Raw genomic sequence first — 72,089 nt, 5'->3', positions numbered from 1 at the left:
CAGTTTCCTGAAAATTTAATTAAATAACTACCACATATCCTCAGTACACTATGTTCTGTACATATTAGGTTAATTAAGCTATTATTTTTTAAGAGATTTAGTCTAGTGGGAGGAAAGGACCTGTATATAAATAAGCTGCAATGTCTTAATGAATATTATGATATAAATCATTATATGCTACATTTTCAGGAAAAAAAAGTGGTTACTTCTTTTAAGAAGCATTCAGGACAGAGAGTCAACTTCAGCTGAGTCTAAAAAGAGAAGTAGGTGCTTAAAGAAAAAATGACACAGTGGGGCAATTATGGTCAGACTCCAAAAGCATAATTCAGAAGTAAGAATAATGTTTGCATAAAACTGGTATATTAGAGGAACTAAGAGGAACATGGCATTACTGAATTATAAAATGTGAGACATACCCAGCCATTGTTAAGGTTGGAAAGGAAGTGGCCCCTTAAAAATATGAAACTATAAAAGTAGTCTAACATAATGTTATTACAATCTTTACCTAACACTGGAGTTTTTTGTACCTCTTCTCTAGAAATTAGTTTGTTATAATAATCTCTACCTCCAATTCAGGAAATATATAAATCATATTTAAAGAAACATTCTAAATATTACTAGCTTGTCATTTTATGAATGACTAAATTTTTTACATTATTCTTCTCTTACCATCCAAAAATCTAGAAATATTAAAATAATTTTGCATTAGATAAAATAGGTCACAAATATTTAACACAAATATACAGTTTTTCTAGATCTTAAATAGCACAGATCACAGTTTCTCCCTGCACTGACAGACAAATGTTTTGCATTGACCAAAGTGGCAAAGCACAAATGTATGGCATATGGCATACAGTTGAGAAAATTAAAAGTGCTCACACTGAAAGGAGGTCATAACCCAGTGGGCATAACCAGAACTTGGAGGGTTCATTCCATTATTGGAATGTCAACCAAGAGAATGGCAAGAGAGTGTATTATACGTCGAAAATATTTACAATGTCAGGTCGATACAATTTGACAATGAAGAGTAAAATGGTTTTTAAAAATTACCTTAAAAATACAAGGAATAAAACCTAAAAAGGACAATGGATATCTGCAAAAGAGTATAAAAGGTGAATGACAATGAAAAACTATTAAGTCAACACTTTATATACTCTAAATCGCTCTCGTATTCAAAAGGGATTTCCAACTCCTATATTTTTCTGAGGTGAATATAAATAATAGTGACAAACAAGCAATATCAAGGCATTCCTACATATATAGAAGATAACTTTATTACTCATAAAGTAAAATATCCAGAAAAAAGTGTTATACCTCTTATATAGCAGGAAAATAATATTAAAACTAGTATCCACAGGCTGCTATAACAGAGTGGCTTTAATGAAAGTATCATGGTATGCTTTTCTTGAGTGCCTACTATGAGCCAGGCACCATCCTAAATACTTGGTATATATCAATAACCAAAACAGATGAAGGCTACCCAAATAGAACTGAATGTTAAGCTAAGATAGGCAGAAAATAAACAAGTGTAATAACCATGTAAATTATATCTTGAATTAATAGTGATAAGTGCTATATAAAAACAATAGAAATGGAGTAGTTGGGACATCTGGGTGGCTCAGTAGTTGAGCATCTGCCTTTGGCTCAGGGTGTGATCCTGGAATCGAGGATCGAGTCCCACATTGGGCTCCTTGCAGGAAGCCTGCTTCTCCCTTGCCTGTGTCTCTGGTGCCTCTCTCTCTCTTTCTTCCCTCTCTCCCTCCCCCTACCCCCCGGGTCTCTGATGAGTAAATAAAATCTTAAAAAAAAAAAAAGAAATGGAGTAGTTTGGTGGGGTTGGTAGAGTGTCAGGGTACGGGAAGAGGCAGTTTATACAATTACGTTTGTCAGTGTATGTTTTACTAGTAACATTGGAGTTGAGTAAATATGTGAAGGCTGTGGAGTCAACCAAGAGTATATGGGGGTCCAGACAAAGATTATCCGTGGCATCAAAGGTCACAAAGATATCATGATTGAGATACAGCACAGAGGCAAATGTTGTTGAAGCACAGAACAGGAAGAGAACATGAGGACAAGAGAATGGTGAGTGAGCCCCAGTGTCTTGTGGGCCACTTTTCAGTTTAAGATGAAAATGGAGAGCAACTAAAGAATTTTGAGAAAGGAAATGAATGATATAGACTTTTAAAGGATCAAGTGGCTCAAGTGGCTGTTATATTTATAATAAGCTAGGTAGATAAGTTTGAAAGCAAAGAGAATCCTCAGAGGGCTATTATGGTAGCTTTAGGTGAATGGATGATGGCTCAGCCAGAAAGTAGCTATGGAGTTTGTGTTTGGATTCTAGATATATTTTGAAGGTGGAGTTAACACAATTTTCTTGTCTTTGGGGATGTGAAGGACAGAGATTAACATTTTTGGACAGAATGACAGGACGGATGGAGCTGCCATCACATAAAATGAAAAAGGCTGCAGAAACCTGAATTTAGGCCAAAGAAGTTACAAATACAAGGTTGTGATATACTGATTTTAAGAAAATTATTAGCTATTCCAGTAGAAATCTTGCACATTCAGTTAAATACAATAGTCTGGACTTTGAGATATGCTGGGTTGAATATATCATTTGGGCATATCCATAAGTAGGCAGCAATGACACAAGATTAGATCATTGAAAGAGTGTCCATAAAGAAGAAAAGAGGACCAGGGACTGAGCTCTAAGATACTCAAATATTAAGGGAATATAAAGAAGAAACCAGAAAAGGAGACCAAGGGGTAGCAATCAGTAAGACAAGGAAAAAAACAAAAAGTCTGTCATCCCAGAAGTGAAGAAATGTGCCAAGCAGGAAAAAGCTACTGATAGTTCAAGTAACACAGGACTGAAAATTGGCCATTTGATTTAAAAATGTAAGTATCACTTTTTACCTTGACTCAGTTATTTCCATGGAATGATAGAGATGAAAGTTTGGTTAAAGTGAGTTAAGAAAGAATATACAATTTGAAGAAACCAAATATAGACAACTCTTTCAAGGAATTTTGATCCAAAGAAAAGCAATGAAATGTGGTGGGGTTGCTGACAAATGGGATTTTTCTCCACCTTAATATTAGAGCAAAATAGTTATATGTTGCATTAATCAAAATTCGACTAGGGAGCCAAAACCACTAAGAGTATTATACAATAAGTGATTATAGGATTATGATTTTTTTGTGATAATTTTGTCACCTTGACACACACACCAATTTCTATACACACACACACTCACACACCTACATTTACACCCATGCCCACCCCTATACACACTTACATAGCACATGTCAGGATTCTCCAGAGAAATGGAATAATGCAATTGTATATATATTATATGTTGAGTATATGTATATTATATATATTCTATTGGTTCTATTTCTCTGGAGAACTCTGATACAACTGCACACATTTATGGGAGAAGCTTAGAAAGTAAGTGTCCAAAAATCCAAACAGAGGTGGAGTTAAACACTAATCAGCCTTCCCAAAGCACCAAAATAATCAAAGCTTGAGAAGAAATCTGGAAAGCCAAGGACAGCCAGGTGTCAGAGTAAGACCATAATGAAGAGCTAATGGAGAGACTATTAAACCTACCCTCTCCATCCAATATTGGGTCTGGAGGTCAACAGAGCTGACAGGAAGAAGCAAGAAAGGAAGACAAAAAAAAGCTGGAATCTATCAGAACTTATGCATCTATTTCACACCACAAGGGAAAACAAAGAAAATCTAGAACCTACCAGAACCTATATACCTGTCTCACACCACAACTGTTCCCGATAACCTCCAAAGAATGACATCTGCTGATCTATTTCAACTTTCCAAATCTCATACAAAATTCTCTAACCTGGAGCCATAAAAAGAAGAGATTTCTGGGAAACATAGCTACAGCCCAAATTGATCCAGTGCAAAACCACGCATATGCTGATCCAGTAAAAAGGGGAAAAAATGATGACACAGACAACAGACAGGAGACCTACAGCAATTTTCTTGAGTAGGGCAAAGGACATCATAGTTAATATACAAGTGAAGGATTTATCTTTACAACAAAGTAAAGATGTTTGGGTTTATGAAAACTTATTTCTAAAAAATAGCAATCATCTCTGCTGAATACGCTGATAACAAGTATTAAAGTCAAACACTGAAATTATCAGGTTAGAAAAATGTTGGTATATTTAGGGGATAATTACCACTTAGCTGCATACAAATCTTCGTAAGCGATCAGTCACTAATATCAAGAAATGTTATAATTGTTAGTGTAGCTCAATAATTTTACAGTGTATGAAATGAAAATGAAGGTGTAAAATTTTAAAATAACGTTTATTCCTAAAGATTAAAAAAACCTGATTTGGACCTGAATTTAACTGCCATCTATAGTCTCATGAATTCAATTTTGTTTTCATTTCTTTTCCCCTACAGTAGATCACTCTTATAGTCACTATATTCAATTGTCTATTTGACAGCTCTACCCCTAAATCCTCAAAAGCAGCTCTGATTCAACCTGGCCAAAACTTAATCCATAGTTTTCTGGATATCATAACCCCTCCCAATACTAATTCTTCTCTAATTGCAACAACCACTTTTTTTAAGCCAGAAATATAGTGCCATTCCTACTTTTATCTCTCTGCCTTTATTCAACCCTCCAAATAATCACCCAATGTTTCCTTTAACTCTTAACACATCTCTAGAATCTGTCCACTTATCTCAATTTACATAGCATTGTCATCCTAGTCAATGCAACCTAAAACTCCCAGATTATTAAAACAGCCTTATTGTAGATCCCCTTCATCCTATTTTTTCACTCTTATCCAGTCCATTCTCCTCACTGCATCTAATAAATTTGCTTGGTGTTTTGTTTTAATAATTGAATCATGCCCTTGTTGATAAATGACATTCTTTAATGTATGTTTTTATTGCTCTCAAAATAATTACTACACTCTTTAACAAGAACTACCAATCTATGTGTGATCCAACTTGTTTACCTCTCTAAACAGGAACAGTGGTAGAAAAATGAGGTTGCTCTATTTTGAACTCTTTAGTAAAAGATACAATCAAGTTGTGAAAATCTATTTTTATATTAACAGAAAGGAGAAAACATTATGTTTTAAAGTTTATATAAAATCACCAGGGATCCCTGGGTGGCGCAGCAGTTTAGCACCTGCCTTTAGCCCAGGGCTCGATCCTGGAGACCCGGGATTGAATCCCACGTCAGGCTCCCGGTGCATGGGGCCTGCTTCTCCCTCTGCCTATGTCTCTGCCTCTCTCTCTCTCTGTGTGACTATTATAAATAAATAAAAATTAAAAAAAATCACCAATTTGGTGACTGAGAAAACACTTTTGTTTTAAGATTTATTTATTTATTTATTTATTTATTTATTTATTTATTTATGATAGACACACACACAGAGAGAGAGAGAGAGAGAGAGAGGCAGAGACATAGGCAGAGGGAGAAGCAGGCTCCATGCAGGGAACCCGACATGGGACTCAATCCCAGGTCTCCAGGAACAGGTCCTGGTCTGAAGGCAGCGCTAAGCCGCTGAGCCACCTGCGCTGCCCTAGAGAAAACATTTCTTCACAGAATTCAAAAGTAGTAGATTCTAGAGTTTCAGAAGATACTATCATATGCCTTGAAAAGAGATCAGAAGATTAGAAAAACATTAAACCAAAGGCTTACAAAGTTAATGGGTTTGTTACAGGATATCTCTAATTTCATAACATACTAATATTTAAGTGTCATAGAGACATATAAAGTATGTAGTGCTTGACAAACCTTCTTAGCTTTGAACCTTTTTGTTACCAGAAGACAACACAGAATAGTTGTTCTATAGAACACTTTTGGGAATACCACCCTAAGCATTTGAGGAGGAAATGGTCTGAAGAAGTTGTTGAAATAGTCAAGAGGGTATCAAATAGAGCCTGAACTGCTCTAGGATATTAAGGGGGGTGGAGTAATCCATATGAATTATGTAAAGAATGGTAGTTTGTTGAACAGGATAGTGTAGGGCAGCCCGGGTGGCTCAGCTGTTTAATGCCGCTTTCAGCCGAGGACATGATCCCGGAGAGCAGGGATAGAGTCCGACATCAGGCTCCCTCCATGGAGCCTGCTTCTCCCTCTGTGTCTCTGCCTCTCTTTCTCTTTCTCTCTTTCATGAATAAATAAAAGTCTTTTTAAAAAAGGATAGGGTAAAGGGGAGTAGAATCAGGTTACAGGGAGGAGTTGAAGATGCTCAACATAAATATCCTAGTCGTGAAAGGAGGAAAGAGCTAAAGGATAACACCAAGTAACCCATAGGTACTCAGTACTTATGAAAACAAAGTGGGGACGCCTGGATGGTTCAGCAATTGGGTGTCTGCCTTCGGCTCAGGGTGTGGTCCTGGGGTCCCAGGAGGGAGTCCCACACCGGGCTCCTTGCATGGAGCCTGCTTCTCCCTCTGTCTGTCTCTGTCTGTCTTTGTCTCTGTCTCTCTCTCATAAACAAATAAATAAAATCTTAAAAAAAAAAAAAGAAAAAGAAGTGAAAAGTTTTGTTTCTTGGCTATTTAAGTTTGACACTTGGTTTATGGACTTACTCATCTATGTTCTACCCCTTATGTCCATTACTTTATAGCTAGGTTGACCAAACTCAAATTATGACAAATTAACTGAAACACCAACACACATTTTCTAAAGAGGAGTAGCAATGGAATACATTCTTCAAGAGGAGAAAGGACTGCAAATAGTAAGATATAATACAGAATTAAAAATAGAAAAAGGAATGTGGGCTTTTGAGGACCTTGTTTCAATACATTTGAAAGGAAAAAATGAGAGCAAAACCCCTTTATTTAAGCAGTACAATTCCAAAAACATTGCTTAAAAAATAATCTGAGAACTTTAGTCTTAATTCCAGATACTTAAGACAATAAAAATATATGTGGCACCCTAAGAAGTATAGACTATGTAAAATTCTAGTAGTCATCTAGAGAAAGGAGTTGAATAGCCTTCTAGAAGATTCTTTGATCATATTCCTAACTTTTTCAGTAAGAATATAATGCCATATTGTGTAATTATGAAAAAAAAAAGACAATTCAAAGAACATCTTCACAACAAAGCAGTCAATTCTGTGATTCAGGATCTAAACAACATTTAAAAACTTGTGCCCCATGTTTGTTTCCCATGTGACTTACATAGAAAATATGATAGGCACTGTTCTTGGAAGTACTTCACCATAAATTATCCCAATCAGTGTTCAATTCCCATTTTCACTATATATAGAAAGTTTCCACCTCACTGATCATTTACATCAGAATGAGAAGAGATACAGGAAGTCCCTCCCCACCATCAGAACACAGAAATAAAGGTACATGGATTCTTTTTATATTATTTTTGTATACACATAAAAAGTATGCTCCATCAACCAAAATATAGTATATTCATATTAATTGCCATAGGACATTAAGATGAAGTTATAATAGGAACTTACACATGATCAAACAAAGTTCCTTGAAGCAAAAGACAGATCTTCAGATGAAAATTTCAAACAATTCTATTTGGCTCATCATGCCCTCTGAAAAATGAGAGTAATCCTGCCACAAAAACATAGTATTTTTTAACTTATCAAATAGCATGAACTCAGTTGTACCTAATATTAAAGAAGGTACATTTATATGTGTTTACATTATTTTTATGAGAGAAAAATAGAAGATTTTGTCTCCTTGAACAACTTTCTTTGTGAGAAAACTCAAAAATTTCCAAGATAACTGATGATAGATGGAATTATAATTAGCAAAACCCACATATAGAGAGCATAGTCCAGACAATATCACACTAGTTTTCACTAATCACATCTCCCCCGAAATCTTTTATCAGGACTACTAACAAGTACCAAATGGCCAACCTGAGCTTCACCTTCATTGCCTTCTCAAAGTAGTTTTTTTTCTTTCCTCCAGACACTCTAATGAGCAGTGAAATGGTGCAAAGGTAGACATCAAGAAGTACGAAGGGAAGAGGTAATGGCCTGTATAACTTGAAAACTATAGAATCAGTTCCTGGGTAATTGAGTATTGGTGGGACTTGGCAAAAACAAAGCCAGTAGCTATAATTCATGTAGACTTAAAAGAAACTCTCCTTCCAATATCAAAGTATAATGAAGAACTGAGTGCAAAATTCATTGCCAACTTATGATTATAGCATTCAGTGATCCATCCAAGGACTAATGTTGTCCCATCATGAAAATGAGAGAAGGGCATATAATGGGCACAAATAACTGTCCTAAAGGCAAGTTTACAGGAGACAAGCAATTACAACCTGAATTTATAGATTGGCACCAAAAACACTTTTGTCTTTTTCTTTATGACAATAATCAATTCAATAGCGTCTTTCCTATTAATGAAGGCACTGTGCTTTGAGGGTACAAAGATGTACTTCTGCCCTTGAGATTTTAAAAAAAAGTATAGTGGGGGATGTAACCATGCACTTAAATAACTTCAGTAAAGAGAACATTGTGTAAGTTCAGAAGAGTAAGCAATTATTTCAGAAGAAAACCCTACTATGTACTTGCACAATTGCTTGAAGGTCCAAATATCTAGCATAACATAAGCTTTCATATAAAGCAGGAAAGGACTATATGGAGAAAAGTTATGAATCCATTCTATTTAAAAATATTTTTAGTTATAAACCCACTATGTACCAAGCATTCTGCTTCATATGATACAAAAGTAATAAGAGATCACTACTGATATCAATGCAGTTATTGTGTAATGGAAGATGAGATCGGCAGATATATAGGCCACTATATAAATAAAATGATTACAAATCCTAAATCATATCTTTTCTGCTTTTGAAATTTTTCTACATAGATAGGGATATGCTTCTCTCTTCTGCAGGCTAATAGAAGAGTAAATTTACAGTAATTCTTATGTTGTACAAGTAATTTGTGCTACAAAGTCTTGGAAATTTCTCCTGGCACCCAGACTTAGTTTGTAGTAAGCAGGAAAGAGACTTTATGGTCAGTGGGGCCCAAATGTGATTGCAAATCAGAGCTGTTTAGGGAACTTTTAAAAATTGTAGATTCCTGGCACCTGCCACATCACTCTGTGGACCATTTTGTAAACCACTGATATAGACCACGTGGAGCATCTAAATTTTTAACAAAAGCAAAGGGCTGCTACTAGAAGAACTGCTTTGTGGATTAGAGAGGGTCAGGAACCACAAGAAAATAAAGGATATCATCACACATCATCTAAATTTTCTCACTTGACTCTTTCCCCACTACTTCTGGTCCACTTTCTGTACATTCCCTTCTCTTCTCTTCTTGTGGGAGATATGAGATATGCTTCATCTAGAATTAAAGAAGATGGCAGTCAGATTAAAATTCTATCTATACACTAAGAAATATCCCCCAGGGGAAACACCAACTACAGGAATTTATTGAGGGGTAAAAAATGAGCAGAAGAAGTTATTTCATACCTTCCACTAGCTACACTTGGAAAATCATGGACTTACTAAGCATGAACAAGAAAGAAACTGATTGATTGATTACTTAAGGGGGGGGGGGGAGGAATCATCAATGTGATCCATGAGTTCCAGATTTTAAAATTCAATAAGTCAACAAAGATTTTGAACATCTCTCTATGCTGAATTAAATAATATTGAACCTTTAAAAAAATGGGAAGATCAACATTTCAATGCTAGCATGATATTAATCACTCCATATTTGATTTAATATTTGATTTAATTTTCATTCTTTCATTAAACAAGTAATGAATAAGCATTGATCTTGTGCCACGTTTTGTACAGGGGATAAAGTATTGAATAACACAGGCCTACTCCTTGCTCTTTTGGATAATACTTTCCAATAAGGGATAAAGACAAGTATGGCAACTACAACACAGTGTGACAAAAGTAGAAAACACTATGGAGGATCACTGCAAGGATACATAAAGCTAACTTCATGCAAGCAAACTAATACTCCAGGAAAAATACCTGCAAAATTTTGAATGCAAGGTAACATACATTCAAGAAACTGCCAAATAATTCAAAATTTAATTATTGAAAAAATTCAAACTAGAAGGGTCAGATTTTAAGTTGTGAGGTCATACTAAGAAATTGGATTTTACCTTAGTAAATAGCACCAGAAAGTCTATCTATGAAGAGAATCAGTTTGTCTTTCAGTACATTCATTCAGCCTTCCAAGTTGAAACAGGTTAGAGAAAGTCAAGACTATGAGATACACCAGTTAGAAGACTAATCAGATGAGAGATGATGAAGGGGATTGCTTTGAGGAATAAACAGGAAAATGGAACAAAGTGGCTGAAACTGAGCAAGTTAAAGAGAAAAGAAGGTACTTGGTGATATTTTGGATATGTGTGTAATAGTTTAGATACAAGCATAATAGGAAGAAGAGATTAAAGAAAATATTTTGGACATGCTGTTGTTTCAGTGAGCAAGCAGCCATCTAAATCAGGTACTAAACAAGTAGTGGGATGTGTGGGTCTTAACTAAAGTTCAGGAGGGATAACAAGCTGCAAATATACAGTTGGGAAACCCTGATCCACTAATTGGAGTCATGGGAGCAAACAATATTGCCCAATTTTAGTTTTTTTTTTTAATTTTTATTTATTTATGATGGTCACACAGAGAGAGAGAGAGGCAGAGACATAGGCAGAGGGAGAAGCAGGCTCCATGCACCGGGAGCCCGACGTGGGATTCGATCCCGGGTCTCCACGATTGCGCCCTGGGCCAAAGGCAGGCGCTAAACTGCTGCGCCACCCAGGGATCCCCAATTTTAGTTTTTAAAGGATGTTAGCTAGAAAACCACCAACAAAGGAATAGGATCCTCCAAAGGACTTAGGAGGAGTAGCCAGAGATAGATGGTAAGATAGATAAAAAATTCAAAGATATGGTATAAGAGAAGCTTATATTCTTCTATATTGTGCTATATTCTACTGAAAGCCCAAATGAAAAGACTAAAGAGTATCCATTCGATTAGCATAGCACTCATTCCCCTTTTCTGATACCTTGTAATGCATACCTATGCATCCTCAGGTCAGAATTTTTTTTTCTAAACTTCAAGTATGTTTTTTGCACAGTAGTAGAAGCTTTACTTTCTACCATTTTGAAATTGAGCTTTTAGTAATGTATATTCTGCAAGTAACTGAAAAGACATGGTCATGGACATAGGTGCTAAATAATTAATTATTTGTCCTCCAAAAAATTATATTTGTAATCACTTATACATGCCAAATCCTGGTGAAATCCTGATATGAATTTATAACATTACATTACAGATTCTATGAAGGCATGAAATGAATTTAGTTTCTCCACTATTTTATGTCAGCACTAAACATTATGACTGACACAAATTAGATGCTCCAAATATATTTTTGAATGAATGAATGAATGAATGAATGAATGAAGCACCAGAGGCAAGAACTAAAATTATCTGATATTTCCATTATATGGCCTGCAAAGTAGAAATGGATTCTGGAGAAAGAATCAATTAAAATGCTAAAATAAATATTAACTGATCATCTGAGAAAAACCAAAGGCAAGTTTTTATACTAATTAGCAAAAATAAAAACCCTCTGTCCAACCCTTAGATGCATTCATGCATATATTATCCAACAAAAGTATTTAGCTGACTAAACTCTATTAAGGATTTAGAAAATACAAGAGAGCCAAAAATAACTGAACAAGTGACTAAGATGACAACAAACAAAATCAGCACCACCAAGGGTAAGATATTGCAATGTGGAAGCAACAATTTAAATGATTCATCCATAGTATTTTGTAAATTAATGGTAAGTCCTCAGTAAATCATCTTTAGTCACTTTATTTAAAGCACTGGTTACTAACCCCCACAGTGAATGTTACCTACTCACTTTTTCTTTGCTATAAAATATTTGAGATAACTCTATTGCTATGATTGTAATCATTACACTTCCTTAGTTTGTTTCTTTTATAGCATATTCAGTTAGGTGTTTAGAGTATATGCATATTCCAAGTGGACAGAACTACTGCCACAAAATATAACAGGAAGCAAAAATTGGAACTAAAAGTGTGCTTGTGTGCATGCACACACACACACACACACCAACCACCCAGGTCCCTGGAGACACAACAACCCCACAGAAGCACCTACAAGTTTGTTGGAGGGAGCTTTAGGATTAAATGATGCCAAAGGGGAGCTGGTAGCTAGAGATGGAGGAATCTGCTGCAATAAAAAAAAATAGTCAACTAGATGAGTTTAAATGATAATTAAAATTATTTCCTTCAAAGCAAACCCAAAGGCAGGTAGTTCAGATATTGGTTCAGTGGCCTAGGAACATAGACATTTTATTTTTCTGCTCTGCCATCCCATTGAAGTGTTGCCTTTATCCTTTGTCTTGTCTACTTATGTTATAAGACGGCTATCACAATTTCAGAGATCTCATGTAGTTCAAATATAGCCTAAGGGATTTTTCTTTCTTTCTGTCTCTCCCTCCTTTTCTCCTTCTTTCTCTCTTCAGGAGATCAATTATTTCATAAAAGCCCTCCTAAAAAAAGAATTTTCCTCAGTGCATTATCCAGGAGTAGGTCACATATCCATGACCTAGGTGCATCCTCAACTCAAGTTCTGCTAACGAGGACAGAGGGAGATGAGAAGTAGTAGCAAACAACATCACCAGTCTCTTATTTTGGATAGACTACTCACAAGCTAACATACTTGCTATTTTCTTTCCCTATCCAATTTCTCCCAAACAACTTTTCTAAGCTGGCTTCATTGCTTTTTGTGTAAGTCAAAATAAAGGTAATGCTTTGTCTCATATCAAGTTCATATATACATGGTATTGCAATTTTCCCTTTGTAAAGTACCTTGCCCCTTGAATTTTAGAGTTTATAACCGATTACATTTACAAATAACATGAAAGTAAGAAGGTTCAACTGAACAAGCATAAATTAGAGTTGGATAAAAGCTATTATTGTACTTATAAACCTGATTTCTTTAACTGTTTGTTAAATGGACCATGAAAAATCGGTGATTTTAATAATATTTATAAAGTATTTAATTTCTGGTAGCATAAAGTAAAGTTTAATATGTTTGGAGTGTAGAAGATGAAAAATCTTACCTAGAGTACTGCTATTTTAAATTAATGACAAGAATTAGTCTATAGTTCTGGTACGTTAGCATTGCTCTATCTACTAAAAACTGAAAACTTCCTCTCATCTATTTTTTAAAAAGATACAGTCTATATAAAGCAGAGAGATTTTATAACATAAAGAATAGGATGTTGAAAGTGCTCTAAAGTCATGATTTTGTAATCTGGAAGTGACTACTAGTCTAACCCCCTTGTTTAATAGATATGAAGGGACTTGCCCAGAATTCCTGAATAATAAAACAGGAGTGCCAAGGTGATGGCAGAGCAGGAGGACCCTAAGCTCACCTCATCCCAAAAATTCAATTAGTTAACTATCAAATCATCCTAAATACCCCAGGAATTGTCCTGAAGACTTGCAGAACAAACTCTGCAAATAAAGGTAGAGAAGAGGCCATAGGGAAGATGGTAGGAAGTGCAGACTTGGTTTGGGAGAGAAAGAGATATAGCTGCTGAGCTACAGTCATAGAGAAGGGCAAAAGACCAACTAATGAGTAGGAAAAAATGAATTCCCATAGCAACTGGCTTTGAAAGGAGAGGGGCTGAATTTCCTGGGTTCTTCTGACCAGTGGGGCTTAAAACCTAGAGTTTTAAAGGTCAGTCAGCTTGGCTCTGAGAGAGCTCAGAGGACATTGGGGATGCTCTTGGAGAAAAACAAATAAACAAAAAAAACAGGGCAAACAGCCTGCAGACATACAGTGTATAAATAGCAATCTGAAGAGTGCCTATGGCACATAGTGGGAAGCTTATTTCCTTATCTGTGAACATATTCCAGAAAGACAAGATTCGTGGACTCTTCAGGAAGAAAGGAACTGGTGGGTGCCATTTCCCTCTCCTACCCTTCACCATTAACACAGAGCCACCTATGGGAACCAGTGGAGCCCCAACACTCACTACCTAACTTTCTCTCACCAAGCCCCCAAACTCCCCACTAGCTGCACTCTGGTAGAACCATTCCCAGGCATGCTTTCCTCAGTTCCAACATGGTAGGCTGCCTCTCCCAGAAGACCAACCGAAAACCCTGACAAAACCATGTTTCCCCACCCAGGGAGTTCTTCAGAGGTTTGGTTCTAGTGGCAAGATGTATCATTTCACAGACAAGAGCACACCTAGTTAAAACATGGCATGTCAGACCAGGGACCGAACATTGCCCACAACCCGCAAAGAGATCCTCTACAGATGACTGACCTGAAGGATAAAGTGGCCAGCACACAACAGCAGACATACACAGCATATGTTAGAAACACTTTCAGAAGAGCCAGGCCCTGAGGAACAGGGACACTACACTGCAGGGCACTATAGACTGTCTTCTTCATAAAGCATTACCCTCAAAAACAGGAGAGGTAGCAAACTTTCCTAACACACAGAAACAGGCAAAATGAGACTTAGGCAAAACAAGAAGACAGAATAATTTATCCCAAATGAAAGATAAAACAAGGCAATGGCTGGAGAGCTAAGCAAAATAGATGTTAAGTAACATGCCTTGTAGAGAATTTAAAGTAATGGCCATAAGGATACTCACTGGTCTTGAGAAAAGAATGGAAGACTTGAGACCCTTAACACAGAGATAAGAAATAACATAGCAAAGATAAAAGGCTCAGTACATGAAATGAACACACTTCTTGACAGGACAAACAGCAGGCTGGAAGAAATAGAGGCATGAATTCATGACCTCCAAGGCAGAGTAATAGAAAGTAATCAAGATGAACCAAAGAGAAATAAAAGAATTATGCAAAATGAGAATAGTCTTAGAGAACTCAGTGACTTACTTCATCAAGCATATTAACATTCATATTAGAAGAGTCCCAGAAAAAGAACAGACAAAAAGCAGGCAAAAAAATCTGTTTTAAGAAATCGCTGAAAATTTTCCTAATTTAGGGAAAGAAATAGATTTCCTGCTCCAGGAGGCATAGAAAACTCCCGTGAAAATTAACAAAAGAAGACCCATGAAGGTATATTATAATTTAATTGGAAAAATATAATGATTATAGAAAAAATTTTTAAGTAATGAGAAAAAAGACTTACAGGGGAAAGTAATTTACAAGGGAAAACCCATAGGCTCTGAGGAGATTTTTCAGCAGAAACTTTCCAGGCCCAAAGGGAATGTCACAATATATTCAATGTGCTGAATGGGAAAAATCTACAGCCAAGGATACTCTATCCAGCAGGGCTAGCATTCAGAATAGAAGAAGAGACAAAAAGTTTCTCAGATAAAAACTAATGGAGTTCATGACTAATAAACTAGCCTGCAAGATATATTAAAGGGAACTTTGAGAGGAAAGAAGAGACCAAAAGTGATAGTATGAAGATAAAAAACAAGTAAGGGGATGGAGAAACATGTATTATGCAAATAGATGTCAAAACAAAGCCAGAGTAGCAAAACTTCTATCAGACAAACTAGACTTTAAACCAAAGACTGTAAGAAGAGATGACACAAAACAGTTAATAACAAACATGAAGGAACTAATGGATAATAATACAATTATTATTATGGAACTTTAACATTCCACTTACATCAAAAGACAAATTATCTAAGCAGGAAATCAACAAGGACACAATAGTTTCGAATGACACACTTGAACAGATGTATTTAACAGATATATTCAGAACACTCCATCCCAAAACAGAATATATATTCTTCTCAAGAACACATGGAATAATCTCCAAAATAGGTCACATCTTAGCCCACAAAACAAGCCTCAACAAATTCAAGAAGATCAAAATCATGTCATGCATAATTTCTGACCACAATAATAGTGGAAATCAACCATAAGAACAGAATCTGGAAAGAACACAAATACATGGAGGTTAAACAAAATGCTACTGAATGATGAATTAGCCAAGAAGGAAATCAAAGAAGAAAAATTTTTTTAAAGGAACAGAAACAAGTGAAAATGAGAATAACAGTCTAAAATCTATGTAATACAGCAAAAGTGGTTCTAAGAGGAAAGTTTATAGCAATACAGTCCTAACTTAAGAAGAAAAATTCCAAATATGCTAAAATCAGGAACAAGAAAAGGATGTCCACTCTTGCCATCTTTATTGAAAAGAGTACTGGAAGTCCTTGCCACACAAATCAGACAACAAGATTTATAAAATAAATCTTAAAAAAAAGAAGAAGAAATGGAATGATAGTCCACGCTCATGAATTAGAAGAATATTATTAAAATATTTACACCAACTAAAGCAAACTACAGATTTAATATAAGCACAATCAAAATACCAACAGCATTTTTCACAGAGCTAGAACAATTCTAAAATTTATATGGAACCACAAAAGACTCCAAATAGCCAAAGCAGTCTTGAAAAAGAAAAAGCCAGAGGCATCACAAATCCAGACTTCAAGTTATATTACAAAGCTTTAGTGATCAAGATGGTATGGTACTGTCATAAAAACACACACACACAAAAAAAAAAACACACACACACACACACACAGATCAACAGTACAGAGTAGAAAATCACGAAATAATCCCACAACTATATGGTCAAATGATCTTCAATGAAGTAGAAAAGAAAATCTAACAGGGAAAAGTCTCTTTGACAAATGATGATGGGAAAACTGGACAGCCACATGCAAAACAAACTGGACAATTTTTTAATATCATACACAAAAACAAATTCAAAATGGAATAAAGATCTAAACATGAGACCTGAAACTGTAAAAATCCTAGAAGAGTACATAGGCAGTAACCTCTGACATCAGCCATAGTAACTTTTTTCTAGATAGGTCTCCTGAAACAAGGGACACAAAAGCAAAAATAAACTATTAGACTACATCAAAATAAAAATCTACACAGCAAAAGAAACAATCAATAAAACTAAAAGGTGACCTATGAAAGATATTTGCAAATGATATATCTGATAAAACATACAAAACAGTGCAGCCCAGGTGGCTCAGCAGTTTAGAGCTGCCTTCAGCCCAAGGCCTGATCCTGGAGACCTGGGATCGACTCCTGTCTGGCTCCCTGCATAGAACCTGCTTCTCCCTCTGCCTGTGTCTCTGCCGTGCTCTCTCTCTCTCTCTCTCTCATATTAATAAATAAAATCTTAAACATACAGAACATATAAATAACTTCTACAATACTAAAAAACAAATACAACAATTTAAAAAATGAACAGAAGACATGAACACACATTTCTCCAAAGACATACAGATGGCCAACAAATGTATGAAAAGATATTCATCATCACTTACCATGAGGGAAATGCAAATAAAAACTACAATGAGATATCACTTCACACCTGTCATAGATGCTAAAATCAACAATACAATAAACAACAGGTGTTGGTGAGGATGTGGAGAAAGGGGAATTCCGTGCACTATTGGTAAGAATGCAAACTGGTGCTGCCCCTTTGCAAAACAGTATGGAGGTTGCTCAAAAAGTTAAAAACAGAACTACCCTATGTTCCAGCAATTGTACTACTGTGTATTTACCCAAAGAATACAAAAATTCAAAGTCAAAGGGATACATGCACCCCTATGCTTATAGCAGCATTATTTACAATAGTCAAGATACAGAAGCAGCCCAAGCATCCATCAACTGATGAATAGATAAAGTAGTGATACACACACACACACACACACACACACCATGGGATATTATTCAACTATATAAAAAGTTGTAAACTTGTCATTTGCAAAGACATGGACAGAGCTAGAAAGTATAATGCTGGGATCCCTGGGTGGCGCAGCGGTTTAGCGCCTGCCTTTGGCCCAGGGCACGATCCTGGAGACCCGGGATCGAATCCCATGTCGGGCTCCTGGTGCATGGAGCCTGCTTCTCCCTCTGCCTGTGTCTCTGCCTCTCTCTCTCTCTCTCTCTCTCTCTCTCTCTCTGTGACTATCATTAAAAAAAAAAGTATAATGCTAAGTCAAATAAACGAGGCAGAGAAAGACAAATATCCTATTATTTCATTCAAATGTGGAATTTAAGAAACAAACAAGCAAAGAGAAAGAGTGAGAAAGAGAGAGGTAGAAGAAATCAACAGACTCTTAATTATAAAGAATAAACTGATGGTCACCAGAGGTGGGGATGGGTTAACTAGGTGATGGGGATTAAGGAATGCACTGGTCTTGATGGGCACAAGAAGATATATGGAATTACTGAATCACTATCTAAAGAAATATATTTAAAACAAGGTTGACATTTAAGTGGCTATAGGAAATTCCTACTTTTCCTACTATAGAACTGCCCTTTACTCTCGTACTTTCAATCTAAAAACTGAAATGCTCATGGATTAAAGCAATCTCGTTGACTGAAAATTAACCTATTTGTTTTAATTTTGACTACCAAATCTTTCCAAAATATATTTGTTTCCTTCCTTGACTTATTGCAAGGTTTAGACTGAATATTACTCCCTGCATTCTGGATTATTTCTGATCTGGAAGCATCTTGGTATTATCCTAATGAACACCAATTTTTATGGTTCTGTCACCAGATTTGAATTTATAAGAAAAAAAAAAGGTGAATTTTTGCATTACTGGCCCTAGGTCATTTCTTGGGTAATATTGATTTGATCAGTTTTATGTTCATGTAGTTATTTGGTTTCTAAAAGAAAGATATGAGCTTTTCTTTAGATCTTCATCTTTATGTTAAACAAGATTTCAAGCACCAAAAAAATTCTGACTGGGGTTTTTTATATATTTTTATTTTGGTTTTTCCATAGTTCTAATATTGCCCAGGGTTTGTTTGTTTGTTTAAGAGGAAATGGCAGATTAATGATAAATGATTTGAGGCTACAAAAGATTTAGTCAATGTTCTAATCCTCTGATCTGATGATCCAAGACCAGCATTAAATAGGGATGTTGGGATGTCTTCTAAAGGTTTGTTGAGAGTAGGAAGAGAAGTTTTCTCTTCTTTTGCACAGGGAAACCAAGAGCATATTGAGTCCTTCAGCTCTGACTCCCTTAAAATTATGCCTGTTAGGTGAACTTTTGAGCATCCTTCTAAAAGTGAGTTATTCCTTGCACTCAATCTCCATCACTTTCTGTGCTTTTTGCTGAACCAGTCATGGAAACATCTAGGCTAGTAGCTTCAAGGGTTGCAGATTCAGAATTAATTTCTCTTTGCTACATCAATTCAGGGTGGTGTAGAGTCAGGATGGTTGGGACAGAACAAGACAGGGTAAGAGAGAATATAGGAAGACTTTCTAAATTGGGAAGTATTCCAATATTATGTTCTCAAAGCGTATAATTTACTCAAATAGTAAAAGCGTGATTGCGCTTATTTTAAATACCAATTCCTTGTTAAAATTTTGCTATGCATGTTTTTGCTGTGGGATTTACATACGGATAAGATTGACTTAAAATGAGGTCCTCTTGTTATTTGGGTTACAAAATATAAATAAAGTATGAGGTACATGTGTTTTTGATTAATTACAGCAGAAGATGAATACTGTTTTAGTAATAATTCAGCATATCCCAGCAAAGTGAGAAGGAGGATAATGGTATCATCATTTCCATACTATAGGTGATGTGACTAAACACCAATTGGCTGAATCATCATCATCAACTTAGATGACTGAATACCTACTGAGCCCTTGATATTATTCAAAATATCATAAGTTCTACAAACTATGTCTTTTCTACTAAGATACTGCCTTAAATGAACCGAGTTGCATTCATTGATGTAGAACTTCCATTAGCTTTAACTGTTTTGGAAGTTTTGTTCTACTTCATAAAAGTTCAAATTTCCCATTTCTAAAAGCAGGTGTTAACTCAGTAGTTTGTTCTGTACATACTAGTGCATTAAATATATTTTATATCTTTATAGCTATATCTTTATTTCTGTATGTTTGTATTTATGTCCCATATTTGAACATTTCCTAAGATACCATTTTTAAGAGATGTACATCAATAACAGCACAGGTAAAATACATACATACATGAATAAATGAATATTAGACCCAGTTTTAAAATATGTTCCTTTTAGCATCCTTTAAAATGCACTTTTTAAATGTACATCTTAGGAAAATGGTATATGATACAACATTATACTTCCCCATCCCATCTCCGGAACAATTGATTTCTGAAACAGTGGTAGAAGCAACTAGAAATCTATTAAAAAAAAAAAAAAAAAAAGAGAGTCTGAGGTCAAGTGACTTGATCTTTACAAAGGAACAATTTCTTCTCTCATCAGTTATTGATAACTCAAGACTGACAATAACCTTTTATCAACAATTTGAGGAAATGATATTAACAAGATGGTGGAACAAGAGGTTTCAGCCCTCATCACCACAAAGAAACACCGATTTTCGCAACCTCCTACAGACAAGAATACCTTCTCCAATAAACAGAATTGAAAAAACTGGATATCCATGGGCAAAACAATAAAATTGGACCTTTATATATAAAACCAACTCAAATTTGGGGCACCTGGGTGATTCAAGTCATTTTAAGCATATGCCTCCAGCTCAGGTCATGATCCCTGGGTCCTGGGACTGAGCTCTCTGCTCAGCAGAGATTCTGCTTCTCCATCTCCCTCCACTCCTCCCTGCACTTGTGCTTCTGCTCTTTATCAAATGAGGATAAAATATTTAAAAAAAACTCAACCTAAAGTCTTAAGTATAGGAACCAAAATTATAAAACCCGTAGAATAAAAGAGAGGGGAAAAGCTCCTTGGCATTGGTCTTGGTGATATTTTGGATAAGAGACTAAAAATATAGGCAACAAAAGCATAGATTACAAACAAGTGGGATTACATCAAACTAAAAAGCTTCTGCACAAAGGAATTCATGAACAAAATGGAAAAGCAACCTACACATGGTAGAAAATGTTTATACGTTCAACCAATTTACTTATATGGCAAACCATTTATTAAATAAGGGATTAATATATAAATAATATAAAGAACTCAAATCAAGAGCAAAACAAACAAAAAACCCTCACACACACGAATAACCTGACTGAAAAAAAGCAAAGAACTTGGACATTTTTCCAAAGAGCCAACATGTATATGAAAAGGTTTTCAACATCAGTAACCATGAAAAATGCAAATCAAAACCACAATGAGATCTTTCACTCACATTAGGATGTCTATTATTAAAATTTTTTAAAAATCTCAAAGAGAAGAAGAAAACCCTGACATACATTAACAGGAATATCAATTGCTACAGCCATTACAGAAAACTATATGAAAGTTCCAAAAGCATTAAAAATAAAACCACCCTATGGTCTAGCAATTCCACTTCTGAGTACTCATCCAAAAGAACTAAGTACCTCAAAGAGATATCTACACTCTCATGTTCATCACAGCATTATTCACAATAGCCTGTATATGCAAACAATCTAAATGTCCATCATTGGATGAATGGATAAAGAAAATGTGGTATACACCTGCAATGGAATATTATTCGGCCTTTAAAAACAAGAAAATCTTGCCATTTGTAGCAACATGGAAGGGCCTGGAGATCATTATGCTAAGTGAAATAAACTAGACACAGGTAGACAAATACTCCATAATCTCACTTACGTATGGAATCTAAATAGTTAAACTCACAAAAGCAGAAAGTAGAATAGTGGTTGCCATGGTCCAGGGAGAGGAAAAGAGTACCTAGATTCAGTCATCTAAAATAAAGAAGTTCTGGTGATAGATTATATAGCATCATGTCTATAGTTAACAATACCGCATCACATATTTAAAATTTGCTAAGAGGGTAGATGTTAAGTGTTCTTACATACAAAAATAATAGTAATAAAAGAGGCAGGAGGAAACTTTGGGAGGTGATAGACAGACTTGCAGCCTTGATAATGATGATGGTTTCACAGGTTTATACTTACCCCAAACTCATCGAATTTATACATTAAATATGTAACACTTTTTATATGGTCATCTACCTCAATAAAATCGTTTAAAACAAAAAATGAAAACAGGTTAGCATGGCTATATCTATCTATCTATCTATCTATCTATCTATCTATCTATCTATCCACACACACACACACACACTTCAATTTGATAGAATTATAAGGTTTGGAGACCAATATTATGTGCAGCTCAGGGTTGATTTCCTGACTTTGCTTTTGCACAGAATTGACAACTAATGAGTAGTTGTCCTCACTACTATTTTACAGATTAAGTTAGAGGCTGGAGGGAAAAAAAAATAATCTCAGGAGCAAAGTTTTACTTGATGCTACCAATAATATTTTCTGATGCTTCTTTTCAGGGGAAAAGGGAGAAGTTATACATATTCTCCATTTATCTGATGTGGCTGTGCTTTCACTATGTTTCAAGCTATTTCCTCCAACATATTTCCTTGGTGCTGTCTTGATCTAACAAGATAACACAGAGGGTATTTTAACCATTGATATGGACCTAGTAGGGTGCCTCCTTTATATAATTACTTTTAGGTTGCTCAGAGGGCTTCCATCTTTGACACTTTATTTTATCCCGGCAACGTTTTTGTGGTATTCCAGCTAGAATGAAATTCCAAAACCAAGAAGCCCAAACATTTCCATTTTTAGAAGAAGCATCTACGACCAGCTCAGTGACTTTCACAGGGCTAAATCCAACAAATTCCTGGGACCAGAGTGCTCTCACCAACTCAAGGTCTATTTTTGTGACACCATATCATTAGAGAATTTAACTGCAGGCAACAAAAACCAATTCTGGCTACCTTCAACAAACAAAAGGAATTTATTGGAGGAATATGGCATAGCTGAGAAAAACAAAGGAAAAGCCAAAGAACAAGGTCAATAAAGGGAAGGAACAAAAGTAGTGCCAGTGATTGGGAAACAGGAACTAGTAACAGTATCTCTCAGCTACTTTCCTGGTGATGGAAGCACCAGTATCAGTTCTGGTCATTGTGTCTATCTAAAGTATGTATTTCCAGGGATTTATTTCTTGAAATTGCTTAAAAGAGGGAAAAAAAGGTGGGGCACATTTTTCTGACAACTGGCATCAAAACTGCATCTCACAGTAAAGATGTTAGACCTAAAAGGGAAAACAAAACAAAAATTAAAAAAATAAACCAGGTGCTGATACAAGAAGGAAAAAATGTATGCTGATTAAGTTAAAATAACACTTGCCCAAAGCAAAATTAACAGGTAATCCTACACTATCCCCATAGAGTATTCAAAGTTAACAAGGTTAAGAGGGAAAAGAGTTAGGAAATTAGAAAAATCACTGGGAATAAAACAGTAATGACAATTGTCATTATGATGCACTTTCCAGCATACGATCAGTTTCAATATATACTAATAATGCTTGGCACAAGCTGTGAGTACAATTCAGATTCTTAGCATCAGAACTAGAATAATGGGGGGGGAATATCATTAATCCAGGGAAGTCTACATTAGTGAATTGTCTATTTTAGAATATTTATGTTATTGTTAAATACACACATTTGATTCAGATCATAATTAATAAAAGTCTAAATTTTTCCTGTGATATTTAAACAAGGCCCAGAAATGTTTTATAGTATTAACAAGTAATACACTGCTAAAAAAAAACAATCTTTCAAAACCAGTTAAAACATTGAAACATCCCAAGTACGACTTAAACACTTTATGTGTCTTAACCCACTACTACTTACAATTCTATGACGTAGGCTTCATTAGTATCACCATTTAATGGATGGAGTTACAACATCCAGAAGTAGGTATCATCATCATCATCATCATCATTGTTTCAGACAAGAAAATTAAGATCACAACCAATAACTGGAAAAGTACAAATAATGATCTGGTAATGATTTTCAATTTAACAAATGTTTAAAATGCCTGTGTTTTTTCCGTCTCAAAATACTTTAGAAATCTTATTAACACTGTTATTCAGCTTAGCAATCTATTTCTTTGGGTGACAAGAGTAAGTAAACATCAGACAATCTCTTTGGAAATTGTCCCAAATCAAGAATCAGCAAGGTCAGAGGTAATGTATTGCTGCATTTGCAACCACCACCTAAACCACAGCACCAGAACAGATATAAAAAACAGTTCACATTTATTATAAAAAAATAAAATACAATAAAATAAAATGGGAAAAAACAGTTCACAGAGAGAAATACTGTCATCTAATGTCATAAAACAGTGCAAAGAAGGAATATTCTTGTCAAAGTTTTGTGGGGGGTTTTCCAGTTAATATAACAGTATATCTTTAAATACCACTGAGTCATCTCTTTAGAAGGGGGTTTCATCTGAGTCATCATAGCTAACAAATCACAAATCCTTAAAATTTAGAACCAAGTCTAAGGGCAATTGTGTGCCCTCCTGAAAACTTGGGTGCAAGCGAGGCTAAGAAAGCAGCTGTGAACTGTCATTTATTGGAGCTGATAGTGTTTGAATTAGGAGAAAAATCATATTCTTTGGCAAAAGTTCAGGAAATAAATTGTACAGAATGCCTTTGCATAATATCTAGTTTTTGAAGTGACAGTGAAAGTTGTAGAACTTAATGACCCTCAAGTTAGGTTTCTTAGAATAGTGCCCTCTTTGTAGGATCTTCATGGCTAATAGTTGTGGGCTTCAATCTGTTAGCCAGTGAATAAAGCACTGAATACCAATTATTTACCACGATACTGGTGCTACTAGCAATGCAAAGGACATGATTGTTTTCTACAGATGGATCATGTCTCCCATCAAAAGTTTTCAAGTATATAATTGGGTATGCTGGATTTCATTTAATGTAACTCTTAAATGTCCAGCCTTTCCTTGAGAAATACCCATACCCGATCTCACACACAGTATTAAGGGACAGATAGAGGACACTAATAAATAATACAGAATATTTGTTTGGAAAGTTATTTTTTACCTCCAACAATCAGTCCCTGCTTTATCATTAAAGCAATGAGGATCATTAATTCAATAACATTGTAACATAGGATGTTCTTCTGGCAATTTTAGCCAACTTGAAAATAAAGAATGATTTTACTGCCAATGGGTACTTTTCCTTTTAATTGTAAATATTTCAAAATAAGTCATGTAGTTTGTCTGAGTGCCAAAAGCCTACAGACCTTGTGTTTTCTTTTCTTCTGTTATTTCATTTTTGCCTTTAAACCCTCACTGTGCTCCTGACATATAGTGCATTTCAAAAAGTGTTGATAAATGAAGATAGGAATATGAGGACACAAGAATGCATAGGTAAACACTCCAAACTTGTTATGCTCACACAAGGATCCAGTTCAGAGACAGGATGGTTGTTTTTCAACTCTCACTCCCATTTCAGGTAAATCTATTCCTCAGTAAGAGACTATTGAATAGTTAGAAGCTGCCCAATTTACTGGAATGCTCTATTATAGTGGCTGAATATTCTTATCTTATCCTTTTACCATCAAAATGTATAATAGGAAATATCACATTAACTTAGACATAAGTAAGCTCATGTAATAATCAGTGGAGACCACATCAATCTTTTCTTTTTTGCCTATACTTAACAATTAGAGAATTCAGATATATAAATTAGTGGTTCCCAAAAGGTGTTCCCTGGGCCCCAAGGAGACTGCCTCAGCAAGTCAGGAAAAAACTGAATATATGGTATCTGAGCTTCTCACAATTACCATCCCTCTCCACCAAATTTCAGCCAAAAAAAAGTAACTGTCTTTCATATCTTATATATAACAATCTAAATAATGTTTGGAACAAAAAAAGGGATACTAAAAATTGGCAATAACTTATCTAAAGGAGTTCTATTTCCTTAGTAGCAAAGTTGAACAGTCATTTATTACAGTGTTGTGGCCACTTAAAAAATTTTGGACACCTTTCTGGAAAATGCCTTTAGATAAGATGGTCCAAACTTTTTAGTCTCCTCTGATGGAAAATATTCAACTCTTGAAAGTGGACAGTCTTATAAAACAATTTATTCAGACTCATTATGATGTTCAAGGCAGGAGGTTAAGCTGAATAATTAATATGTTTTATCAAATGTGACAATAAAACAATGTGATGTTCTATTTTTATATGGATGATGCCAAGGAAATGTTGGAAGATGGAAAGGATATATCATTTGATGTTGCTTGTATATTTATGCAGATACAAATCTTGAACAGGAGTGTTTAATTATGTTTATATACCAAAATATTCTAAGTCTTTGTTTTTTAACATAGGTGAGAGAGAGAGAGAGTTGGGAGGTGGGAAGAGGGGGAAGAGGGACATTCCTATTTCCTTCTCAAAAACTAGAAAGAATTTAGCATATGTTCATTAGTGAAATACACAGTGAGGAAAACTAATTCTATTTTTCCTTGAATGGTCCTAAAAACCCACTGTATCTTGCCAGCGGAATCTTAATTTCACTGTACATGGTCAAGACCATAACTAATGACCCTCAGATATAAAAACAAAGTGAATAAGAAGATTTGCTATGTGCATTTGCTGCCAATCCCACAGGAATTTAACAAATGAAAAGCAATTTTTAATAACAGAAAAGTTAGATATGCTAAGGCAGTATTTTAATTATTAATCTGGGCTTTTTAATAATGTGTATTATTGGTAGCTCCCATTTTTTGAACCCCTACTCAATGCCATGCAGTGAGCTTCACATACATTGTCCCACTCAATCCCTACCACAAACCTTCCCTACAATTACATGGATTCTAACTAATAGAGACTCTTTAAGTGAACCTACTTTGATTCTTCCTTCATTCAGGTCTTTGTTCTAATCTCACCTTCCTAGCCTGACATTCTCTTTCCTGTAAATGTTTTCATTCACAGTACTCATCCTTCCCGAAAAGATTATACATAGGTTTCTTGGTTTCTCCATTCACAGACGATAAGCATTGCATTTTTTTCTCTATTTTGTTTACTACTGAATTTCTAGTGTAGTTAATATAACAGTTTAACAGTTTGGAGCCCATAATAACTCTTTGACAAATATTTGTTAAGTTGATAAGTGGAGGGGCATCCCTGGGTGGCTCAGCGGTTTGGCGCCTGCCTTTGGCCCACGGCGCAATCCTGGAGTCCCAGGATCGAGTCCCACGTCGGGCTCCTGGCATGGAGCCTGCTTCTCTCTCCTCCTGTGTCTCTGCCTCTCTCTCTCTCTCTCTTTCTATGTCTATCATAAGTAAATAAATATTTTAAAAATTGTTTTAAAAAAAATTGGTAAGTGGACATAGATTCCTTTCCCCTTCAAAATCTTAGATGTTTTTACTGTATCATACTTCTTCACAATTTCACAGATATTATTTCTAAAAACGGCAAATTCATTTCTGCATATTACCCTGAAATTCTTATTCCCCAATCATTGCCCACCCTGTTAATACTACAAGGTAAGAAAGCTAGCTCTCCACCTGGAGGGCAAGATCACCACCAGGCAGCAGAAATGCCCTGCTGGTGTAGAGAACCAGAACAAGGATTGCAGAAGCCAGCTGCTCCCTGAGTTCTCCTCAGGGTTCACTAGGACTGAGAAACTACCAAGGGAAGTTGCCACATGATAAGAGCAGCACCTGACTACAAAGTTTGGAAAGCACACTCCTAATAGGTGAAAAAGGGGAATGGTAAGCACCAGTCTCAAGCTCACCAGTATCATAATTCTAACCCACCCAACAGATGGCAGACCAGGCCATCTGTTGTTTCCTTTCTAAGAAATAATTTTTCTCTGTAAGCAAATCTTTGAGAGACATTAAAGACATGAAAACTACTTTAGAAGACTACAGAGAAAAACTTTTAAAGGAGGAAAATGAATTCAAAGGAAGAGACAGTACAGAAATTTAAAACAAATTGAAAAAATAAGTAAAATATACTTAAAACAGAAAAGGGAACATATTTGCAACATGTAGCAAGATAATTAGACATTTCCAAAATGGAAATGTTGGAAAAGCAAGATATGATTTTTGAAATAAATAATCCAATGGAGTAGCAAAATGAATATATTCAAAATTACATTACTTAACTGGAATATTGGGTCAGGGAACTCTCCCCGAAGACATGAGAAAAAGGGGGGGCAGCAAGAATGTTGGAGAACAGAAATAGCTGTGTCAAAATCCATTTAGTTGGAAAGCCAAAAGAGAAAATAAATAGTGCAGGCAGGGGATAAAATATCTGATAAAATTATAACCAAAACTTATTCCAAAACTAAAAAAGTCTTTATATTAGGCTTTAATTTGATAGTGTCCTGTGGCAGAGAGGATTTTGTTTGTACCAAACTGTTTTGCTGACCTCCTGGGCACAAAGAAGAGTATACTTTCTTAAACTTCCCCTTGTATAATTTATTGATAAATTTTCAGTATAAAAATTCTCAGAGTTGTACCATTCAAGTATCATCTTTGAAAGATATCTTAAAAGACAGATTCCTGCAAGAAGAAAAATGAATGGAAAATATTATATTGAAAATAAGAACTTACAGTGTAACTAAATAAGGAATGACATTACAACCCTTATCATATCAACACAGGACCAAAGAGTTCCTTTGGATCAGACAATACTGATCGAGAAAAATATGTAGTATGGGTCTTAAATATAATACATAACTTTTGGGCCAAGAGAAATTTGTATAGGTAATGGTAGGAAACTCTAAAAACAAGAAACACAATAAATCAAAATCATCAAAAAATCATAGAAATAAGTCCTAACATAAGTGAGATTACAGTAAATAAAACAGGCTAAATACATTTAACAGAAGATGGGGATTCTCAGTGGGAGTTTTTAAAAATATACATAAATCAAGCCATGAAAAGACATAGAGGAAAGTTAAATGAATATTACTAAGCAAAGGAAGTCAATCGGAAAAGGCTACATACCGTATGAGTCCAACTATTGGCATTCTAGAAAAGGCAAAACTATGGGGAGACTAAGAGGCCAGTAATTCACAGGGGCTATATTAGCAAGGGGAATGAACAGGCAAAGCAGAGGATTTTCAGGGCAGCAAAAATACTCTGTATGATACTATAATAGTGGATATAGGTCATTATACATATATCCAAACCTGTAGAATACACAAAACCAAGATCAAACCCTAAAGTAAACAATGAGGGATCATGATGTGTACCCTTATGTTGAGTATACGGATGATGGGGAAGGCTATGAATGTGGAGGGGCAATGAGGTGTACAGGAAACCTCTGTATCTTCTCTCAATTTTACTGTGAAACTAAAACTACTCTTAAAATACATACGCATACATGATGCTGTCCAAAAGTGGCACATTTCTAAAAGGGCAGGGGCTTGGAACTATTGGGGGGGGGGTAAGGCTTAAAAGAATGTATACATATATTGTAGTGTGCATTAGAATTTATATATGAAAGAGAGGGATATACATTCTTTTAAGCCAAATATGAACTAAAAGTTGAATATTCATTTTAACTTAGCCAAAATATAAATTTTAGCTGAAAGCAAAATCTTCCCTTTATTCTACTAGTATTTATTTAATGCTAGTATTATTTTTAATTTTAATTCCAGTATAGTTAACATACAAGGTTGTATTAGTTTCAAATATACAATATAGCAATTCAACAATCCTATACAGTATCCAGGGCTCTTCATAAGGCCAGATGTTGGTTGGTTGGTTATTTTGAGAGAGAGAAAGAAGGAGGAGGGACAAAAAGAAAGAGGGAGAGAGAGACTCATAAGTAGGCTCAGGCCCAGTGCAGAGCCTGATGTGGCCTTGATCTCACAACCCTGACATCATGACCTGAGCCCAAATCAAGGGTCAGATGCCAGGAATGCCTGGGTGGCTCAGTGGTTGAGCATCTTCATTCGGCTCAGGTCATGATCCCGGGGTACTGGGATCGAGTTCTGCATCAGGCTCCCTGCAGGAAGCCTGCTTCTCCCTCCACCCCTCTGCCTCCACACCTCATGAATAAATAAAATCTTTACAAAAGAGTCAGATGCCTAACAGACTGAGCCACCCAGGCACTCCAGACACTGTTTAAACAATGGGCATATAGCAATGATCAAAACTGACCTACGCCCTCCTACAGTTATATTCTAAAAGGATACAAAGAAAAGCATGCCCTATAAAAGAAAACATGTAAGATATCATATGGTAAGGAGTACTTTTACAAAAAGTAAACCAGAATTCCAGGAATTAAAAAGCAAAGTGGCAGGACCCAGAAGAAGAGAGGTAAATAAACATGAAGCTATCCAAGACAACATGATTCCAGACAGGAAATAGTAATTACAAAGATCCTGAGATGGAAAAATGACTAGCATTTAATAACATAAAAAGGCCAGTGTGTCTGTAATGCAACTGGCAAGTACAGATGGGTAGATAAGATTAAAACAATCATACTTTATTGCAAGGATTTTTGTTTTAACTGTGAATGAGATGAAAAAACACACAAATTTTAAGCCAGATATTTTGAAAGGTTACTCTGTCAAAGAAGATGGCAATTAAGAAGCTATTGCAATGACAAGCAAAGACGGTGGCAGATTGGAACAGAGGGATAGTGGTTGAATGTAAGGAAGGTATCTGGATTCTGGATATATGCTGATTATAAAGGAAAAAAAATGATGGATAGGTGGTAAGGTATGAGAGAATGCTGTAGGTCAGTAAAATTTTCAAGATTTTTTGCATGTTTAGTGATATGTGGAAAAACTGGTAGAGGAATAGGTCTTTTTGGAGGGAGAGCATAGTGATCCAAAGTTCACTCTTGGACAATCAAGATACTCATTGGAACCCTGCCTGTATACTTGGAAGGCATCAGAACATAGTGTCTCATCCAAATTGAGGATTTTAAAAATCAAGAGAGCGATTGTAGACTAAAAAGAGAAGATATTCAAATATTGAGCCTTTTGACACACCAATCTTTACAATTGAGGGAGATGCTAAGGAGGTAGTTAAGAAAACAGAAGAACTGGCTGGTGAAGAAGTGATTTATGGCTAACAACAATTATATAAAGCAATATTCAATCTCACTAAAAAGACATGTAAATTAAGGTAATGTGGTATTTTACAACCTTAAATAGGTAAAATAAGAGTATATCAAATAGTATGTTAGTGAATACTTGTGAAATCTTGTCAGTGGGATTCAAATATGTGCAGTTATTTTGGAGTATAACCTATTCATACTCAGTAAAAATAGAGTATTACTATGCTATCAAAGTATATATACTTTGATATAATATTTAATATATATATATATGTCTACCTGCCACCCTCCAGGCTGAGGGCATCTTGTGCCCCACAGGAAGGGGGCCACCTGGCAGCCCAGCCACAACCTCGCCCCACCCTTGGCCTCCTGGACCCCACTTGGAGGATTTGCGAGACTGGGTGTTCCTTGAGCCTCCACCCCAACTCCAGGGAGTGGTTGTGGGGAGGCAGGGAGGGACTAGCAGCATAGGCTCTGCGAACTCTGCCCCGAAGTGAGGCAGTCTGGTCCCTGCCAAGGTCTGGAGAGCAGCACAGGGAGCCGGCTCTTTTGCTTTGCCTTTAGTATTTCCTTGTTGGAAGAGTCAGATTGGCAATAAAACGCACTTGGACTGTTAAAAAAAAGGTGGGGGGGACGCCTGCGTGGCCCAGCAGTTTAGCACCTGTCTTCTGCCCAGGACGTGATCCTGGAGTCCCGGGATCAAGCCCCACATCCGGCTCCCTGCCTGGAGCCTGCTTCTCCCCCTGCCTGTGTCTCTACCTGTCTCTGTGTCTCTCGTGATTAAATATATACAATCTTTTAAAAATATATATATAATATAATATAATATAATATACCTGTTATATAGCAATCCAGGATTTGGGTTACATACTGGAGAAACAGAGATGCACAAGGAGGAAGGAAATAACATAAGGATATTAATAAATAATATATGCTATATTCATAAAAGAGGAAAAAGAATGAACTAGATCTACATAATGGTAACTAAAGTTTTAGGAACATCTTTTTTCAGAGAATTAGGTTCAGAGGACATCATTATTATGAAGATTAAATACAACAGTTTCATCCATATTTTCCAGATATACATATATGGAATAGAAAAGAAAAGAACACACATTAGATAAATGAGGGATAAGATATATAGAAGGAAGGCAAGGGAAATGGCTTGGTGAAAAATTCTGAGAGGAAATAATGATAAAATTGTATAAAGTGTTCTTACCTAAACTCATTATGATTTTGTCCCTTGAAATAATCATCCTAAATTTCTTGATCCATTTCCTGAGTAAAAGAAATAAAATTTTTAGTAGTATGCAACATTTACTGTGGTTTAAATATAAAGTTTTTCGTTGAAGGAATTTTTTTTAAAAGATTTTATTTATTTATTCATGAGAGACACAGAGAGGCAGAGACACAGGCAGAGAGAGAAGCAGGCTCCATGCAGGGAGCCCGATGTAGGACTTGATCCTGGGACTCCGGAATCACGCCAAGTCAAAGGCAGACACTCAACCACTGAGCCACCCAGACGTCCCTGAAAGAATTTTTTTAAATAGAAAGTGAAATTCTCTCTCAGTATCCTAATCATTTCATAATTAAATGGTAATAAATAGAAAATACACAATATCTTGAAGTGTGATACTTAAAATTTCCCAATCTTTTCTATGTCAAAAACCTTAAATAATTGGGATATCCAAAGAGCAAAATCACTGAAATCACTGAAAAGAGTGTTTTTTTGTGATACACATTTCCAGATATCTGAAAGATAACTTTTTATATAAAAGTTTTCTATTTTAACAATAACAGTCATTGAAAAATGCCTAATACCTACTATATTATTCTCTGCTTTCTTAAACAGAGGTCAGTGTATGGAACTTAAAATCCATTATCAATTCGTGTACTGATAACCAGTAAGTTAGTTAATAGGTCTATTTGCTGCTACTCAGTAGGATTATTCCTCTGTTACAGATTTGATTATTATCTTCTATGATGATCACTATGGCCATGATCATTCTTATTATCATTTTTATTAGTGACCAGACACTTATCTTCTACTTTTCTTCTTTCTTCAGTTCTCTTTGAACTCTAGGCCCTGTCTTTTGTTTCAAGTAAATCTGATTTCCATTTGGCCAGTAAACCAAACGATCAGATTCTCCTCGGAGTGGCCACCAGGTTTGAGTCTTCTCAGGAGAAGTGACTATTCAGAGCACCAGAATCGGAAATGGAAAAGAAATGGATGTTGCCATTCTGCAACTTAATAGCTGGGTAAGTTCAATCAAAATTATCTTCTTTAAATCTCCAGTTCTATTTCATCTTTAAAAAAGAAAAAGGCTAATAACAACACTAATCTCATAAGGCTATTTTGAAGATTAAATGAGACAAATACATCTAAAGCACTTACCTCAGTACCTAGTTCCTAAAACAGTTTATGTCCCCAATAATTTTGATACTTATTTTCAAATGTAAGTTATCAACTATGCTATTTTTTTCTGGATTCTATAACATCCTAAGTTTCTAAAACAGCCAGAAATCTGTCCAACCAATAAACGGAGATGTTCTAGGTAATTGAAATGTTGGTATTTTAGCCCTAAACTTCGAAATTTTTATGTTTTTTGACAAAATTTAAAAATGTACAGTTATCGTAAGCTACCTTTCAAGTCCTCTAAAATGTATTCACCAACATGAATAGGATATTGTAATTATGAGTAAATAAAATGTTATACTACCCAGATTTCACAAGGATGATACTATATCTTCATGAAACTATATAATTTTGAAATACTTTAGCCTAGGATCCTAAAAAGCTTTATTGCAGTGAACTCTATGTACATTTCTTCTAGTTATATACTCAAAATTATTTTTAATTTTAAAATGATACCTTCTACATAACACTTGAGAAAAACTGAAATCACAAGACAAAGATCTAATCTCAACACATAAAGGTTGGGTCTGAGAAGGAATTAGTGATGATTTGCAAAGCTGGCAACTGGGCCATCTCCAGTTGAAACTCCAGCTCAATTAAGGTTTATTTCCTCTCCACATAATCCTTAGGATTTCACAGAGGAGAAAACATGGTATGATTTTTATCAGACTTGATGCCATTCTATTGTTTGGGATGAAACTAAATTAAAATTTTTATGAAAATTTCCAGACATCTGAAATTCAAAATATCTTCCTCCAGCATTTAACTTCATAAGCAGTGTTTGTCCAAAAGTTCTTGTCGAAGTGCCAACAGAACAAAGGTCAGAGATGTACAAACAGAAAACCGAAACAAGATAAAAACGGATGATACAGCGTGCTGAACAGTCTATCTTGGGATATTTCTGGTTTCAATTTTGAGGAAACATGCCCTAATTAAATTCCAATACATTACTGATAATTTAAAAGAAGAAACAAGTTTGAAAGGGCCCATTTTAGTTCTGGTTTCCCCCAAAAAAAGCAGATCTAAGGCACAAAAGTTTATGTGTGAACAATTTCTTTGGGAATATAATCACAGATAATAGGAGTAAAACAAGGAAGTAAAGAGTGCTAATATCAGGATATAGTCATTTGCTACTAGGGGGAAACTAGTTACTCCATCCCTCAGTAATCTAAGAAGCATAAGAAATGTGTCTAGGAGCCCTCTACCCACAGGAAGAGAGAGGAAGGCATTTACCCATCTGCTTTGCTCCCTTGCACTCTAGGTTGTACGTGCACAGGTACAAAGGAATTACCATAGGTGTCCCACGATATCCCAGAGAGAAGGTCAGGACGGAAGCCAAAGGCACTTGATTCAGGCCTGAGGCTCTGAGGTGAAGTGACAATCTGCCATCAGGTTTATCCGTACAATGATGCTGGAGGCAGGTAAAGAACTGGTTGCTATAGCAGTGGTTGGAATGGACAGCATCGCCAGATGATTTAAATGGATATGCAAAAGGTGTCCACAGTATTTCCCATAGAGGAAATCTATGACTTTCCCATAAGAGATCATTACTTTTCCAATCTGTCAAGTCACCAACAGAATAGTTGCCAGGAACAATGTTCTGGGGATTTTTCTACCTGAGGAGGTTGGTAAGGGGGCAGTTAGGACCTAACCCTTTCTCTTGGAATTTTTGTTTTGTTATCATGGGAGATTATCAGTAGAATGAGTTTAGGTCCCTAGTCTTTGCTCAACAAAACAAAACTATGAGCACCTTTGTTAAACCAACCTTTAGCATTAGTTTGTCCCACATGTTAATTTATTAAATGACATTGCATTTTCACTGAAACTCTTTTGTGCTGTTAATTTAAATCAACATATTTGATATTGAATAGTTTATGTCATTTCTGAGTCACTCAGCAGCTTGGAGCAAAGTAATAACCAACCCCTACCAAGAAGAAAAATTAAATAAATAAAAAAGAAAAACAAAACCAAATAGTAATCCCAAGTGCCTCAGTTTCATAATTAATATAAACATGTTTAATCTGTTCTCAAGTGTAAATAACATCAACAGCATAGTCACAGCTCACAAATGCAATTTATGAAACAATTTAATAAAGGAGGAAAACAAGTTTATCACAGCATGCTTCATATTTCAAAAATAATAAGTTGCTATAACTTTAAGAAAGGCAATTCAGAAAAGTTACAATAGGAGAAATGAAATCAGCCTAGCTTTCCAGGAAAAATTGTAACAGTGATCCTATTTATTATGTTTTATGATACCTTTTTAAAATTTAAAGAAATTATAATTAAATATTTCTCCTCTTACTGCTTTTCTGTTAAAGACAAAAACTGTTTCAATGGAAAGAATGTATATATTCATATTAATTTGAAAGAATGACAAATTGAATTCATTAATGAAATAGTTACTATCACTATTACTGGTGATTGATAACATTTATTGGCATACTTTCAGTAAGAATTCAGCAAATATTACCTACTCCCAATCCATAAGTAGCTTATAGACTCAAATTCTTTTCCATCCTATTCCAGTAGACCACTCTAATTAGAAAACAGTTTCAAATAAAACTCTGCTTAGGGTAAGATTATCTTTAATGAATCTCCCTCTTTTTGTATGTTCTTAATCATTTTATACTTCTTTCTCTAATAAAGGACAAGCCAGACGTCCCTTTTCCTAGCTATACCCTACCTAATCAGTTTCATGCAGCTTTCAGACATCAGAATTGCCCTTCTCAAATACCCTCTCTTTAGGATTTAAAGAGATAGTTTACAATAAATTAAGAGATCTTTGTGTCAGATTAAAGATGGACACAAACTCTTTAACTCTTCTCTCATTGGGAGATGCAGTTTAATTTCCCTCCCTCAAATCTGGGCTGGCTTGTGACTGCTTTAACTAAAAGATAACAGAAGAAGTGATATTTGCCAGATTCAGGATAGTGCCAGACTGCCAGTTTCTGCCTCACAAGAGAGCTCAAGCACCACATGATGTTGAGCCACCACATATGACATTCAACTGCCTTGCTGGAAAGACTACACGAGGTCCTGAAACTATATGGAGAAAAAAAAAAAGTTTCAGCTGTCCCTGTGGAGATGCCGGCATATGAGTGAAGCCATCCTATATACTCCTGATGAAACTAGCTTCTAGGTAATTATCACCAACTGGCCCTAATTAATTCGAGATGGTGTCGAATTGCCCAGTAGAAACCACTTGAATTCCTGACCCACAAAGTCATGAGATATAATAAAAACAGAGAGACACTAAGTGCTGGCAGTTTATTTTTCAACAACAGATAGCCCATATAATATGGTCCCTTTTTGCCATATCTGACTGATCTATAGCCCAACGACTTCAGTATAACATGCAGGAGGGAGTCATACATGTTATTGCTATTTATAGTGTTTATAACAACTCCATTTTTAGAATATTTAATGGGTCTACAGCAGAGCCCGGAAATATATGCACATCTTATATTCTAACATAAAAGCTTTCATGGAAATCTCTACAACAAACTTGACAGGTACCCATTCTCTGAACATTCAAACAATAGAGATATATCCATCTTACAAAGTAAACCCAGCCTTAATTATGGAAATGCTTTTGCTGAGGGTAGAAGAGAATGATTCATAGGTCAAATGTCTCTGAAAAACTCCATGGCAGGAATTCATGAGCCACTAATGCTGTGCTATTAATCGATTCAACTGCATCACATGCTTCTTTTGGTCCAGCTTTGAACTGAGACTCTTGGTTCAAAATCATAAAAGAATGAATCCATTTGGCTAAGTTCATCTATCTTTGGGCAGAGTACTTTATGCCAAACCTTGTCATAGGCAAATTGATCAGCCTAAAATTGGCTAAGTGCCCACCCTGGGTTTATCAGCTATGACCACAGAACTAGGTTATGTGCTCTATCTAGAACAGGATTGTTTACAGTGCTAGAGTATAGGGGCAGATAATCTCCCAGAAGGAAATGTAAAGAAACCAACTATGTGAGGTACATTTCATATATTTTCTTTCACATGCAAGCCTTTAATATTTGAAAAGATTAATTACCCATACTCCATAATCTACTCAAACCTGGCTATAATCATCAGGGCATAGTCAAAAGATAAAAACTACACAAGTTTGGGCACTGGGGTGGCTCAGTGGTTGAGCATCTGCCTTCAACTCAGGATGTGATCCTGGAGTTCCGGGATCGAGTCCCACATCGGGCTCCCCCGGGGAGCCTGCTTCTCCCTCTGCCTAGGTCTCTGCCTCTCTGTCTCTCTGTCTCTCATGAATAATAAAATCTTTTAAAAAAAACTACACAAGTTATTTTCACAGAATTTAATTAAAAGAAATGTCACCCAGGTATTAGAAAATTTCAAAGGCAAAAGGGAACACTAAGGTATCACAGAGTAACTGTAGCTTCTACCCTATGACTGGGAGAATAAAAGGACAGAATTATTAGATGCTGTGGGAGGGTTCTACAAAGCTAGGACTCAGATCTCTGAAGAAAAGAGGACAGCTTTGCTGGTATTAATGTCCCAGGAGCTTGAAAATGGGAACTTCTGGGACTTGGGCACACACCTCTAACAAGGAGGTGCTCTGAGCATTGCTACATTAGTGCAGCAAAAACTAAAATACAAATCTCAATAAAACTAAGACAATGGAACTACTACTCCATTTGTTCAGGCTACTGTATTCCTATCATAGACCAGGAAATAACCATACCACACTGTAAATTTTTATTAACCTTTCAGTGAACTAAGGAATCTGTTTTTTAATATGAATTCATACTATATTAGGTTTTATCCAGACTTCGTTTAGGTAGTTGACCCTAACTCTGGTGATAGATTATAATTTATGCACACAAATATTCATGTTTCATTCAGGGCATTCTACTTCCATTTGTTTTTCTTTTTTCATTCATCTCTGTCATCAAAAATACATACTATCTCCCTCATTTTATTTAGAACTTTGTGCTCGTTTACAGGGTCCTCACCTACCCTACATCTTGACTTCTGTTTGATGATGACCAACAAAGTAGAAAGCCAGATGTTAGAGAATTCAAAAAGTTTTCAGAAACTTTTTCCATGATGTGGGCCTATCTTTTTCTTGTTCTCCCTCACTTCTCGGCAAAGCTTTAAAATATATTTGCGAGATCCTTACCATCTATCTCCAAGTCTACACCCCTTCTTGTTTATGGAATTCAGTGGTTTGTGCTCCTCTTTAGCCCTCATCTTTGACTAGACATCCTTAAATTCACATATCATAGTTATTAAAATCTGAATTTTTTTTCTTAATATCATCTAGAAAGTGAACAGGGAGAATTATAACCATGAAGGTAAGAACACACTAAACTCAGTAAAGCTAGCAGTAAGTCACGGTCAAGTGTTTGAATTCATGCAAGACTCATTTAAGCAGAGGTATTTAACATAAATGGCATAAAGGATTTCTATAACTATTTGTGTACTATACAGATACCTGAGACCACCACCAAAGATCCTAGTTTAACTGGTTTGTGCTAAGGTCCTGCAATATGTGTTTGGGGGTTAAAAAACTTGTAGAGTCTGCTACGCACCCACCCCCAATTAAAAAACAGAATTTGAGTATCTCAAATCACCATTTTCAGAAAATCACGTTTTTCATATCTAATCTCAAAAACTCCCTATCCTAATAACCTAAGAAAAACACAAATTCTACCTTGTCAGCTAGTTTTTTTTTTTTAAGCTAGTCAACTGATTTTAAGTAAGCCTTTCTATCTTGGATAATCAATGAAATTTGTCCCAAAGTGGTTCCCTATTTGACAAAGTATTAAATGGAATCATTTTTATTATTAAAGTGACTGTGTATTCTTGCTTGGTTGTTTCGTTTAATAGTTCATAAATTAATGAGTATCTGTACTAGACACTAGATATGCAAGTGATTGGAATCTGTTATTCTGTTAAAAAAAGAATAAAAACTTCTGTAGGTTAGGTACTAAATGAGAATTATGAGAAAGATACTTAACAAATAGTAACTCCTTGCCTTCTAAATACATATGGTGGGATGCCTGGGTGGCTCAGCAGTTGAGAGCCTGCCTTCGGCCCAGGGTGTGATCCCAGAGTCTCAGGATTGAGTCCTGCATCGGGCTCCCTGCATGGAGTCTGCTTCTCCCGCTGTCCCCCTCTCTCTCCCTCTTTCTCTGTCTCATGAATAAATAAATTTTTAAAAAATCCTTAAAAAATAAAAATAAAATAAATACATATGGCTAAACAGAGTTGAAATAGAAGTCTCTAACAGATGCGATATTTCCTATTTTAATACTAATGACCATATATTAAGTAAGAAGTACTCCAGAAGCACTGCAGAAATAGAAATGGCTATGATGGGATTTTTGTCCCCAAAGAACACAGTCTCATATGGAATGAAGAGCAATGAAAGACTAATCCCTTCTCAGTTATGTTTTCATGAACTCCTTGGAATTCCTTAATTTTGGAATTGTAGTTAATGTTATCTGTAAAATATTACTAATCACACTTTATCACTGGAACAACCATAATTTATTTTCCCAGTCATTTTGGGGGTCAGAATGACCACAATTGCTGTCTGACCCACACCTCTATGAAATCATTTTCATGTTCCTGAGAGAGCCTGTCCACAGTTAGGATGGTAGTTCAGGTTACAACATAATAATTAGATAACTGCATATATTTCAAAATGATCACCACAATACACACTGCCAACTGCATGCCCAGGAAGGAGGAGGACCTGTACCTGAAGACAATCCAGAGAACAATCCTTAAGACAGGCTCTCATGTGGAGCCTATAGAGGACTTGCCTGGTAGAAACATCACACAGAGGTGACACTGCACAAAAAGAATAAGGAAGGCATGCACTTCCCCATCCGTGATGTGCACAGGACACCATCCAGGTCATCCCCACAGCCCAGCACTGCCTGTCCACCCATATGCTGATACCCCAGTCCTGGCCATGGAACCTGGCTACCTTATGGCGATCCAGTGTTGAGTACAAGTGGTTGATGGCACATACTGTGTTCCTCATAGGAACATATCCTGCATGGGGCCATGTATTGGAGGAGTCCCAAGTGGCCAGCACCCCCATCTTTGTTGTGAGGGCCTACCTACCAATCAACAATTCTTTTAGCTCGCTACCAACCTTGAGGTCCGACATGAACAGCAATGCCTTTTGCTAGTACATGTTGGACCACTGGCACATCCTGCCTGGAGACCCCTTCCACAGCACCAGCCAGGCAGTAGAAGAGGTCCAGAAGTGCAAAGGCCTTGAAAAGGCATTGCAGCCCCTAGCAACTTCAAGAACAAATTAGAAGTAGGCTTCCCAGCAGCTTCCACCACCTCAATGGGAGGTGTGCCCACCAACCCAAACATCCAGCACAGCAACAAGCCCTCACATTCTCTTCACAACACCTGGAGACTGTCCAGACACAAGGTGCTCTACCTGATAGGCCCATGGCCCAGTCCATGCCATTATTCAACATTAACACTTGATACTGTTTATTTTGCTATTTACTGCAAGATTTCAGGGGCAACATAAATGCCTTCACAGCAGGGACTTAGTGGGCTGGGGGGTGGTGCAGAGAATGGGACACCCAATACTTTTTTCCTTATTTCTTCAGAGGTAAGTTCAAATGTCCACCCCAAAATTTGAAATAAACACAATAAGAGGTTTAAAAATGGAGTTTCAGGGGTACCTGGGTGGCTCAGTCAGTTAAGTGTCTGCCTTTGGCTCAGGTCATGATCTCATGGTCCTGGGATCCAGCAGAGAGGCTCTGTGCTTAATGGGGAGTCTGCTGCTTCTGCTCCCTCTTCCCTTCCACCACCACCCCACTCTTACCCCCACCTGTGTGCTCTATCAAATCTTTAAAAAGTTTCATAAAAAATGATGTCCATTTACAATGAAACTAAACCTATAAAAAATAAACTTTTCTGCATTCTATTTTGTTTTAATGTATTCTTTAGCAGGTTTATGACTTTTACTTTTCAGGTCTTAAAGTCTTCTTTTGCTCACTTCAACAATTTAAGAGATTAATAAGGTGTCATCTTCCTAAAAGCTATTTTGGTATCTACTTTAAAAAAAAAAAAAAAAAAAGCTCTCAACTTTGTGGTTTCTAATGATTCAAATAAATTGTGAGCTCTGCCACTCACCATTCATCTTCTAAAAACTTTAATAAAATGTAATAATAATGGGAAAAGCAACAAAATAGCTAATTAAATAGTTGACTTAAATATACCAGACCCACTTCCATTCTTGGCCTCACTGGAGCCTTACTAGCAAAATGTGCGCTCAAAGTCAAACATTAAGTCAAGGAAATGTCTAAAGAAACCCACAGGGTGATCTGGAGATTTTTTTTTAAATGCATGCTAAATATTTCTTTACTGTGTACTCTCTGGGAGGAGTTAGACACAACAGGATAATAAAAGAGTCCATGGGTAGTACTTTAGCATTTACTTATTCCTCTATCCCTCTGACTCAATCTTTTAGTCATCATCAAAACCTTGTTGGTGGCAATTTAAAATAGTACAGCCACTTTGGAAAACAGTCTGGCAGTTTCTCAAAATGCTAAGCAGAGTTACCATATGAATGCAAAATTTCCATAAGAAACAATTCTACTCCTAGGATTCTACTCAAGAGAAATGAAAACATATGTCCATATAAAAACTTGTACACAAATGTTCATAGCAGAATTATTCATAATAGTCAAAAAGTGGAAACAATCCAGATGTCCATCAACTGAAAAATGGATAAACAAAACACAGTGTGGCCATACAATGGAATACTGGCCTATAAAAATGAAGTATTGATACTATGTTACAACATGGATGAACCCTGAGAACCTTAGACTAAGTAAAAAAAAAATGATATGAAGTTTATACAATAGGCAAATATATATTGAAATATAGCAGATTAGTTTTTACTTCCGTTGGAGAAAGGGAAGAAGAGAGTAAGGGGTAGTGACTGCTAATGCCTATGGTGATTCTTTAGGGTAAAGAAAATATTCCTGAATTAAATTATGGTGATTCTTGCTAAACACTATAAATATATTAAAAACTACTGAATTGTCTACTCTAAATCCATAAACTTTATAGTATGTCAACTATAGATCACGGAAATTGTTTTAAAAAATTTATTGTTAAGGTACCATTTTTGTGTACAAATATTCAGAAGTAGGTTTTGGTGTTTTTTTTTTTTTTTCCCCAAATTTCAAATTCTAGAACTTGCTGCAACAGAACCTATCCTCTGTCTTCAAGTCTAATGCAGTTTCCACCTTATGAGCACTTTCTTCATAAACTGGAAGGAAAACTTATTCACAGAGATTACTTGGACATTGAAAGGATTTGCAAAACATTACCTATGTTTTAAATTTAAAGTACTTAAAGAATTACAGCAATATTAAATTACTTGTAGTGGTGTTCTTATGTAAGAAAAAGTAGAATTATTTTGTTTTACTGCAAAAAAACAACAACTAGAGTCATATAGCTTAAAGCATGGAACTGGACAGGGGAGCTAACACTATAGGGTTAGAAATGGATTTTGTAATAATCAAAAGTGAACTTGAAACACATACCCACCTAACACCAGGAAATTATATACTTAACATCTTTACTCTTCAATGGATTTGTCAAAAAATTTTTAACCTAATTCTGAGTAGAAATGTTCCTGAGTGGTCCTTTAGCAAGCTATAAAGAATGCTAAGTTCCAAGTACAAGACATGCCCTCCCAGGATTTTAAATAAAGAATCTGTATTGAAGATACTGCTGATCCCAAATATTGAAGGTCATTTTTGTCACTAATATGTTCCCACAGCACACAGGTGACCTTGGCCAAAATAATGGCACAGTGGTTGGCCCTTACAGAGATCTATGCTGTCCCCTCAATAAAATGAAGAGATGGAAGAGGCATAGCATCAAAACAGTGGAAACTATCTTACTGTGAACCCTTCAATTGATAAAGCTTCATTAGAAAAGAAGCACACACAAGTCTAGGAAATACCAGGAAACCCACAGGACCTGGAGACTCTTTAAAATACATACTATTTCTTTTACTACTTGGTTTCTAGGATGAGTTAGATTAAATAAAGTAATTGTAAGGGGGAAAAAAGAGAGAGTAAACTTTGGCTACTCATGAAGATGATCTCACCTTCTACTTTACAAATAGAAACCATCAGATATGATCCCTCCAAACTCCTACCCCAGATTCAAATAACACTTCCCAAGCACTTCATTCTTGCCCCCCATATATATGAACAGGATTCCTTCCTCTGATTGAAAATAATCTTTTCATGTTCTGATTCCAAAGCCATTTTTATCTCAAAGGAATTATTTCCTCTGTTTCTTTTCTCTCTCTGGTGACTCTTTCCTCATAGCATACATAAATTCTCAAGTCAATTTCCTGAAAGGGGAAAACATGCATTTCTATGTGCCTTCCCAGCAAAACTATTTGACAATAATCTTGTCTTCACTTACTCCCCTTCATTTCATTACATTCCTCATACCCTTAGAATATATTCACTACTATCACCAATAGCTTCCTAATTTTGTTAACAAATCTTTCTTAACATTTATTTCTTTCTGCCCTTCAAACCTATTCCTTATCTCTATTGATAGCAAATGTCAACCATCCAATTACCCAAAAAAATTAAGCATCATTCTAGATTCCTTTCTTCCTCTATTTCTCCCTTCCAGGCAAATGATCCTGTAGCATTGTCAATACAGTATCTTAAATACATCTTGAATAGGTCTCCTTTTTTCCATTTCCACAGCCATAGCCTTAAGGACCTAATCAGCTCTCTTATGACCAATTACAGAAGGCTTTTAGCTTCAGATCTTAGCTTCCTCCAACAAGCATTCTAATCTATCCCCTTCAGTGATGCAAAAGGAGCATTTCTAAAATATAAATCTGATCACATTAGCTCCCTTTTGAAAACCCTCTCATGGGCTTCCAATGCCAATGATTAAGTCCTAAATTCTTAATATATCATGCAGGGCTCTTTGTGACCCTACTCTTTACCCTAACTCTACTCCCCGTTACATACATGGCCCCATCCACAGTTTGCTGAGTGGGGCATACTTTCTCAAGACTTCCTGCTTTTTTAAATGCTATTTCTGCTGCCTAGGGTATGATGATTTTCCTTATATGTCTAGTGAAATATTATAACTTCAAGATTTTCAAGTCTTATCTCTCCTAGGAAAGCTTCCTTGGCAGCTCATGAAGGAATTTGGTACTCTTCTCTTGAACACATTTCTGCTTTATATTTATTGTAGAGTATTATAATATCTAGTTGTTTGTGGCTCATGTGATAATAGTAATGTCATTAATAATACTCAAAAATTTTTGAGGTGTAGGTTCCTGGCACCACTCTAAATGCCTTATGTGTACTAACTTATTTAATTCTTACATAAGCATTGAAATAACATTTATCATTATCCCTACTTTACAGATGAGATCATTGAGACATAGTAAAATAATTTGTCTGACATCTAACAGGTGGTAAGAACATATAAACTAGGCAGACTGATGACAAAATGCACACTATTAACCACCATTTCAAGCCTTAAGCTTGTGAGCTCTAGAAAAGCAGGGTCCATGTCTTACTCATTTTTGTAACCTGTGCCTAGCATAATGCCTGCCACATAGCTAGTGCCCTATTATTGACATTGAGTTAAAGGCCAAGCCCAAAAGAAGTTATATTAAATTTCAAATAGATTTTTCTACTGAATTTGATTTATGTATATCACCTATGAAACGAAGGAAAATGTTTTATATAAATAAATTTAAGCACCTATAGAAATATTTTTAAAATAATTTATAGTTTCAGGAGACAAAAATATATACATGTACGTATTAGTCATTGCACATCAACATAGTAAAAATGTATCACAAGATAAATGGCAACTCCAAAAAGTCATAGAATTATTGATCAGATAGGCACTGAAACAGAAACTCTGTTACTCCATTGGCCTTCAAGGACATGAAATAGGAGGATGTGCCATGAAGCATTTCTGCAAATACACTATGAAATATGGTGTTCCTCTAAGTAGCAAGATGCTTCAATCCAGAATCATCATCTTAAATCACCACAGGGTCTTTCCTCCCCTCTTTTTTCCATCTTATAAGGCATTAAAATTTCAGAAATGAGAAACTGCTTCAATGGATACAATAGGAAAGGGGTGTTGTTCCTTATAGCAAAGAGCAAATAATGTTAAAGAAAATAGTGTTAGTGCCATCAAAGACCACCCAGTGAGAACTAAAACAATTGCTAGCCCTGGAAATCCTTTAATGAATAATATAAAGTTTTATTTCATTTCCAAAAAACTGTATCAGAAGAATGCATCAGTTGTGTAAATTTCAACTTGTAAAATTTCAAGTCACTGGAGGGTGGGAGTACATGTTTGGAGCAAAAGATCCTGCAACAATGGTTTGCAAGCACTGCAAAAAGAATCTGGAGATAGATAGATAGATAGATAGATAGATAGATAGATAGATAGATAGGGATGTTCTGTCTCCTATTCTCTCTCTCTCTCTCACACACACACACGCTCACACACACACATACTTATAAACATATTTAGTGTACAATGACAGCATATGATAATAGAGAGGGCACGGGCAATTCAGACATATTATTGTTACACAAAAAACACCACTGAGCTCATTCTAACCTGCAAAACTATCATATACAACTCTAGGAACATAAAAACTTTACCAGATATTCCTAAGGAAATAATGCCCTAAGCATCAAGACCCACCGGAGACATTACATACAGTGATTTGAATTTTAGACACAGCCTGAACACATTTTTGGAAGAAAATAATATAGTTATTAAACTACTCAGGTAAAGAACAGATAAATTCACCTGCCCAGATTATGTGGGGGGAAAAGAAAAACAAAAAGCCAAGGTTGTCAAGAGGTAGGTCAAAGAAAAAAGGAATTACAAAAAATAAAAGCAAAGTATGGTAAGCTTAAATCTTATACTGCAAATAAATTAATAATTGTGCATAATCAAAAATGCCCTTCATAATGCTGTAGAAATACTATTTTGGAAAGAAACATGACATGTCTCCATAAGCCTACCAAAGTCAGGGTTTTTTTTTCTCCAGCATTGGGACAAATCAACATTTAGTTAAATTAGCCTTAATGTGGGGCCATACAGCATTTTTTTTTAAAAAATGTGTTTTTAAACAATAGGAGCAAATGTAGTATGGGGAGATTCATCTGATCCCCAGATGAATCAGGATAGAAGAACTCCTTGAGTGGAAAGGTATATGTAATCAACTATGCTATTTAAACTCCTTAAACTCATTCATTCTTTCTCTCTTCCCATCATATACTTGTAGTTGAATTTATGTAAATTAAAAACTCCCATGATGGAACCATTATATCAAAGACAAAAATTGAAAAGGGAAGAAAAATCAGACAGTCTACAATTTACATATCCTTCATGAAATCCCAGAACATTTTGCTGTACCTACATTAATAGGACATTTATTGTAGCCTTTATTAAACTTTTTACTCATTTGCATATATACTGGATTATAGATCCTAGGAAAGCCACTGAGCATGATCACTTGTTGAGGGAGCCCTAGGTGTTGACTCTGGTAACTCAGCAACATGGTAAGACAAGTATTCTCCTTTTACATATAAGGAAGCTCTCAGAATGAGGAGTGCTCCAGATTAGAGCTTGCCAGTGTCAAAGCAAGAATCAGAATCCATATCTGCATACACATTCTTCCCATTCCCTGAGTAAAGCAAGAAGCGCCCAAGCCATGCTCATAGCAGACACACATAATGGAGATCATTCTTTCCCCTCATCACAAATGTGGCCTTAAGAAATCTCCAAGCCTCCTTTAATGGTACATCTAAAGAAAAGCAGAAAAAAAATGAAACCTGTGGGTCATGCTATCATGCTGGAATGGTATTCATTTTAGTGCCTCGTCATGCCTAGGGATGCTACAAATATTTGTTGAAAGAATGAACTACTAATACTGAAAGAGATAGAAACAAGTTTGGGAATAAAAATGGAATAGAAAACTAACAATGCATACAAATAGAAAGGAAGTCTTTTGTTCATTTCATGCACATTGGGATTTGCATGAAATGAATAAGCTGAATAGACCAGCAAACTGAATTTTAGCACTGGTTTGGCTATTCAGAACAGAAACATGATGAATATTTCAAACTAAGGCTCACCACATTTACTTGGAAGATGGCTCCTCTTAGATCACCTCACTTTCATGCTAAAAAATGGAAAGGTCAGAGTATTTCTGGAAACATTTTCCTCTAGGGAGACAACATTTCTTAAAATGACAGCCCAGCTAGGCTGCATAGAATCCCAGAAGTTTGGCGGCACCTGTTAAGTCCCCTTTCAGCTGGGTTATTATGATTTGCTTCCAAAGATCTCTATAAATTTGCTCATTGAGTCAGGATAAATACCTCTGAAAACTATACAGTTCTTTTATTCTTTCTAACCATTTGGATTGATGCTAGATATCCCAAGGGCTTGGGGAAAAAATGGAGATATAGGATTGAAATAGGTTGGCTAGTTTTTGTGCACAACTAAAATGAAAGAGCAATAGTTACCAGTGCAACCAGTAATTACCTACCGTATAGCTGCTATGGAATACACTAACATCAATGGGTTTGGGGCTTAATGTGAGAATAAGTGTACATTTCCAAAAATGGAGTGTAGACTTCATTTTACTGTAGAGTAAAATTTCTTCTTCCTTTCATAAATAGATCTCTATTAAACAATTCCAGGGGAAAAGATGTGCACTTCAGTCTTTGCCTTAGATAGGTTGTCATCAAACACAATCATTAGCTGTTATAATGATCAAGGAAGCTTAATACAAAATAAAGGGTTTACTTTTCTCCAGGTCATGGACAGGTATGGAATACAAAACGCATACATGACACATGAAATTGTAGTGTTTTTGAAGCTATAGTAAATATATTGCTAACTGTAATGAAATAAAATACCCTTCTCTGTGCTTAATATCCTAGAGAATAGAGTGGAGGAAAAAGAAACCGTAAGTTACAGTTTGCTGGCTCCTTCCCACTGATGGTAGTCCTCTTATTCCCTACCCACTCATTCTGTGCAATAAGCCACAGTATCACCTGTATCACCATTGTGCTTACTTGCTAATGTGTCTTTCTTCCTCTATTGTAAACATTACCAAGGTGAGACCCTGTCTTAGTCATCATTTTATTCGCAGTCACAAGTTCATAATTTATTCTCAGAAAATGTCAGTGGAACATTGTTTGTGGAATGGCTGCCACACTGAGGTCCCTAAAGCCAGCTGTGAATGTAAAGTACTGAATAAAGAATCTCAGTATTCTCTGTCCTTGAGTGTGACTATTGCACCAAGATCCCTAGGTCCTACCTTATTCCAATCTACAATAATTTCCCCAAAACTTCTGCTTTAGATCCTCATAAGAGGAAGAGTGTAACAGTAAAGAAAGCATATTCCTCTGGTGTGCTGGTTGGAGAAGGAAAGGATGGGTACAGGGGACAATCTTAGGGCTGCCCTAGAAGGTGCCTCTTTTCCAAGACTCACTCTATCAGAAATCATCTCTGCTAAATCATCTGTCAGCTATGACAGAGACTACACACAAATCACTGAAGTCCACTATAACTATCCACATGTTGAACAGTGCCTTCTACTTTCTTTCTAAATGCCCATCCCATAAACACAGCACAAATTCCAAAAATCTCATAAATTACTGTCCTATCACTGCAGAGTATTTTTAACAAGAAATAAAAATCTGACTTATTCTATTTACTTTAAAAAAGGAATATTCTTTTATTAAATTTCCTTAAATCCAAAGCATACTATTTCCAGAGATCTTTCCCCATTCATCAATATTCTATATATTCACTATCTTACCAATATTATATTTATATTTCAATATACAGGGAAATATCTCTTCTTAGGGTAGAAGGGAAATATTTTTATCTTTATGGTTTTATTGTTTTTTTACTAGATGATCAGAAAACCAAAGTATGAGCTTTATAGATGTCGGAGGCAATCCTGTTCTGTCATTTTTTTATGCACATGCTGACTCAATGTCATAGAATAACTGTGTTGCTTTCTGCCTTCCCTGACAGTCCAAAGAAAGAGTAATGCATACAAATCATTTTACTGTTTAAAAGTTTTGAATAAAACATGCTAACCTTGTCATACTAAGTGACAGACAGAAATGTCACCATTGTTTGCCAGGGACAAATAATCCATATACTTCATGTATAATTCATCTGATCTTTAAGAATGTTTAACAATATTGAATTTAGATAAATTTCAATGTTATGATGCATCAAACTTCCTTTATCAATTTACACATGTGCCTCATCAATTTAAGTCTTCATTTGTATTACTCTGTTTTTATATTAACTATGACAGATCTAGAGATTACACTTATTTCCAGGAAAAATTTATAGATGTATTGTCTATATTACTGCTGCCTCTCTATGTCCCTCTCTCCATAAGGTCTTAACTTGGAAACCTCAAATAACCCAAGGGTTGTAAATCTGCCTTAGAAGACCCAATTGCAAGTACAGGTATCTACAAGTCGTTTGACATAGAGCCTTTGGTCTCCAAATAGATTGAAGAACTCAGAGAAATAAGATTTCAATCCTTCCTAAAATAAGATTGCAATGGCTTCCAAAGCCTTTCTGCCAATCAAAGCTAACCAAGGGCAGGTCTGAAAATCAGATGGACAAGAATATTTTTAAGAGGCTTCAAAGTAAGCTGGAATTCCCTATGCGTGAATCAAGAGAAATGATGTAGCAGTCTACTGCTAAGTATGATTTCCCCAGCAGCTGTCTGTGCAATCTTGTGGTTCTTCTAAGTCTGAAAGGACTACTCTCCAACCTCTCCATGTAAAACCACTACCTTAGAAACCATTTGGTCGACAGTGCCCTCAATATGGTTAGAAAATAAAATATTACAGAATCATTTAAGAAATGATTCACAAAGCTTAGGAATAAATTGAGCAACTAAATGTAAACCAGATTGTTCCCAGAAGCATCTACTGAAAGCCTATTTCCTGTTTTAGAAAGAATAATCATTTCTATACAACCTAATTTTGCCAAGGACCACATTGTCCTCTTTTCCCTCACCTCATGATACTTCCTCCTTTGTGAGGCTTGGCAAATTGTTTCTGCCCTTGGAGATCATGTTACTTCAATTAAGAATGTTTGACAAGATAGAAAATTTCATGAAACAGAAGAGGTTTTTTTTTCCCCCAGAAGGATGTGGGGGCAAGGAGCTAGCATACACATACATATTACATTTAATAAATTAAAAAATTCATATATTCTCTTCAGTTTCTTACCTATACTTATGTGTGTGCCAATCCACCTTCTCTAAATTATACATCGGTGTGCACATGGGCACATACAAACATTTAATTATATTTTTTTCTTTTCCTGGTACATTGGAAAAGGCAAGCCATTTTTCACTAAACTGCCTCCTTGGTAGTTCATTCATAAAGTAGTAGAAAATTATGAGAAATTCATTTAAATCTTCAAAGGGGAAGAAGCCAGTAAAATAAATAGAGTTGGTAGATAAACCTATGGGAAATTATTTAAATTTGTATGTTGGACTCTAGAAAGATCTTCCTTTTCAGAAATGCTAAATTCATTAAAGGACTCTGTAGAATCCCTCTTTCAAAAAACCATTTGGAATCATTTTTGTTTCTGTTTTGATTTGTTTTAAACTGCACAAGTTGCTTCTAATGTTTTGCATAGCATCTCTTTTCTGGGTTGAATGTGTATAGCTTTCATTTGATGTTCTAAAGGGTCATGATACTCACCAAAAATATTTAAGAACCACTTTTTGTCAGCATGGGGGCTCTTATTTCTTTAAAAGCATTTTAATTACTTCTACCTGGAGATAGGAAATTATATCAGCTATAATAGAAACTCAGGTTTTACTGGTCTAGAAGTTAACATTGGTCTTTAAATAAGTAATTTACACCAGTTATCACTGACAAATTTTCCCATTTCAGTCACAGTATACATATGCCCATAGATTTCCATTATTTTCCAACAGTTCTAATTTCATTGTGGAACATTTACCAGATGGAAAGGGTCCATTTTATGGGCTTTTGGCAGGTAAAGTTCACTCTGCTAAATGAAAATCCCATGTATGAGGAGTCCATGAAATTGGCAATAATTGACTTTTGAACACAGAATTTTAAACCTGGTTTTATTTGCAACAAGAGAATCCTTTGAAGAGATTTTTGTTAACCCTTTAAGCTTTTTGTTATTGTTATATCTGGGTCTTAAACTGGCACCAATGTGGACAGAGGATTTCATAAATGAGTTCCAGTACCAATTCTCATCATTAATGCCACCACTGCAATCATTACTTTGCTTATATTATTAAACAAATACTTAAAGGATGAAAACTACAATTCGTTGAATGATACTTTGGAAAATCCCTATTTAGAATACTTTAGAGAAGTGGCAGGATGGAGTGCACTTATTTTATATTGTATGTCATATACATGTAATGAATACTTACTAAAGTTATTTAATCCTACTTAACACGTAGAGACATTGCTTCTTACTAACCACAATTTACTTTCCTTTCTCCAGGTTTTGAGGTTTTTTAAAAAAAATCCTGTAATTTTAAACGTACCTCTTCTCCTACAGTCATTTTATTTTGAGGGTTCAGTAAAATATTTATCATTTAAGACAGTTGGATTTAGGATTTAGATTGGTATATTGGCCTAATGGAAACTTCCATTATTTTCTACTTAACACACTTTTGCTTAGCCTAATTTTTTCCACTTAGAACTAGCTGGTAGAAAAAAAAAAAGTGAGTGGGGGGAAAAATTAACACCTAAGTTGGGGAGGGGTGGGAGGGCAGATTTACTAGGCAGGCCAATGCCAATGATCCAGCAGAAAGCTGGATGGCCTGGACTGTAGGTTTTTGGCATGTAGTGTGTGTAGTCAACAAGGCAGTGGGGAGAAAAATATATTGTAGTTATGACTAATAAGTATAAACAAGCTTAATACTTTTTAGGACATCAAAGAGTCAGGTGGATAAAAGGTGGTAGCAGATGCTTCATAGCATTCTGTTTGTCATTTTAATGGAAAAATAAAGAAATGAAAAGTTAAACCTCTCCTTTCATTTGAAGGAATATTTCCTATTGACCAAATTCTAAGATAAATGTCCACAGGAGTGGTTATATCAAGAGTATGCTTTTCATCTACTATGGTTAAAATAAAGTTTTTTGAAACCTCATGCACCTCAAAATTTCATTATTAATAATTCATTATTTAAAGCTGGTCAAGAAACACTGAGAATGCAGTAGGCAGCCTTGCCTGACTTCCTCAGCGCCATCTAGGAAACCCAATGTCAAAGTTACATTTCCTGTGCTCACATTCTTTTGGTTTGGTTTAACAAATGTTTGTTACTAATTCTACCCTAATGAGGACTTCTGATTTTTCAGATGAGAATACTTGAACAGGGTGGGGAAGTGTAAAAAGTGAATCATCAAAAGAAGAATAAGAGGAGAAGAGAGAAGGAGGGCTGACAACTAATATAACAGTAAGTGGGCTACAGGAGCCTGCCATGTCCAAAGTAAGTATACAGTGCAGTGTTGCATGATCCTGCAGTTGAGGGGTAAAACTTATTCAGAGAAAACAGCCACACAATGAATTGAATGTTGAGAATTTGTTTTTGATACATGATACATACTGATGGGTAATTTCAGCCCAAGGAAAGGATGGAAGGTAAGGAAGAAAAGAGGGAAATCCGAGTGACTTTAGATCTAGAAATGAGCTGGACTTGGAAGTTGAAGCTTCGGGAAAGTTTTAGGAATCCTTAGCCAAACGTCAGGAAGATTTCTCCTTGCCAATGCCCTATAAAATTAGTTGATTCCTTTTATAAGGGATTGAGGAAGAGATTTAGAACTCTAAGACTCAGATACCAGGCAAAACATTTTTTCAATAAAAGTCTTTTTCGATAAACATTCTACTCAAATGAATATTAAAGAATAATTAGATACTGCCTATACAGCTGTCCTAGAAATATGCTGGGAGATTTCCTCATTCTCTCCTCAGTTGGAATTTATGTAAATTTATTTTTTTGGAAGTGAAACCATCTTTGTTCTAAGAACGTTAATAATAGTAGATCAAATCTGTGCATAGATGAAGGAGGGGTCATCATGCCTTAAACCTTAACAGCCTGCTTTTCCAAGAATTCACAAATAGGTGATGAAAAACCAAGAGGAGAGAATGAGGGATGGGGTGACTGGGTGATGGGCACTAAGAAGGGCATTTGTTGGGATGAGCACTGGGTATTAAACTATATGTTGGTGAATTGAATTTAAATCAAAAACATATTTTTAGGAGATCCCTGGGTGACTCAGCAGTTTAGCACCTGCCTTCAAACCAGGGCATGATCCTGGAGTCCCAGGATCAAGTCCCACATCAGGCTCCCTGCATGAGCCTGCTTCTCCCTCTGCCTGTATATCTGCCTCTGTGTGTGTGTGTGTGTGTGTGTGTGTGTGTGTGTGTCTCATAAATGAATAAAATCTTTAAAAAAAATTTTTAAAGACCCCCCCCCAAAAAAAAAAGAGGAGAAAATGATAATTGGGGTCATGTGACACAATCTAAAAAGAAAGGAAGCTACCCTTCCAGGGAGAAAGGTGAAGCTCCTGAGAAGAAAGATAATTGCTGAGAAATACCTGTGATGGTAATGCATGGGGACTTCAAAAACAAGGATGTCTAAAATGTAGTTCATTTGCAGTGCTGGGAGACAACCAACTTCTGATGTCCTTAAACCCTCAATAAAATCTTGATGCACAAAAATGCTTTTGCTAATGTTACTTCAGCAAAAGCGCCAGGATAAACCTGATACAGATAAAAAGAAAAGTTTCAGAAAATGAGATAGGAGAGTTTTAAAAATTTAGAGGGAAATAAGAAATCAACACAAGGGTGTGGAAAGAGATTCCTGTTGTCCAGGAATTCTCAGGTGTGTGAGTGAAGAATGTGATTTCCATCAAAATGGGCATATCGCCAGTTGGTAATGTCAGTGGCAGGATTTTGTTTATTGATTTGCTTTACTTGCCTGCTTGTTTATAACACTAAACAGCATAGGGTTTCTAGTCAGTCAGTGCTATAGTAATGCACATAGAACAGGTCTCTTATTCTGATCATAGCAAGCCCACACTGACATAAGACAGATGACCAAACTGAGATATTAAATAGGAATATATTACATGCTATCAAGGAATGAATAAAGATGATCTCTTCTGATACATTGTTTTGGGTGGCTATCATACAAGGTGTTTAGTTGGTTTTGTTCGTTTGTTTGACCTTCTTATATTTTTGCCTGAGGTGATAAGTAGAAAAATCGCATATAGAAAGAGGAAATCAAACAAGAAAGCCTGGGGATCCCTCTGTGGCTCGGCGGTTTGGCACCGGCCTTTGGCCCGGGGCATGATCTTGGAGTCCCGGGATCGAGTCCCACGTCAGGCTCCCTGCATGGAGACTGCTTCTCCCTCTGCCTGTGTCTCTGCTTCTCTCTCTCTGCTTCTCTCTCCCTCTCTCTCTCTGCTTCTCTCTCATGAATAAATAAATAAATAAATAAATAAAATCTTTGAAAAACAAAACCAAAAAAACAAGAAAGCCAAATGTCTAAAAGGAGATTTAGATAGAGACTAAGAATGAGGACTACAAGAAAACAAATCAAGCTGCTAATAAATTTAAAGCACTGACATGAGACACTTGGGTGGATCAGTCAGTTAAGTGTCTGCCTTCAGCTCAGTTCATGATCCTAGGGTCCTGGGATAGAGCCCCACATCAAGTTCCCTGCTTAGCAGGGAGCCTGCTTCTCTCTCTCCTTGCCACCCTGGCCCTACTTGTGCTCTCTCTTGCTCTCTCTCAAATAAGTAAAACCTTAAAAATAAAAAATAAATAAAGCATTGACATCATAAGTATGGTTCTTGAAATTCTAAAACCACTATTGTGTTTGGTCATTCATTTGCTTTAAGAAAGGAACATCCCTGAGACACACATTAAGGTGTCATGTGATCAATGTTCAAAATTCCATTATTCCTCAGAAAGCAGTTCTGTCTTTCATTCATCTCTGTGCAAATTTTTTTAAAGATTTATTCATGAGAGACACAGCATCTCTGCAAATTCTAAAGCCTTCACCCAAGTGCATTATTTAAGAAAGTAGTTGAAAGCAGGGACCCAAGAAAAGTACATCTCTAAGAGGTATCTAAACTCAGCCATTATTTAGTTCTGTGATGCTGATCAAGTTACCTACCTAACCTGTCTGGGCCTCAGTTGCTTCAGCTATGAATTGGGAACTTAGTCTCAAATTTGCAGTTTTTGCAGGGACTCATTGAGTTAATACATATGAACTGCTTAGGAATAGTGCCTGGCACATTAGAAAACACCATAAAAGTGTTAGCTACTATGATATTTTTTATTAATAGTAAAATAATTATCACACAGTAGTTACTTAGTAAAAAAGACCATCCCTTCTTTCCTACCACCTCTTTCCCTCACCCTCACCCAGTTTTGAACAAATATGGGGATCCCTTGATCTTCTCTTCCATTTGCAGTACCTGGCACATTCCCCATCTATGTTAACTCCATTAATATAGTTATGCCAGAACTCAAACATACATTATAGATTTATGGAGACCAGTGAGAAATGAATTGTAGAGTTAGTGAGCTCAGTACTACTTAGAGCCTTAGAGTTTAAAGGTCACTGATTCCAAATCTGTTACCTTCTTTCTCTGGTCTTTAGAGATCTTTATTTAGTTTAGCCCAATCATCTATACTAGTGTATACTTTGCCCCTACATCTAATTTCCCAACTGCTATAACATAGTAGTTCTCATTCCTGAACAGTAGAATCATGAAATTTTTAAAATACCAAACTCATGATTATAATAGTTTTAAAATACAGCTGATCATGGGGATCCCTGGGTGGCTCAGCAGTTTAGCACCTGCCTTTGGGCCAGGGTGCAATCCTGGAGTCCCGAGATCGAGTCCTGCATTGGCTCCTGGTATGGAGCCTGCTTCTCCTCTGCCTGTGTCTCTGCCTCTCTCTCTCTCGCTATCATGAATAAATAAATCTTTAAAATACAGCTGATCATTAAAATCACCAGGTAAGCTCTTCAACACCATAATTCAATTCTGGCCAACAGAATCCATGTATTTGTGGGGACTTAGAACTTTTTCCTAGAAACACTGAAAATAATTCTAATGTTCATCTTAGTTCAGACACCACTGTTCTATCAAGACACAGCATGGTGCCCTTCATGTAACATCAAGTCCTATCTAACACTTGAACCTGGACTTAGGGAAATAAGGAGCAAAAAAAAACATTATACTGACAGGAAAAAGACATTTTTCAGGTCTTCTTGATGTCTTAATATTCTTTTTGAGGTCTTAGATATAAAGAGGACATTTTAATACAGGTACTATCTGCTTGGGGAAGATCCCTTCTGGGGTAGTTTTCAGAGTAATTCTGACTTGTCTAAATTTCTATTTCTGGAATATCATCAAATATTCAGTCCATTGTCAAATCCTAGAAACCTATTAAACAAGTAGAATTCTCTCACTCTGACAAGAACACCTATAGACAGAAAAAATGTATGTAAAACTATGAAAATTGCAAATCAATAAGCCTAGAGCCATGATAAGTATGCAATGCAAACTTATGGTATGAAAAGGGAAAGCCAGTCTGACAAGCACTGAGGGATGTATCTATACCAAACAGGATGTTTTTTTCTTCAGACTCTCCCATTCCTTATCTCCTTCAAAGTTTGTGTTCATATCACATTCTGAAAGGAAATCAACTATCCTGCCAAATAGATACTTGGTAGCTTGCTGGTTGCCAGAAAATACTTCATAATTTTTGCTTTCATTTAGACTGAATAAGTGCTATTTGTGTGTATTCACTTCTTGTTCTTTTGGGGTAGTTGGTAGGGAAAGAGCAGTGGAAAAAAATCTTAATATGAACCATTAAAGATGTTAAATTCTGTCACACAGAGTCTCATAGATATATACTTGTTTCTCTCACCATGGCTGAGAATATTCAATTTAAAATACAATGAGTCAAATTTGCCCACCTACATTTTGTTTCAGGCTTAGGGAAGCTTCATCACTAGGGTCTGAATAGGAAAGTATTAGAACTCTCCTCTCTCAGGTTTCATTTGATCTACAGATCATAGTCCATGAGATAGCCCATCTGATTTGAACAATTCAAAGAACTAAGTAACAGAAAAAAAAATGTAAATGTGAGACTTTGGAAATCATAGGCTATTTAGGGCCTAGTGCCCTAACCTATATCATGACTTCTCTAAATTATTTAATTTTTATGGCATCAAAAAACAGAAGATATTCCCCTTAGAAAGAATACTCTTAAAAGCCTGAGTGTATAGGAAATACATTTCTTCTCCTACAGCACACTCTGACTACTGCTATCTGAGGATTTGTCACGCTGTTCACCTGCTGCCCACCTTCCCCATGATACTGAAGAGCTACTTCAGGACAGAGACATCTTGTCTTGCACACTGACCTCTAATACAAGCATTTGCTGAATCTATGACTATAATAATCCCCTTTCAGTTTAGAAAGAAATAATCCTCAATTTATAGAAAGGGAAAATAAAATTTATGATTCTAAAAAGGTCATAATAGCATTTACCCCATAGGGCATTTTTAAGAATTAAGTGCAAAATATATATGTAGCATTGCGAACAGGGCCTGACACCTATCACATACTAGAAGATTAACTATCACTATATGCTACTTGTATATGCTACCACAATCTTCCCCACAATCTTCTGAGATAAACACTATCAGCCTGCTTTACAGACAGGAAAGCTGAGGTCTAACTAGCTCTTAATTGGCAGTTATCTAAATTGATTATACCTATTTCCAAAGTCTTTGCTGTACTCCAGAGTGTCTCTCTTTTGAACGTCTATTTAACTCAGATCAATTTATCAAGATTCTAGTAGATACTATATGCAGTGCCACTTAGAACATAAAATGATGAACAAGGCATAATGTCTGTCTTCAAGGTGGAGGGGTAGAGTTAACATTGGAAGAAGATGTGGAAACTAATTTAGTACGAATTCAACCTCATATCCTTATTATTACAGGCTTTTTTCTAACATTCCAGGCTTCACCTCATAGGAAAATAAGATCACCTGAGTCCTCAAATGAGCCCCAAATCAACAATTAGAAGATAGTTTCATTCTAAATCTTAGGCTGACCATTATTTATCAAATATACTCTTTATAAATTGCATACCATTTCATATGTAAAAATTATAATTCATATACTGTATTCGAAAATTAGGATTGACTTATAGATCTTGCCAGTGGAAATTTCATGAAGCATAGAGCATTTGGGAGAACTCTTTTATGGGAAATACCTATTCATCAGATATTGCCTTGTTTTTCAACCCCATTAGCTATGTGAGATTTAGAAATACTTGACAAGATTTTTACCTTTTTATACTAAGATGCCATCACACTGTTAAAGCTGGTATTCATTGTGTATGTCAGGTCTTAGAAAGGGAACACCTGTCCTTTAATGGCTAGAATGACATCTGGAATTTTCTGTTTTGCAGACGTGCAATATTCACTCAGATTAAATTTTAATTTTCTAATTTCTTAAAGGGCAAATCTTAAAACTGGATTTTGTTCCTCACAATACTGAAAATGTAAAAATGTCAAGATCATTGATCAAGTAGCCATAATTACAGAAGGGTACGACTTTTGCTTTAAATCTAAATCATTTCGGGCTGAGTAATTGATGTTTGGATAATAGAACACCAGCAAACCACTCAGACACCAGAAGGTAAGGGCAACCATAGTTTTAGGTAAGTCTGATGAAAAGGCATAATTTTTCTGTGTCAGCTTATTTGGCCGTACTCTCCTCCCAACATTCAATCAATCAATCAAAGGTAGATTGTTGGAGCCTACCGTCTACTCAACGGTAAACAGTTATAAGATGACAAACTAGCCAAGGCACAACCAGCCACATAGTTCCTGGATGTTGAATACTACCATGCTGTGCTCTCTTTCTCCATATGAGCACTAGAAATGAGGAAGATGTACATACAAATCCATAGAGGAAAATGGTTATCACTCGTCAGACACCAAACAAAAACAGGAGCAAAGAAATCTCCACTCCCACAAACATGTCATTCGATTGATAAATCTGCCATCACTGGAAAACAAACAACAAAAAGTAATGGAAAAAACAACGAAAGTGGGTTCATCAGAAATAATTAAAGCATTCCTTCACAAAGAGGTCATATGACTGATCTTCCATCAGAAGCACTATTCACATATGAATTCCATGCAAATCCAGTCCCACTTTCTAGACTTGTTCCTACTGTAATACACCACACATATGTATAGAATGACTGGCCTGGGTCAAGACAGGAGTATCCAATTCCAGAAAAGCAAGCAAATTGCCATAACCAACATCAGTAAATGCCTAAGCAGATATTAAGGAAGGGAAGGAATAACTTCTATTAGAAGGGGGAGAGAGAGAGCAAGGCCGAGGAACTGCAGTCAAAAATAGCAATACGGGGGGTGGGGGGGAAGCTACCAAAGAAACGTTCTCAGAACTCAAGCTAAGATAGAAAATATTTTTGAAAAAAAGTTCCCATATTTATATTTAAATCTGAACAATTCTACTCCAATACCATATTTTGGTAACTAAACACATCTTCCTCTCCAAAAAAGGAAGAAAAACAAAAAAAGAAAATTCATTTTCATTCTGAATCCATTTGTCTGAAACCAAAGATTTCTATACAGAACAAAAATGAAAAAGCTGAGGTGAGCACTGTCTTTATTTTTATTTTTTTTTAAGATTTTATTTATTTATTCATGATAGTCAGGGGGGGAGGGGCAGAGACACAGGCAGAGAGAGAGAAGCAGGCTCCATGCACCGGAAGCCTGACATGGGATTCGATCCCGGGTCTCCAGGATCGCGCCCTGGGCCAAAGGCAGGCACCAAACCACTGCACAACCCAGGGATCCCGAGCACTGTCTTTTAAAAAAAAAAAAAAAAAAAAACTACTAGGTTTCAGGGTGGCTTAAAATAACATGAAAGAAAGCTTTTTGTTTTACTTAAGTAGTGTATACTCACTGCTTTCTGCTTCTCACATCATTTCAACTGCATGGTATTCTCTTCTGCTTCAGGACCAGGGATGCTGTCAGTAACACAAATGGCCAATCTGGAGGAAACTAGACACAGACGTTAGGCTGTCCCACTGGAGCCAGACTGGACAGATGGAGAGGCTGTTAGGAAAAGCCTCGAAGCTAACTAAAGGAAGACTGGCCAGATCCAGAAGGAAGTTCAGGCAGGCAGGTGTTAAGCATTAAATAGGTCTAAAAGTAGACAACAGGTGGAGAGCCCCACAGATGAACAGAGTTTATCATCCTGTAACTGATGGCCAGCAATAAGGAGAGTTTCAATCAATCAGACAGACGGCATCTAGGGATCTAGCTACTCATAGTGGGAACACAACCACAGCAACAAAAGATCAGTAGCAAAGCCTAGCTAGGACATCCAGGTCCAAACTCAGAAGCAAAACTGACTCAAGGCTGACTTCATGCGCTCTGGATCCAAGACGTCTAATGTTTCCACCACTAGATTAAATATTTCCCAGAACTGAGGGTGGGGGATTAATATGGGACAGGATTAAGAGTCTCCATGAAGCACATGAAGCATCGGCTACAGTTTCTAAAAGACAATCCCTAAGCAGAAAATAATATCAGGAAATTTAAATGTGTGCACCTATTTGACCGACTAAGAAATAAGAAAAAAGATAAAAGAAAAAAACTATGCTAGGCTATCATAGGATTTAATTAGAAGAAAGGTCCATATTTTTTTTAGGCTCACCAATTGCTGACCCCCAATCCTCAACAGTAAAAAAGACTAACAAGGGTCTATTGATTACACCTGCTGTTCTGGAATCTGGTAATCAATAGCCAAAGAAATGAGTATAGGACTCATGAGCTGTCTTTTATTCAAACCAAGTAGCAGTGGCATACAGTGTTAAGACTTTAGCATCCCTGGGAACTCTTAATATTGAAGGCTCCACCCCACATAGTTTTAAACATAATAAAGCACAACTACAAATCACCATAAATAAAAGTTATAATACTTTAAGAGTTGTGTAAAATTGCATTTGGCTATATAGCATTGTTACCTTTTATATACCTATTTAAATATTTACCAACTTTGATTCTATAGGTTTTTAGTTATTTTCAACTGTCTTTCTTTTTTCCAATTACAAATACTTGTGTAGTCTCTAGGCTTGATGATGTTTTGTTTGCTTTTTTTTTTCAAGTGGCAGAATTTTGCAATCCTCCAATGAGGCATTTTAATGTTATATGAGAGAGATTTCGTGGGTAAAAAAGGACTCCTAGTAACTTACAAGTAAGCCTAGTCAAGGCTCAGTAAATAGCTCAGATGCTATAAGTAGTAAATTTCTTTAAAAGAATTGGTTAGCATTTGAAGATGGGTACTTATTCATTCAACACAGTGAATGTCCACCCTGAATACTATTGCTTGAAATTAGAAAGGTAACTGTGGACACAGGCATAAATTTTTGGTCATGAAGTTTTCAATCTAGCCACTCAGATACCCAAAATACATGATCCATTACTTAATTGTATCCAGTATTTCTCCTTAAGTGAAAGTGGTATTTAAAATGTGCAGAGCATGAAGCTTTGGTTCTTCTTAGGAACACTGTGAAAAACTATACATAATTTCAGAGAATCCATATAATTAGGCTGTAAAGTGCATCACAAGAGTAGGGCTTGAATCTCAGTTCTATCATTTTCTTGATGTGGCTTTAGGCAAGTTATTACCCAAACATCTTGAACTTCCTTTCTTATTCTGCAAAGTAGGTGCAATACAATACTGTCTACTTTGTGGGATTGTTGTAAGGATCAACTAACAAGTAAATGAAGGGCTTGGCAAATTGGCATAGATATTCAGTATGGACTTACAGCTACTGTCATTGATATTTTTACAGATGAAATTTATTTACCTAGTTCCAAGAAAGGGAAAATAAGAAACACAATGGAAAGGTATTTGAAACTATCCAATTGAAGAAAGCTCTTATAGAATAATCATGTAAGCTCACAGTTTTCTCCTTCCAAGACTCCATGGCAATTCAGAAAGAAGAATAATGTTACTAATCTCAAACCTTCAAAAGTCAAGCAGAGATAATGCCACTTTACAAATCTCTTTTAAGAATATAAATCAAAATATCTATGCACAAAACTATTCATTACAATGTTATTTAAAATGTTGAAGAGCTGCAAGCAGCCCAAATGTCCAACAATAGGACATGTTTAGGCAAATTATGCCATAGCTGTTACCTAGATAATATAATACGGATACTTTAAGACCTCTAAGTTATAATATAGGAGTATTTCTGAAATGGTACCAAAGAAAAATCAGTGTACAAATTTGTGAATAGAGCTATTTAAAAATACATGTAAAAATAATTTAGAAGAGTCCACATCAAAATGATACCAGATGTGTTACAGCAGTGGTATGAGTAATTTTATTTTTCTTCTTTTTCTCCCATTCCATAATGTCTCTCTGGTACTTCTACACTTAAGACAACAAAACTGATATTTAAAAAGTAGCACCTACACACCATGGTCCATTACATTAAAATTTGGCAACCTATTAGAAGGTTAAGGAATCTTTTGAATGTTTGAGAGGCTAAGGAGAATGGTAATTACCTCCAACATCACCGCATCCATAGTTACTATAGATTCCTTTTGTAGTTGATGGAAGGTAAGACCAACATATTACCCAGACTTAGCTCTGTGGGTTATACTGATGCCACTGGGTAGATTGGGCTGGAAACAATCAGATTAACTACACAGTGAACGGATGTATTCAGTCTCCAATAAGATTCTCATGCACATTGAATCCTAATTAGTGGAAGTGCTACTGATTTGTCAGTACTTTGAAAGTTAATTTTATTCCAGTCCACGTTTTATGAAGTATTAACTGACTGATAGCACTCATGCCAAATTTGTCAAATGAAATTCTTCCCCCGCAAAAGAGAAAAGGAGAGATCTCTGAGCAGCTTTTTTAATAGTCTACTGAGGACTTATTCCTCCTCTGAGTTAACTGGGGTGGCAAGCGGAGAATGAGGGAAGCAAGCTCTGAGTGCTTTGGAGCTGAAGGTGCAGAGCTGAGCAGATTTGGAAAACAAATGCACTTGTTAATTCCCAAAGTGATTTTAAGAGCAGAAACCTGGAAGAACTGCCAAATAAAATTAATCCTTTAAAATGATAATGCAAATTTTTAAATCACAAAGGAGAGCTGGAAGTTTAAAGAGAATATTTCAATATTGTGTCTATCTTAACTTCAAGCTAACCAGGCCATTTATGGGTAGATGCTTCCATTATTTCCTACAGTTGTAAGTTCAGATCAGGGAGTGAGTATACAAGGGTGGGACAGAGAAGAATGGGAAAAGGAGAGAAGCAGAGGAAGGAAAGGAGGATAGAGAAGAGAAAGAAAATTTGAAGAATCCATAGTTAATATTCTAAAAACTAAAGGAACTATTTATCTCTGTGTATGTGTGCCCTTGTGAAACTATATGTAACTTTATAATGTTTTATCAAAAGATTAATTCTAAATACCAGTAGTTTGCAATAAACAATGCAGACAACAGAAAGCAGTAATAACTAATTCCCATGCTTGGTTAATGGAGGCAACAGAAAAATCCAAACATGAAAACTGTTCTTCAGCTATAACATAATTAAGAATTCATTACTACATATTTGCTGTCCTTTGCAGATTTAAAAATCTGAAAAGAAAAAATAAATGTTAAAAGGCGGTAGAGTGCTACAGACAATACAAATTCTCAGTGTTTATGAAAATTACCTATTCAGTCAGCCAACAAATATTAATTGATACCACACGCCAAACACTCTGTTAGTTCCACAAATTTCTGTCCTTACAGATATGGTGTCTACCCACGTAGGGCTTTTGGTCTGGTGGGAGACAGTTACCATATGCACATTAAAAGGATCATTACAAACTGTAATGGGTACTGAGTAGAGGAATACATAAAAATATAAAATATGTGGCTAACAGGTGGATTTATCCTCACCTGGTGCATCAGAGAAAACTGTGAGAAAGTTTGATCTGAGATATGAAGAACCAGTAAAAATTCAGCAGGCAAAAAAAGAGAGGAAGAGCATAAGAATAGCTCAGGCATAGGCTCTATGCCTGGGCGGATTTTGGCCTTAAAGAATGTGCAATCAAGATAGGTGACATAATAACTGAGTTGGGGATAATGAGAGGTTATTAAGGAAAAAATAAAACTTAGCTTATCTGACATAAAGAAAGGCCATGATTATTTATCCAAAGGGCTAAGTACTCATTTTATCTCTACCTTCTTGTCCTTTTCCCCGTCTCCAACTCCATAATCAGGTCCATTATATGGTATCACACTGAGAGAAGAGATGAACTTAGGCATAGAGGTTTGGGGTTTGCATTATAGCAGAATCCCAGGTCTCAATTTTGCAATGTAGGATCCCTATCAAGATGAACAATATAAATCATGACCAGAAAAGCCGGAGTAAGAGTTCCTGTAGATGTAGGAACAAGCATTGAGGAGTTCCTGTAGCCAAGCACTGAGGCTATGGAGGTTGGAGACAGGCAGAGAGGACGGCCCATGGCAGCCTTGAAGATGATCTTCACTACCTCATGTACAACACTGTGCTAATATCTTTACTGAGATTATCTCATTGGATAATGACAACCATCTGTAAATTAAAGACTACTGTTGTCTCTATTTTACATATGAGGAAAGAGCAAGAGGCTTTAAGAGACAAGTAATTTGCTCAACACCACATGGCTTGTCAATTTAGCACTTGAGCGAAAAGAGTCTGACTCTGGCCTCCCTAATCTAAATCTACTACTATCTGAGACTGAATTTTCCAGGGCCCAAGGTGACTAGGTCTATGAGAAGATTCAATTTGTTTATAGAAATAAAAGTGTCCTTACCCTCTAGTGTTGTGGAAAAGGATCTATAGCAGCTTCATTTAAAAAGCTCATCTGGACAACGAATAGCAGAGGGGCAAGATTAAGTGTAGGAAAATCAATTATGACATCATTAAAAGTCCAGGGAGAGATTGGTAGCTTGGTTTAAGGTTAAGCCTAACATATCTAACAATGGACCTAGAGTGACATGGTCAGATTTTAGAGATGTTCAGGAAATAAAAATCATGGAGCAAGGTGATGTTATAGCAGGGTCAAGAATTAGCAAGTATCAGTACTGACATCCACCATTCTTGCTTATTCCTCTTCACATCTTCTTCTGTATCAGTATATATGCTCTAGAACTCAAAGGATCTGTCTGGCTGAAGATACAGATTGGGAGCCAATCACACAGTGATGAATTCCAATTCATATTTTAAAATGGTCCTTCCCAACTATAAAAATGTATTAGAGCAATTTTATAAAAATTTCATTGCAAAAACCTTCTGGTAAAAGAAACAAAATAGCAGGTCACATAATTCCAAATCTAATTTTAAGGTAAGAATATGGTAATATCTTTTTTCACACTAGAGTTATCTATGTATTTTTCAATGCCAAGATTGAAAGTGGAACTGAATGACTCATCAGCAAAGTGGGCCAATTGTCTGCAAACTGATGGGAAAATATCAGTACAGTTACACACCTAGGGATAGTCAGCTTCAAAAATAATTTTAACTGCATGAGTCTTATATCATTTTCTTAAAAGCCAAAAGACATGTCTACTGATGTGTCTTTTAAGATAGGATACTTTCTGTGGTTGATAGGCCTAAATTATTTACCATAATATTAATGCCCTCCTAAAATAACTTACTTCAGCAATCAATGCTATCCTTATAATACTGAGCACAGAGTATCACCTACCTGATATAATGTCAGGAAACTAAGAAAATTCCCTACCATATTACTTCATTTCAAATCATCTCCCCTTCTTTCTCTTTCATTTTACCAACTAATATTTAGAAAGAAGTTTGCTACCTAGTGCTTTTATATTCTCATCTATATGCATCAGTTTTTCAAAATAGATTTCACTTAACCCTAACTCTGTAAAGAGTTTCTAAAGGATTAAAGGATGTTTTGTGATAATAAATAAACAGACTGAGAGAAAGTTCAAGAAAATGATACCTGTATCATAATCGTCTGCCACATTTCAATATCAGAAATCTAGCTAAAGGAGTAGTTTAATTAAATTCTTCCATAAAAAGCAGATGTGTTTCCACACTATGGCTGACTAACGGGCCCAGTCCACATCCCTGGTACAAATTGCTCAGCAATACCCATTTTACTTGAGAATTACAGAGACAAATTCATTACTCAAAAGACACTTAAAAATAACTCACTGTCTTAGTCAATTTGGGCTGCTATAACAAAATGCCATAAACAGGTGACTTATAAACAACAGAATTTATTTCACAGTCTGAAGGCTGAAAGTCCAAGATCAGGGTGCCAGTATGGCCAGGTTCTGGTGAATGACCCCTTCCCCTTTACAGAGGGCCACATTCTTGTGTTGTCTTCACATGGTAGAAAGAGTAAGCTCCTGCTCTGGCCTCTTCTTCTAAGGGTACTAATCCCATTCATGAGGGTTCTACTCTTTTGACCTAATTACCTCCCAAAGGCCCCACCTCCAAATACTATTACATTAAGAATTAGATTTCTGCGTGCCTGAGTGGCTCTGTGGGTTAAGCATCTGACTCTTGATTTTGGCTCAGTTCTATCCCAGGATCATGAGATCAAGTCCCCTGTCCGTGCTCTGTGCTTAGCCTGGAGTGCACTTGAAATTCTCTCTCCCTCTCCCTCTCCCTCTGCTCCTCCCACCACTCCCACATATGTTCACTCATTCTCTCTCTAAAATCAACAATTAAATCTTAAAAAAAAAAAAAAGAATTAGATTTCAACAAACTTTCAGTCCATAGCACCCACATTATAGTACATTTCTGAGATGGCAGATATGCATCACTCATGACCCAGCTCTCTACTCACATACAGAACAGACATCACTAGTCAATTACTGCACTCTTTCCCTCTGATACCAGATCCGGAGCACAGCACTGTAGACAACCACTAGTTATTAATCAGATATGGAATGTCTGACGAAATTCACTTACCATCCCAGAAAATCTGGAAAAGTACTAAGATGTTTGCTCTAAATTACATACTGCCACTTAACAGCGGGGTAGTTTTTGACAAGTTACATAACCTTTCAGAGCACACAGGTTCTCCCCACCTCACAAGATTGTTGTGAAAAACAAAGTAAATAATGTCTGTGAAAATGTTTTGTAAACACTTTAAAGTGTTGCATAAAATTATTTCTCGTTATCACTTTTATCTAGAGCTGCACAGGAAATGGAAATATAATGAAGTCAAATTTAAATTATTCTAAAAAATACTTTATTCAATGCTCTCGCGATGCAATGGCCTTACTTGAAAATCCATATTCCAAAATTATGTTCCACCTGAGATGGCAGAGGTTCTGTGAGCCATCTGGGGGCTTGATGTGATATAAACATCCCTTTTATACTGTTCCTTTTTCCTATTTGCGTGTATGTGATTGACCATGTGTGCACTAAGTAAACAAATCTTTTTGCAAGTTGTTCCTTGATTGGTGTATGCATGCTCAAAAAGAAATGGTACTGAGTAAATAGGCATCTTAGCTTCTGCAACGAAGATATAGGAAGGAATCAAGGAGAAAAATCTCTGCTTTGAAGAGATAAAGAAAGCCTATAATCAGAGTTATCCAGGCAAAGGCATTACCTGTGGGAGGCTGCTCTACTTTGTACTCACGTAGCACCTTTCATCCAGAAAGCTTGAATCACATACTATTTATTAAGCTCCTTCATGTACACGGACCTCATTGATCCTCTCAGCAGGGTTATAAAAGCATATTATGGACCCCACTATGTGAATATGAAAACTAAAGCACTGGGAAGTGAAGTGCCTCATCAAAATGCACAAACATAAACAAATGAAAAAAATTAAGAACCTAAAGATAATTATGGGTGTGATTCAATTTCTTTAGAGTGAGCTCTGATTCTTAGCTATTTATTTCCATTAAAACGCATATATTTCCAGCAGCAACCATGCACACAACAGAGAATCTCTGTGGGTAAGGGACACTTTTTATTAAAACAATCTGTTACCTAAAACACCCCTTCCTCTCATTTTCATCCAACTGAGAGAAGTACATAAAATGCTTACCATTTTCAATCAAGGGAAAATGTATAACAAACCCTTTACAAAAATCTCAAAATTGCATTTATTTATTTATTTATTTATTTATTTATTTATTTATTTATTTAAAGATGGAGGTAAAATGAGGACAAATGTCCACAAAACAGACTCTAGCCAGCTTTGCAAACAAGCAATTCACTCTTTTAGCATAATACACTTAAAAACCCAGTGGGTGTATTAAATCAAAACACAAACAAAGCAGGCACTGCCGTTGCTATATGTCAAACCTTTCCCACCTCAGAACTCTGCTTCTGCTGTTTCCTAAAACATTTCTGACACCTTCAATCAAATTGATAGAGTTATTCTTCTTTCACAGCAAACAAGATCTATAACACTATGCCAGCCTTTTCTCAAGCAAGAAAAGAGACAAAAACACGTCTTCCTTCCTTAAGGAAACTGATAAAAGGGGATAAATATAGCCCCCTTCAGAAATTCTTATCTCTCTCGGTCAAAGGCTAAAGGTCTCCATGCTGCAAGCTGAGTGATAATAAACTTTTGAGAAAGGAAAGGGAATTCAAAATTAGGGTTATTTCATCTCTACACTGACTGTTGACTTAAGGAAAAATTCATGTTTTCCCTCCATTTAGACTCCCATTGTGATCAATAACCTGAATGACAAATCCCTCAGCTAATTGTCTGTTCCTTGCACTTTAAAAACAGGGTGTACTACAGTTTCTCATAAACATTTAATAAATCATTCTTTTTCTTCTTTCTACATACATGATTTATAAAGTATACAACAAAAAGGCACATTTATAAAACAGGCCACAAAGCCTGTTGATCCACACCAGGCAATTTTTCTTGTGATGCCATTTCCAATTCTGCTGAAATGTGTTTTGGCAGGATTTATAAAGTTTTCATAAATAATATATATGCAAAATAAAATTAAATATCAACAATAGCAAATAACTCTGAGGTGCTATTGTCATAGATTCCCTGGGTGGCATTTATATGTCTCTTTTTTATATAAATGTATCACAAAAACATATACAATGACATACCAAAAAAAGCTCATAATCCAGAGAAGCCTATGCCAAGCAAAAGTAACACTACAATTGCTTATCAAACACACACATACACCTGAAAGGAACAAGTTTAAAAAAAAAAAAAAAAACAATGAAATACATCATTGGAACAAAATCTACTTACTGCAAAGTACTTTTCAAATTAAGCTAATGTCTTTTGACAATAAGACAGCATGCTTGGCTTTAAGAATGATGCTACTAGAAATTAATAAAAACCAGAAAGTTTATTTTAGATTAGAAGATTCACCTGAATGAGCAACACTTACAATAAAACTGTAGCAAACAGCTCTTTGTGCTAAAATTTCCAATCTTATCCACAAACCTGGAAAAAAAAAAAAAGAAGTGGAAGGAAAAACAAAACACTCCACAAACTGTTTCTGGCAATCCCTGTGGGTGGTTTGGTGGTTCCACCTAGATTTTATCCATTCCTACTCATTTCTACCTAGTTACTACTCAGCACCCAATTCTCCCCATACCTTAACACTATGGAAGTTAAAATCTTAGTCTTTTAAAATGTTAAAATGCGGGATTATGTGTTTCAATATGAAGACTTTCTTATATTTTCTACCCTTTGTCAGAGAGACAGGTACGTAAGTCAAAGTTGGAGATCAATGCAAAAAATAGATTACTATCCATCTGGAAAGAGCAGGGATCCTAGAAATGTTGAGCATATAGAAGGTAAAACCACCCATGGGCAAATGAAAGTGATATAGTGGATAAACCATGGTCTCCATAACCCTCTAGGATTACAAGAGTAATGTTTGCACATAGATAAATGTTAAATCATTTCACCTCTTTAAAGAAAAATGAAAAGCACATGCTTGAACTTCTTTAAAAACAAAAACTGAACATATATCAAGTCTTACAGTCCAATTTTCAAGTCAATCTCTGTCTAAAAATGAAAGTATTCAGGAGAAAGGGATCTCTTCATGGGTTATGCAGTCTTTTTATTTTCTCACTTTTTTCCACTAACCTTTTCAATACATAGTGCTTATTATCCACACTACACATAAAGTACAATTTTCTCAATTACCATAAGATTTTAATATTGATGAGGAAGCTGAAAACACAAAAATCAGACTTTAGAGTTGCACAGAAATTTATTTTATCTAAGGCATTATTTGTAGTATATTCTTTCCTTTACCATTATTTACTTTTCAACTAAATACCTGCATCCCTATTATCAAATTTTCAACACCTATGTCTCCTTCTCACTTGCTTCCTAGTCCGCTGAGAAAATGGAAGCAATCAGAAAGAACTTCCACAAGCCAGAACCACGACATCAACAAACATATACAAACCTATACCTAAACCTATTCTTCCTTACATCCTATTTTTTATGAACTATCTGTATACAGCTCCATTTGTTCACCATATACCACTCCCTCTCTATGAATCAAGAATATTATACAAGCAATTGTCCCTTTCCAGAATCATCACTTTACCCTCTTTACTAGAGCATTCCAATTTACTTCTATAAAGAGATCTATAATAAGGGATTGGCTCACGTGATTACAGAGGCTGGGAAGTCCCAAGACCTATATTTGGCAAGCTTGAGATACAATTTACCGATGATGTAAGTTCCAGTCTAAGCCTGGGTCCAAAGGCAGAAGAAGAAGGATGTCTAGGCTTAAAGATAGGCAGGCAGAAAGAGAATGAATTCTCCCTTACACAGTCTTTCTGTTCTTTTCAAGTCTTCAATGGATTGGATGAGTCGCTCCCACGTTGGAGAGAACAATCTGCTTTGCTCAGTCTATAAATTCAACTATTAATCTCATCCAAAAATATCTTCACAGACACAACCAAAATAACATTTAATCAAATATCTGGGCACCCCATGGTGCAGTCAAGTTGATACATAAAATTAACCTTCATAACCTCCTACCTGAAAAAAAATTAAACAAACTCTCCCTTGACTTTTATATTCTTCCCAACTACTTCGCTCTCATTTATAGCAAAATTTCTCCTACTATGCTCCTCTGAAGCCTGTTCATTCAGCAGGCCAATATAAGACACTAATCCCTCCCTCAACCTCCTTACTCTACTTAATTTATCTCCATAGAAATTACCACCATCTGATATAAATACCTATTTTTCACCACCTACACTAGATTATAATACATCTGATGGATGCTCAGTGTTTTCAATGAATAAATATTGAAGGCACAGAGCAGTACTCATAAATATATTACAGCACATCGTCGTGTTAGAGCACACTGTGTAGGTGCTCATTGTTTCAAATGAGTAAATGAATGAAAATTAAAATTCTTGAACAAGCACTATTACCTGTAGCTTTACTCTTAAAATAAGCCAAATAGGAATACAATGACACTATAGGTTCAAAAATAACAGGTATCTGATCTCCCCAGTAGTGCCTGGAACAGATAGAACTTGAAACAATTCCAATTCACCCGGAAATTCCAGGGATCATTAGGATCCAAAAAAGGAGCAAAACTCCCCCTTTCCAAAGTTGAGACATAGGAGAAAACATA

General features: G+C 36.0%; 1 long non-coding RNA gene across 2 annotated transcripts; it reads right to left on the bottom strand.

Annotated features, from left to right (window-relative positions):
* Window positions 1-22,745: 22,745 nt before the first annotated feature.
* Window positions 22,746-65,368, bottom strand: LOC112650417 (uncharacterized). Of its 2 annotated transcripts, none has more exons than XR_004803755.2 (5): window positions 65,315-65,368; window positions 32,080-32,138; window positions 31,697-31,730; window positions 23,663-23,789; window positions 22,746-23,061 (listed from the first exon to the last, which is right to left on the bottom strand). It is a non-coding gene; the product is annotated as an uncharacterized LOC112650417 (long non-coding RNA). The 2 variants fall into 2 exon arrangements; XR_007401040.1 differs by lacking the exon at window positions 65,315-65,368 and adding an exon at window positions 60,413-60,511.
* Between the last annotated feature and the right edge of the window lie 6,721 nt (window positions 65,369-72,089).

This window comes from Canis lupus, chromosome 11 (assembly GCF_003254725.2).
Source record: "Canis lupus dingo isolate Sandy chromosome 11, ASM325472v2, whole genome shotgun sequence".
Lineage (NCBI taxonomy): Eukaryota > Metazoa > Chordata > Mammalia > Carnivora > Canidae > Canis > Canis lupus.
The sequence above is the reverse complement of the archived record's forward strand: the minus strand, read 5'-3'. Positions and strand labels throughout refer to the sequence as shown.